Source organism: Hirundo rustica, chromosome 1, assembly GCF_015227805.2.
Source record: "Hirundo rustica isolate bHirRus1 chromosome 1, bHirRus1.pri.v3, whole genome shotgun sequence".
NCBI lineage: Eukaryota > Metazoa > Chordata > Aves > Passeriformes > Hirundinidae > Hirundo > Hirundo rustica.
In genome coordinates, this window is record NC_053450.1 from 3261161 (window position 1) to 3333249 (window position 72089).

Genomic DNA, 72089 nt, shown 5'->3' on the forward strand with positions numbered 1-72089 from the left:
GCCCACATTTATTGTTCCATAAATTCCCCATTGTTAACTTTGGTCGGTGGTCTCGTTGGCACTTCATTCGCACACAGGCACCTCTCACTCTTCGCATCTGGACAGGGGCACACATCAGCACACAGCGCTCCAGGGGTGGCCTCCCCAGTGCCCAGCACTGAGGGACAATCACCGCCCTGCTCCTCTTGGCCACACTATCGCTGACACAGAAGGCCAGAATGCCACCGGCCTCTTTGCCCACCTGGGCACAGGCTGGCTCACCTTGGGCCGTTCTCAGTCAGCTCCCCCAGATGCTTTCCTGCTGAGCAGCTTTCCTGCCACTTCCGCCCCCAGCCTGGGCCACTGCAGCGGCTTCTCTGGACATGAGGGCAGGGCCCAGACCTTGCTCTGCACTTGCCCGCACCCTCCCTGCGGCACTTCTTGCCCATGGATGCCACACTGCCACCTGCAGTCATCTGGGACCTCCCCGACTGGCCACGAATGATGACAAGGAAGGGTGGGAGATCAGCTGTGACAGCTCTTCCGTGGGCTGCCTCAGCATCCCTGCAAGACTCTGGGCCAGCCCCACAGAGCTGTCAGCATCTCAGTGGCTCCGCAGGTCAGGAAAGACTTCCTTTGGGATTGCAGCGGATCTGGCCTTCTCCCTGTCCTTGTGTGCCAGCACAAGGGGGCTGCTTGCCCTCCAGGCAAGCCATCTGACTGTTGAAGGCTGAGGAAAAGAAGGCATTCTGTACCTCGGCCTTTTCCCCGGCCCTTTTGACCATATTCCCATAATTCCTGCATTGTTTTTCCTTGGCATTCCTGTGTTTCTAATCCTTTGAAACAATGACGTTTGATTGTCTTTTACAGTAGTGGCCAGATGAAATTCCAAGAACTTTGCCTTTCTGATGATCCTTCTACCTGGGCTCGGGGCCTATGCTCGGGGCCATACACGATGGGCTGGGTGACAAAATCACATTAGCAGGCCACAGGGCTTCTTTGCGGATGTTTAGGGAAGGCACACACAAGATGGGACAAGACAGAGCTGCACGTCGTTGGGAGATGGACACGTGTGGGCAAAGACAGTGGGCAAAGGCCTTAAAAAGGAATTTGGCACCAGGGGCGGCTGCATGGGAACCGCCAGGCCTCTGGGACAAAGGGGCGGCCATGCCCACCAGGCCTTAGCGACGCGCGGTGACATCGTGCCCAAAGGCCATTGTGACACGGGTCCTCGTCGTGACCGTGTGGGCTGCAAAGCCCTGCTGTGGCCACTCCCAGGAGAGCAGCTCTCGGAGGAGGCAGCAGCTTCTCAGGAGGCAGCAGTTTCCCTGGGTGATTGTGGCCAGTGTTCATCAGAGCACTCCCACAATGTCAAAGAGACAGGAAGCGAATGCCCACGGGCAGCCCCGTCAGGGGCAGCCACTGCTGTACAAACGGCGACAGGTGAGGGACGGGCATGGAGGGAGAGGCTGCAGAGGGGCGTGGGGGAAGCCCAAGGGCAGAGACAGCCACGCCTGGCACCAGGCCTTGCTCTGCGGAGGGGCCAGCGCTGGGATGGCCCAGGCACAGCAACGCCCCAGGGGCAGCGAGCACAGCTCAGGGGAGCCCAGCCCAGCCTGGCTACCGAGGACAGCACCTGCCTTAGGGCCGGGCCCTGGCTTGCGGGCTCGGGGGGTGGGTATTGCATGCTCCTACATCCGCCTCCATCCCGTGCCTCCTCCTGCTTCCCGCAGGTGACCCACGGGCAGCCCCAGGACACACCACGGGTCACCTGGACCAACATCACACCCATCCTTGGGGCTTTTCCCAAAGGCACAGGACGTGCCGTGGGCCCCGTGGCCAGCGGCCAGAGAGACCTTGTGCCACCTTCAGCATGGGGCACTCTGGCTGATGGTGGGGCCTGGGAAATACCTCCCGAGGTCGGGAGAATGGAAGGGCTCTGGCAGGGGTCAGCGGCAAGGCAGGGCCATCATCTGCCAACCATGCAACCCACACGTGGTGAGCCTCTCTGCACTGGGAGCCAGCCGGCTTGGAAGCACTGGGGGCACTCGGAGACAGAGGGGCTCCTCAAGGGGCAGCAAGGGCATGGGCGCAACACCTGCAGTGACCTGTTTAGTGGCCTGGGCCCATACCTGCGTGAGAACAGGTCCCTCGAGTCCACCTCGAGAACCACCAAGTGGTTAACTAGGCGCCAGGAGGCGCAGGGAATTCCTCGGCCAGCCCAGCAAACTTTGCGTGCCCAGCGGCTGTGCCCAGAGGACAAAGAGGCTTTGGTGAACTGCCTGCGTCAAAAGAGAGAGGAGCTGGAGGGGCTGGAAGAGAAAGTGTATGAAGGGAAGCGTAGAGCCACCTCCTCCTCCCTGGACCACAACCAAAGCGCCGTGAGGTCCATGTGCATCCTCAGGGACCCACCGAGCCTCACGCTGGAGCCAGCTGCGCGCCCCTCGGTGCGGCACAGTGCTCGCAGCGTGACCAAAGGTGCCGCAGGAGGGACACCAAAGTACGCTGAGCGTGTGTCTCTTGACCAGCTCTTAGCCGAACTGAGCCCTGTCTCTGACGACTCGCTGGCCTGCGACGCTCTCGTCAAGGAGCTACTGGAGAACTGGGAGCCAGAAGAGCTCCCTGACAGAGATGCGGCAGAAGAGAGGGACAGCGAGCCACAGAGCGCCTTGTTTGTCCAAGTAGAAAACAAAGAAGGACGTGTCCTCAAGGATGGCTCAAGTGTCACCCCGGAAGCGGCTGCAGGCTCCCAGGTGCCGCACACCACTCTGAGCGTGACCAAAGTCTCAGCGGGAGAGGCAGAAAACAGCACAGCCATGGCACCTCCTGCCCCGTCGGCAGACCTGTGCTCTGACAGCTCGCTGTCCTGTGATGCTCTTCTAAACAAGCTCCTGCAGAAGTGGGAGGAAGAAAAGTCCCCTGAGAGAGAAGGAGCAGGAGAGAGCAACAGCGAGCCAGACAGGGACAGTGAGCCAGACCAAGCTCAAGATGGAGAAGCAGAGCCAGCAGCTTCTGAGCTGGACAGCCATCCCTGCAGTGAGGGGCACAGCGAGCCTCTCCCCACGGCGCCGCTCGGAGAGACAAAGGTGTTTGCCGTTTGGGTCTCACCTGCCAATGCCGCGGATGAGGCCGACACAGCATGGGTGGAGGCTTGCCATGCTCAGGCCGCCCCTCCCCAGGAAAAGCCCTGCAAGGCTGAGCTGCCTGCAGGCGCTTGCCCGGAGCCTGCCCACTCCCTGCCACACCATGTTCCTGCTTGCCCCGCTGGCAGCGCAGACGTCCCGCAGCCCCCGGCCCCAAGGCGCTGGCCCTCCATGGTCAAGAGGGCCCGGCGGGCTGTGCGCCGGCTCTTCTCCTTCAGCTGCCTCAGGGGGCAGCCAGAGGAGTGAGCCCAGGGCCAGCAGCAGGACCATGCACGCAGATGCCGTCCCACCCTGAGGACACCCAGCTCCAAGGGCCAGCGGCATCTGCCAGAGGTAACGGCACCAGGGAGAGAAGAACACTGCATGCACCCGTGGATGGACGGATGGGTGGATGGGTGGATGGGTGGGTGGATGGGTGGATGCATGGAGCCCATGGCGACCACTTGCCAAACGGGAGCTCCTGCTGCCAGCCCCAGCCCCTCAGCCCATGACCAGAGCAAGGCAGCCTGGTCAGGGAGAGCCGGCTGAGGAAGGATGACCGCGCTACATTGTAGAATCTCACAAGAAGTTGACTTTAGAATGCAGGCTGCATTTGCAGGAGGCATCCCCGCCTCAGCATTGTTGGTGTATGAAGGCACACCCATCCTCCATCAAGATGGCAAATTGGAAAACGCCTCCCTGGAGAACCGGCAACATGGACTGGAGGAAGGCGCTGACCCCGGATGGATGACCTGGGGTCCTCCTCTCCACAAGAACCACCAGGACCCCCAGTGCAGAAGCACAGAGTGACCCCCAGTTGCTGAAGCGCAGGGACCCTGCTGGAGCCAAGCCTCTTGCCCTGTCCTCTGCTTGATCTCGTCCCCACCACAGCCCTGCTCTTCCCCATGCCCCACCACCACCAATCTTCCCCACCGCATCCCACCCCCACTTTGCCCCATTCTCTCCTTCGCACCCCCCTCTTTCCAATCCCTATCTCTCTAGCCCACATTTATTGTTCCATAAATTCCCCATTGTTAACTTTGGTCGGTGGTCTCGTTGGCACTTCATTCGCACACAGGCACCTCTCACTCTTCGCATCTGGACAGGGGCACACATCAGCACACAGCGCTCCAGGGGTGGCCTCCCCAGTGCCCAGCACTGAGGGACAATCACCGCCCTGCTCCTCTTGGCCACACTATCGCTGACACAGAAGGCCAGAATGCCACCGGCCTCTTTGCCCACCTGGGCACAGGCTGGCTCACCTTGGGCCGTTCTCAGTCAGCTCCCCCAGATGCTTTCCTGCTGAGCAGCTTTCCTGCCACTCCGCCCCCAGCCTGGGCCACTGCAGCGGCTTCTCTGGACATGAGGGCAGGGCCCAGACCTTGCTCTGCACTTGCCCGCACCCTCCCTGCGGCACTTCTTGCCCATGGATGCCACACTGCCACCTGCAGTCATCTGGGACCTCCCCGACTGGCCACGAATGATGACAAGGAAGGGTGGGAGATCAGCTGTGACAGCTCTTCCGTGGGCTGCCTCAGCATCCCTGCAAGACTCTGGGCCAGCCCCACAGAGCTGTCAGCATCTCAGTGGCTCCGCAGGTCAGGAAAGACTTCCTTTGGGATTGCAGCGGATCTGGCCTTCTCCCTGTCCTTGTGTGCCAGCACAAGGGGGCTGCTTGCCCTCCAGGCAAGCCATCTGACTGTTGAAGGCTGAGGAAAAGAAGGCATTCTGTACCTCGGCCTTTTCCCCGGCCCTTTTGACCATATTCCCATAATTCCTGCATTGTTTTTCCTTGGCATTCCTGTGTTTCTAATCCTTTGAAACAATGACGTTTGATTGTCTTTTACAGTAGTGGCCAGATGAAATTCCAAGAACTTTGCCTTTCTGATGATCCTTCTACCTGGGCTCGGGGCCTATGCTCGGGGCCATACACGATGGGCTGGGTGACAAAATCACATTAGCAGGCCACAGGGCTTCTTTGCGGATGTTTAGGGAAGGCACACACAAGATGGGACAAGACAGAGCTGCACGTCGTTGGGAGATGGACACGTGTGGGCAAAGACAGTGGGCAAAGGCCTTAAAAAGGAATTTGGCACCAGGGGCGGCTGCATGGGAACCGCCAGGCCTCTGGGACAAAGGGGCGGCCATGCCCACCAGGCCTTAGCGACGCGCGGTGACATCGTGCCCAAAGGCCATTGTGACACGGGTCCTCGTCGTGACCGTGTGGGCTGCAAAGCCCTGCTGTGGCCACTCCCAGGAGAGCAGCTCTCGGAGGAGGCAGCAGCTTCTCAGGAGGCAGCAGTTTCCCTGGGTGATTGTGGCCAGTGTTCATCAGAGCACTCCCACAATGTCAAAGAGACAGGAAGCGAATGCCCACGGGCAGCCCCGTCAGGGGCAGCCACTGCTGTACAAACGGCGACAGGTGAGGGACGGGCATGGAGGGAGAGGCTGCAGAGGGGCGTGGGGGAAGCCCAAGGGCAGAGACAGCCACGCCTGGCACCAGGCCTTGCTCTGCGGAGGGGCCAGCGCTGGGATGGCCCAGGCACAGCAACGCCCCAGGGGCAGCGAGCACAGCTCAGGGGAGCCCAGCCCAGCCTGGCTACCGAGGACAGCACCTGCCTTAGGGCCGGGCCCTGGCTTGCGGGCTCGGGGGGTGGGTATTGCATGCTCCTACATCCGCCTCCATCCCGTGCCTCCTCCTGCTTCCCGCAGGTGACCCACGGGCAGCCCCAGGACACACCACGGGTCACCTGGACTAACATCACACCCATCCTTGGGGCTTTTCCCAAAGGCACAGGACGTGCCGTGGGCCCCGTGGCCAGCGGCCAGAGAGACCTTGTGCCACCTTCAGCATGGGGCACTCTGGCTGATGGTGGGGCCTGGGAAATACCTCCCCAGGTCGGGAGAATGGAAGGGCTCTGGCAGGGGTCAGCGGCAAGGCAGGGCCATCATCTGCCAACCATGCAACCCACACGTGGTGAGCCTCTCTGCACTGGGAGCCAGCCGGCTTGGAAGCACTGGGGGCACTCGGAGACAGAGGGGCTCCTCAAGGGGCAGCAAGGGCATGGGCGCAACACCTGCAGTGACCTGTTTAGTGGCCTGGGCCCATACCTGCGTGAGAACAGGTCCCTCGAGTCCACCTCGAGAACCACCAAGTGGTTAACTAGGCGCCAGGAGGCGCAGGGAATTCCTCGGCCAGCCCAGCAAACTTTGCGTGCCCAGCGGCTGTGCCCAGAGGACAAAGAGGCTTTGGTGAACTGCCTGCGTCAAAAGAGAGAGGAGCTGGAGGGGCTGGAAGAGAAAGTGTATGAAGGGAAGCGTAGAGCCACCTCCTCCTCCCTGGACCACAACCAAAGCGCCGTGAGGTCCATGTGCATCCTCAGGGACCCACCGAGCCTCACGCTGGAGCCAGCTGCGCGCCTCTCGGTGCGGCACAGTGCTCGCAGCGTGACCAAAGGTGCCGCAGGAGGGACACCAAAGTACTCTGAGCGTGTGTCTCTTGACCAGCTCTTAGCCGAACTGAGCCCTGTCTCTGACGACTCGCTGGCCTGCGACGCTCTCGTCAAAGAGCTACTGGAGAACTGGGAGCCAGAAGAGCTCCCTGACAGAGATGCGGCAGAAGAGAGGGACAGCGAGCCACAGAGCGCCTTGTTTGTCCAAGTAGAAAACAAAGAAGGACGTGTCCTCAAGGATGGCTCAAGTGTCACCCCGGAAGCGGCTGCAGGCTCCCAGGTGCCGCACACCACTCTGAGCGTGACCAAAGTCTCAGCGGGAGAGGCAGAAAACAGCACAGCCATGGCACCTCCTGCCCCGTCGGCAGACCTGTGCTCTGACAGCTCGCTGTCCTGTGATGCTCTTCTAAACAAGCTCCTGCAGAAGTGGGAGGAAGAAAAGTCCCCTGAGAGAGAAGGAGCAGGAGAGAGCAACAGCGAGCCAGACAGGGACAGTGAGCCAGACCAAGCTCAAGATGGAGAAGCAGAGCCAGCAGCTTCTGAGCTGGACAGCCATCCCTGCAGTGAGGGGCACAGCGAGCCTCTCCCCACGGCGCCGCTCGGAGAGACAAAGGTGTTTGCCGTTTGGGTCTCACCTGCCAATGCCGCGGATGAGGCCGACACAGCATGGGTGGAGGCTTGCCATGCTCAGGCCGCCCCTCCCCAGGAAAAGCCCTGCAAGGCTGAGCTGCCTGCAGGCGCTTGCCCGGAGCCTGCCCACTCCCTGCCACACCATGTTCCTGCTTGCCCCGCTGGCAGCGCAGACAGTCCCGCAGCCCCCGGCCCCAAGGCGCTGGCCCTCCATGGTCAAGAGGGCCCGGCGGGCTGTGCGCCGGCTCTTCTCCTTCAGCTGCCTCAGGGGGCAGCCAGAGGAGTGAGCCCAGGGCCAGCAGCAGGACCATGCACGCAGATGCCGTCCCACCCTGAGGACACCCAGCTCCAAGGGCCAGCGGCATCTGCCAGAGGTAACGGCACCAGGGAGAGAAGAACACTGCATGCACCCGTGGATGGACGGATGGGTGGATGGGTGGATGGGTGGGTGGATGGGTGGATGCATGGAGCCCATGGCGACCACTTGCCAAACGGGAGCTCCTGCTGCCAGCCCCAGCCCCTCAGCCCATGACCAGAGCAAGGCAGCCTGGTCAGGGAGAGCCGGCTGAGGAAGGATGACCGCGCTACATTGTAGAATCTCACAAGAAGTTGACTTTAGAATGCAGGCTGCATTTGCAGGAGGCATCCCCGCCTCAGCATTGTTGGTGTATGAAGGCACACCACACCCATCCTCCATCAAGATGGCAAATTGGAAAATGTCTCCCTGGAGAACCGGCAACATGGACTGGAGGAAGGCGCTGACCCCGGATGGATGACCTGGGGTCCTCCTCTCCACAAGAACCACCAGGACCCCCAGTGCAGAAGCACAGAGTGACCCCCAGTTGCTGAAGCGCAGGGACCCTGCTGGAGCCAACCCTCTTGCCCTGTCCTCTGCTTGATCTCGTCCCCACCACAGCCCTGCTCTTCCCCATGCCCCACCACCACCAATCTTCCCCACCGCATCCCACCCCCACTTTGCCCCATTCTCTCCTTCGCACCCCCCCTCTTTCCAATCCCTATCTCTTTAGCCCACATTTATTGTTCCATAAATTCCCCATTGTTAACTTTGGTCGGTGGTCTCGTTGGCACTTCATTCGCACACAGGCACCTCTCACTCTTCGCATCTGGACAGGGGCACACATCAGCACACAGCGCTCCAGGGGTGGCCTCCCCAGTGCCCAGCACTGAGGGACAATCACCGCCCTGCTCCTCTTGGCCACACTATCGCTGACACAGAAGGCCAGAATGCCACCGGCCTCTTTGCCCACCTGGGCACAGGCTGGCTCACCTTGGGCCGTTCTCAGTCAGCTCCCCGAGATGCTTTCCTGCTGAGCAGCTTTCCTGCCACTCCGCCCCCAGCCTGGGCCACTGCAGCGGCTTCTCTGAACATGAGGGCAGGGCCCAAACCTTGCTCTTCTTATACCTCAATCCACTGGCCTCACACCATCAATCCAGTTTGGCCACATCCACCTGTATAGCCTTTGTACCAGCCAGAAAATTGACACGCCCACCCACCTTGGTGTTCTCAACCAATGGCACTCCCCAGCTCTTTGCGTTAAAAATGCTTTGGAATGCATCCACCAATGCCACCCTCTCTCCATTCTAAGTCAGCAGTCTGCAACTGAGCTAATTACCCTTTTGGCTAAACAAAGCTCATTTGTACACTTTTCCCTGAACATGATTTCAAGGTGTAAGTGAAAACATAAAACACAATAAATTGTACATCAGGCCGAGACTCTGCAGTTGCTTTTTCACCAGTACGGAGGTGAAGGGGGACCTCCCTCACTGGTGCAGGAGCCTCTCCAGATACCTAGAGGACACCCAGATAGGGGCCATGCCGGGGCGGGGGGAGGGGGTTGGGATAGAGCTGTGTTACTTCCTAGGAGTTACTCTGAAGTATGTGAGCTAATATTGAGGGCAAGAGCCTCCTCTTCTGGCCCCCCTCTGCACATCAGAGTCTTGGGTTCATCCTCACCTTGAGGGACTACCTGCAGAGCCCAAAGCAAGGGTAAGTTTAAGCACCGTTGTTTGTCCTACATCCCTGTATTCTCCTGGCACAGTGACAAGTGAAGGGGCCCTGTACCAAGTGGAGGAGGGGAAGCCTTCTTGGTCCCTTCCAGCACCATAGCAGGATGAGGTCTGGAGAGAGGGAGAAGAAGCAGAAACCTCTTGGGTGCTGTTGTTCCTTTAGGGTGATCCTCATGCTCCACTCAGGGGATGGGACTGTTGGTTAGAAAAGACATGTATCTGCTAGGTAAAGGTAGGGCCTCTCTAGGAATGAGGAATTCCAATCCCTTCCCTCCAAGTTATTATAATTTAGAAGATTAAAGAGGCTTTTCAGTCAGAGCTATGGGGAAAGGAATAACAGCTCTTTACCAGTAAGTATAACGAGGCAAACAAACAACAACAACAGCATTAATAATAAACAGAACCAAGAACCTTGAGGGGCTTTGTTTCACGAAGCCCCGGGCAGTCTTATCCCTTGGGAGCCCGAGAGCACCAAGCTGGAATGGTGGAAAACTCCCGGTCTGGTGGACGGACCGGCAAGGGTCCCCAGCAGGCAGGGGAGGTGTCCTGGCAGGCAAAAAGCGGGGGGAGTGTCCTGGCAAAGTGAGCAGTGCTGAAGAAGCCGCAACGGCTGGGCAGGGCTGGCCTAGCTCCAGCAGGGCAGGCGAGGAGCTCCGAATTCCTGGGCGCTCCAGCAGATGATGGATGGTGGTAGAATTCCTAGGACCGGACCCCTCCGTTAACAGTGGACTCCTCATGCAGCTAGCTGTTGCCTGACCGTTCTCTCGGAAACTGAGAGCAGAAGAGGAACACCCTCAGCTGCCGGAGCCCCCGACCCCGAGCCTTTCCCTCCCCCCCCAAAGTAAGTGATCTACTTCTTTTGATTGGGTCAAGTACTCTTTAAGCATCAGTATTTAGCCTCTTAGCAACTTATGGGGGGGAAAAATTCTATAGGAAAACTTAACCCCCAACAGGACTCATCCCTGGCCCTGGGAGTGAGACTCTTATCCTTGTCCAAGAGAAGCAGATCCCTGCTTAAGCTGGGCATGGGGTGTTGGGTCTGGCAAGGCCAGAGCATGCTGTGGTGAGGACAGTGGACATGGGTCACTTCCTGACCTGTTGCCCATTACAGAATAACCCACAATGGCCTTGGAGTGGTTCAGAGTAGCCTGGAGAGCAGCTGCTCCAGCACTGCCTCTACTTCCCAGTCTGAACCAAGAACAACGAACAACTCAGTAACATCCCTCCTCCAGCCCAGTCTGCCCCAGTGGGGCCAGTCCCTGCATTCTCCAGGCTTTGCAGCAGCCAGGGTATCTCCCATCCTGGGTGGCAGAGGTGGCATTTTGACCCCACATCCACTGGCACATGGTCCCCATGTCCATCACCAGCCGGGAGCTTGTGCAACCCCAGATCCCCCAGCCCCCAGCAGTGTGAGCCTGGCTGTGTAACACTCATTGCACACAGAGCTCACTGGGGACACGGGTTGTGCCTGTGGGATTTCACCATCTTCCAGGTGACATCCCACACCCCCTGACAGCAGGGCCCCATGTGCTGGGCAGCCCTTCACATCCCAAAAAGGGGCTAGGGGCAGCCACCCAGCATGGCCAGAGATGAGTTTCAGCAGGGCAGTGGCCCACATCCCAGGGGTAAGAGTGGCTGGTGGTAGCATTCTGTGCATTGTGCAGCAGTGTCCCTGTCCTGACAGCTGGGGTGGCACAGGGTGACCCACTTCTTCCAAGAGCATGGAACCTGTGCCAAGACACCAGGGAACTCACCATGGAGAGGGAAGTAAGATGCCAGGAAGAATCCTGTAGGTTGCAGCGGCAGATGAAATGGATTCAAATAGGTAAGGAATGCACATCATGGGAGAAGATGGGGTTTAGTTTCATTTGCCTCCAAAAGGACTCAACTGGCACTGAAGGAAAATGGGGCCTGGTCCCATGAAACCCCCCAGAAACCTGTGAGCACAGGCTGGGAGGCAGAGATAGGGGCTGTTTCCTCCCTGCATGGCCCTACTGGGGAGATCACAGCCAGCACAAAACAGCCTAAATTTCCAAGCGGCTCCCATCACCGCAGCCGGGTTATTTCTGGAAGCAGACACTGCCATCCCTTGGTTTGATCAAAGAATCACAGAACAGCTCAGTTTGGAAATGACCTATATGGATCATCGAGTGCAACTCCCTGCTCTACACAGTGCCTCCAAACACTGGACCATAGGACCAAGAGCACTGTGGGCTCCTGGCAGGTCTCTCTGTTCCCCTCAGGTTTTTCAGGTTGGGAGACCAGGAATAAAAAAAACAGCAAAAAGGACCTGAACAAACATTAGCCTTGAGGTTTCCAAGAAACAAGCAACATTTCCCTGAGAGAGAAGAGAGGGGGATGGCAACACAAGCTGGACTGAAGAGTCTCAGACAGAGGCTGACCAACCCCAACAGCAGCATGGCCTTAGGGCCAGGGAAGGATGGAATGTGCTCAGCTCGGTCACTCACAGCCTCCCTTCTCCTGCCAGGGGCAGCTCCTGCTCCCTTTGTCCCTTCCCTGGGAGACAGTGACCCAGAGAGGCAACTACACCTGGCCAAGCTCTCAGCTGGCAACGGGGCAAAGATGGGCTCTGAGGAGCTCAGAGGATTCTCCACCTGTGCCTTCCCACCACCAAGGGGCTCACGGGAAGTACCTGCAACTCTACTGAGAACTGAAAGAACCTCACAGTGCTGTGACTGCAGGTCCATTTCCCTCAGCTGAAATCCTGGAGCAAAGCTGAGATGGTCAGTGAGCACCTAAAAACCAGTTAAGAAGACAAAACCAGGTTTAAAAAATATGCCAGGAATGAAAATCAATGAAGACAGCAGCAGGTGGGCAGCAGGCTGGTGCAGCTGGCTCATTTCTGCAGCCAGAGAAAGTTCATGAATAGCCCTTGCATATCTTTGAATTCAAAATATAATTCCTGCCACTTACCCCAAGCAGCCTGGCCAAGCCAGAGGAGCAAAGAAGGAACCTGAAATTCACAGATATGGGGCTCAAAAGGGGACACATTACAGCAGAAGCTGTTTCAGAAAGAAGAACATGCAGAGAGAAAACCCCAGGCAATTATACTTTACAGCACGCAGAGAGGATGCAAGCCAGCGCTAAAATCATCGTTCTGGAGTATCAAGTTACACAGGAAAAAGAACGAAGTACAGAGACCAGAGTATGAATATAGTGTTTAATATTCTTAAATTGATACAAAAGCTAAAAAAGTAAAATTTCTGTTACCATGATATGATAAAAACTTTAATCAGCAGAAATATTATACAGTCATAAAATTTCTAGTCATAATATTTTCCCTTCTTTTTAGCCCTACACTGGTTTATATTTATTTTAAAAAATAGCAGCCCATTTTGTCCTTCTATTTACAGTCTTTTAGATACTGTTTTCCGCCCTGCACTGATGCAGATAAAACTATTCTGCACAGATTTATTGTTTTACTTGCAGATAAATGTCATCAGTGGAAAAACCAGCATGCATCAGGCACCAATCAGGGAATGCTGCTCTTGAGACTCCTCCAGGCTGCAGCCTCTGGTGCTCACTCCAGGGATTGAGGAGGAGTTTCAGGATTGTGCAGAACTTAAAAATTAAGCAGGTTCTACCCAAAATAACAGCAGTTCCTCTGATTGCAGAAATAGGAACTGAAGGGAGGAGGGGCAGAGGTTGGTCTGCACAGAGACTGTGCAGAGAGGTGCTTCCAAAAGCAAGTACAATATGTACAGGAATTAAATAAATTAATGCTTTAGATAAAAAATAATCAGTTTCCCAAACTGTTCCAAATGCCAAGCGCTGTGCATTGTTTTAAAAGAAAAAAAAAATTTGAAAACTAAAATATTCATTGGAAATACCCTGTTTGAGCTGGAGGAGCTTTCAGTGCAGTTGGGGAGAGCCTGTGTGTGTGTCTGCATTTTAAACACAACAGCCCCAGAAATCCCACCAAGGGTAAGGGACACTGCCCACCTCCAGCTCTGAGCTCAGAAAGATGTTCACAGTGACAACTCTGTAAGTCCAAGTGTACTTGGTTTTTTCCTTTCAGTGCCCTTTTCCACCTATTACAGGCGGTAAAGACATCATAAAATACGTTTTTAAGTAACCTTGCAACACTGAGAAAGAGCTCCCATGGAATTACTGATTTGGCTCTGGTGTTCCCAATGTGACCTGCCCCAGCCAGGAAACCCCAACCCTCCACATCACTTCATGTCCAATTTGAAGACAGTGACCTGTCTTCTCTCATTTCTGTTTCTTTTACAAATGTGCAGGAGCAGGACAAGGTGTGAGGGGAGATTTGCTTTGATTTCCATTTTCTACAACATAGGGATGGAAACCCAATAAATACAAGACAATAACACTGGCAGGTGGTTGAAATAAATGCAAAATGCTGAAGTAAACACAGTCCCATGTCTTTGCTTTTCCCCAGAGGATGCAAATACAATAGGAATAGCTGCTCTATCCAGCCTTCCAAATGGCAATCTTCCCTTCTTCCTTCCCAGAGCCGCTGAGGACGTACCTGTCCTCCGCCGAGCACAGCGCCTTCACCGCATCAGCGTGGCCAACCAGCTCCTTCTCCACACTCTTCCTCTCAGCACTGACCACATAGATCTTCCCTTTGCTCTTGCCCTGCAGCCTCCCACTGCTGCCAACCCACAGCTGGGGGAACAAAACAAACCCACAGCCATTTTCACTATTTCACATTTCAGTCCAGGACACAGTTGAGGAGGTTCATGTGGCACATTGGTACAGTGAAGGTTCCCTCATGCTTGCTGGAAAAGGGAAACACTGAAAATTTCCTCATCAATGTAAATAAGGGGCTTGGCCACCATTGGTCCTGGCCCCCTCTAGGTCTCCTCAGCTGCTGTGGCATGAGCTGAGGGCTCCTGGTGGGTGTCTCTGCTCCCCTCTGGTTCCCTCAGTTCAGGAAACCCCCAGTGCCCCATGCTGGAACATTCAGCTGCCAACTGTGCCAGCACTGGGGCTGCTCTCCCTTACCCCTCTTTAAGGCACAGTGTGCTCTTGTACTGCAAGAGCAGAGAAAATCCAGGGGAGAGCAACTAAAACTGCCAAGAGAAAGGAACAGATGTCATATAAGCAAAGATCAGAAAATGGCTTGGGTTGAAGGGGACTTCAAGTATTTCATTTCAACCCCCTGCCATGGTCAGGGACAGCTTCCATGAGACCAGGTTGCTCAGAGCTCCATCCAACCTGGCCTTGAATGGGATGGGGCATCCACAGCTTCTCTGGGAAATCTGTGCCAGGGCCTCACCACCCTCATAGGGAAGATGGAGAAGCCATCACTCCTTAGGTTGAAGAGAAAGCAGCTGAGGAGCCTTTACAAAAGGTTTACCAACTAACAGAAGTGTAGACAACTGAATGCAGAACCAACCACTGTTCCACCCTGAAATTAAGGAAGTCAGGGACATGTGGGAACCAGTAATAGTTCAGTTTCACTGAGAAGAAAGTACTTCTCTGTACAGGACTGGCAGTGAAATTCATGAACCTGATGCTCTCCAGGGAACTGTGGCACCAGCAAGTCCAAAATGAAATCACAGCCACAGAGATTGGGTCAAATAATAGGTAATAAAAGACATAGGCCAAGGTGCCAGACAGAACACATCCTGTTTCAGATAGACACAGCATGCAGCTGGGTTTCTCTCCAGTTTCCTAAAGAAAAACAATGGCTTGTTTTTAATTAAAGCCTGTGACTGACAGCCCTACCAATGTCGTTGTCAGCCTTTGCCAGGCTGCAAGTTCACTGTCCATAACTCATTGCTGTGTAGAGGGAACAGGAGTACAAGTGGTGGCACAGGGTTTGGTTGGAGCCTGTCACTAGTGGTGTCCCCCAAGGGTCAGTACCAGGCTCAGTATTGTTTAACTTATTCATAAATTACTTAAAGAAGAGAAGAGAAAGGAAGAAAGTTCTTCAGTAGAATAAAAGAGAGCTTAATGCCTTGGGAGTTCCAAACAATCCTCTCACTCCCTTGAAACAGAGGTTAAATATATTAATCTCTGCCTTGGGGAAGAATATCCTAAAATGATTTTCCATTGTAGTACAAAATTCTAACCAGAGGCTGAATACAGAGAAAACGTCCCTATTCCATAATAATAATAATTAATTTAAAAAAAAAAAAAGGAAAATCAGAGAAAAATACTCCAAAAGTTGCTTTCCCAGCAACATTTATCTATTACGTTATTATTATTAATATTATTATTATTATTATACATTAGCTATTTATTTGCAGAGTCTCTCTGAATGAGCCCCTGTGGTAGCACAACTACAATCATTTGCACAGCTGCTGATACCACGTAAAAGCAGGTACACAGAGGCCAATAGCAACAGGGACACGAGATGCCTGCAGGAATCCTTTGGTCTGTCCTGAATTAGGATGTGGCAACTAATCAAGGAAAAGGTCATCTACAAAAACAGGCCAATTAATTGGCATTTTTTGTTTGTCTGGTAACCTTTTTTCAAGGCTTAGTCTGAGAAGCCCTGAGATAAAATATCAAAGGACCTAAACTTTCAGTTTCTACAGTTCCCTGGAAATGTCAATAGCTAATAAATGTCACCACACATTTAATTACTGATGAGGGCATTGCCTTGCCATGCATTTTGGGGTACACCTACAAAGAGCCATTTGTGTTGGGCAGTCTTCAGCTTCTCTGATTTAAAAGAGGAATCAGCATTCCAAACCTTGCGTACTTATGCACACACCCAGTGAGGAAGCAGTGACAGCCCCTGACAGCTGCAAACCAACAAAACTTCAGTAAAGAAATCCACAAGAGGAAAAACCAGTCCAGATGTCTCTCACCTGATTTTTAACTCTTATCATACAAGTAATCTCGGAGCAATCCTGAAGATGAATCTTTTGAGGCGCGCTTGAAAGGTCTTTGGTGTTCCAAATGTACAGATCACTACTCCCCGAATAAGAGGCCCACACTTCATCTCTCTAAAGCACAGAAAGACACATTTAAGCACTGCTGACTTAAAATGTATCAAAATAACCAGGGCTTGTAATGCCACATGGCCCTGCCTCCTTCAAACTTTATCAACAGAGTAAGTGCAATACCTCGGGAAAGAGCTGGAAGCCAAGAAAAGAGGAACACACATCCTTCAGGTGGTGCTCGATTTTCATCTGCAGCCAAAACTCGTGAGTTGACACTACAAGAATGCAGTTTCTGGTACCTTCAATATTAATGATACAGAGTTAGTAACAGAGGTGCCCACTTCTTCCATCTCTACAACACATGAATGAAAAAAGCAAAATAAAATGGAACATCCAACAACTGTCTCGTTTCTTTATGTGAAGATGATTTTTGTAATTATTACGATTTGAGGAAGGGACTTACAGCACCACAGTTGGTCATTGTGAAGCTTCATAGAGGTGAGATTCTGGCAGGGCAGCTGAAAGACACGGTTCACTTTGAGAGTGCTGATGTTCCAAGCAATCACCATTCCATCTAAACTGCTGGAATATGCTTCACTGTTGGCACAGATTAAAAAAAAATCAAGAAGTATAGGGTGCATTCATGTCCAGAAAAGAGTGAAAACACAGAAAAGACTTACTTGCAAAGTAACCAATTTTGTAGTAAGCCAAATTAATGTTCATTTTTTAATGATCTTCAAGATTATCCTCTACAAACTCTGTATCAATTAGAAACACTGGCAGGCTAACTCAGAGCTCAGTGAATGAGAGCACCTTACATCATGCATGAGGAGTAGAGCACTCAAAACAAAACATTCCCTGTAATTCCTCTGAACAATCTTGCCTGATGAATTTTCTCTTGTGTAAGAACAAAAATATCTCAAAGTGTTCTTTGTTACTGCACCTGAGAAAACAAATTATATTGTGCCTTTTCTTTTTACCTTTAACATTTGTTGTCTTAGAATGAGCAAACCTTTTTTAGAAGGTTCCAAAAACACTTAAACAAATTCTTCCTGGAACCGAGTTACACCTGCTGCACCACTGGCAGACCTATTGACCTTGGAGTTGCTTTTCCCATGGGAAGACAGCAGATTAAGACCTTCAGCCAACACTCTTCCCAGTGCTACCAAAAGATCAAAAGCATATTGCCTGAAGAGAACAATAAATGTATTATTTCTTTTATTATCAGGCAGGAAAAATCCAGAAGCTTGCTGTAAACATGTAGTCAATTACATGCTCAAATGGTCTTTAAACGGCATCTGTATCAATTTTTCACTGGATGCTGCCAGCTCTTGGCTGTTCTCATCCAGATCCAAAAGAACATTCCTTTATTCTCTTTGTTCCGAACTACACAGTGCTCTTTATTTAAAAAGGAAATTCTTCATTTACAAACACAATACGGGAGTTACAAAAATGAACTAAATGAAAACTTTATTAGTAGGATAAACTCTCCCATTTAAAACAATAAATTCTTTCAACATCTAGGAAAATCAAATTAGATCTACCTGGGTGTTCCATTCTTCATCTCCACAATGATGTCTGTAACATCAGAGCGATGATCATTCAGTTGCTTATTACAAGACATACTGTGGGTGTTGATGATATAAATAATGGAGTCCTGAGAACCAATCCACACTTGACTCTGTTCCACCATGACCATGCAAGTCTGTGGAGAAAAAGCCGGGTTAAATAAAGCCTAGAAGAGAAGTCAGTCTTTGATGTTATATGGAAAAGGCTGTATTCAGATGCTACAGTGTGCTGGTGATCGCTGTTAGAGATGAAGACTTGGCTCTCCAGTGTTCTATCCTTTGCTCTGTTCTATAAATAATGAGAGGACAAACCTCTTTGCAAAGTTTCCTTCAGTAAACAGCATTAATAATTTATCTTAGGGACTGACTATAGGTTTGCTTCCTGGCCCAAACAAAGTAAAAGTTACAGAGGGCATGAGGGGAAACACAGAAGTTATTGTGCTCCTTTCCTGTGGATTGAAAGCCAGCCTAACTGTCCAATATATCCACACTTCCTACTTCAGCTAAAACTAGTGTTTGAGAAAATATTGTCTCCTCTACTGTCTCTGGAATGTCCCTCCCCTCCATTACACACTCTTCATTTATCTCCCTCCAGCCACGATGCGCTGATATTTTTTTTGTCTTCTTTTAGGTATCTGACTCTTCTGGAATTCCATCTTTCCTCCACCCAGCTCTTCACCATCAGCTTTACCCCTCCCTTTTTGGCTCTCTCCCACACTCACCCACAGCAATTTCTCTTTTCTTTCACACAAGTAACATGTCCATTCCCTTTTCCTGTGTGTTCTCTCTACTGTCTGTTTTTCACCCAGGCTCCATAACTGGTTCAGATTTCCTTTTTACAGAGAGTTACTCTTTCAGGTGGTCTTGCACAAATCACTCCCTCCCACCTGCTGGTTGAGACACTTTCTTTTAGAACTCCATCTCTCTTTCAATAGCATCTACCTTGCTTTCTTACACCTCTTCCTAATCTCCAGTTCTTCAGTATGGGTGAATTTTTATCTATTCCTGGGATTCCCATTCTCATCCTCTCTTTGGGTTGTCTTTTATTCTTTTTCCTCAACTGTTTCAGCCCTGCTTCCCTGCCCCAAGAACCCATAAGGTCCTCCCAAATCCAATCCATCACTTCTCATCAATTGACATGTTTTATTATTAATCCATTTAGCCTCCTTTCAGCTTTTCTCAAAAATCTCCACTTTTCCAGGTTAACTGGAGCCCAGACAACTCAACATTTAAGGAACGATGTGATTCAGGGTCAGACAGGCTACAGCAACAAAACCACACCCAGCTGAAGCAGGAACTGTGATCCTGTGCCACTCTTACCAGTTTAGAGCGGCCCATTTTGAAGCAGTGTTGCTGGATAGACCAGGTAGAGGCATCAAAGACCACCACCTTCCCCTCATTCAAAGCACACCAGAGTTTTGGATGAGCATTGTCCAGTCTTTCTGAAGGGTCAAGATGCCCTAGAAATAAAGTAGAGAATATGAGAGAGGTAAAAGAAAACAAAATACTTTTGGAGACCTGTGAGAAAGTCATTATTAGGCAGAGCAGGTTTGTAATGAAATGCATCTCCTGGAATTTACATCATCAGTTATTGACTGACACAGTTCTCACAATGCATCTGTGCTTGTTATCATCTGTTTGCTGAGTTCACCCAATGATTTAATCTTACCCTCCAAAGATACTCAGAGCAGAGATAATGTCTTTTATTGATGACTAAGAGCTGAGCTCACTGAGATTGCAGGAAGGCTTTTAAGCCCTATAAATACAACTAATAAATCCACTCATTCTTGTCTACTCCATCAAAGCCTCTCATATTATGAAGAAAGAAAGAAAAGCACCACTGAATTCAACACCCTCTACGCTATTCCTTGCACTCTGGTTCAAACTAACTCCCTCATAGGATTGTACTGAAAAATAAAAACCTAACAATGAATATTGATCAATGGGGGAGCATCATCCATCCACCTACCCAACTGGCTCAGTAAGTGAGCCAGAAATCTTAATGAGAAATCAGGCCATTAACACAGAACTGAAGTCTGTGATAAGGCACATGTGCAGAGAAAGGCAAATTAAGACAGTGAAAACTATGCCTTGGAGTATCTTAATATGCAACATTACTGTTCTTTTTAAAATGATTTTTCTGGTTTAATATTCAACACACAACCAATCCATGTCAGAACATGAACACATCAGGCAGGCATAATACCAGGTGTTATAAGATAATGTGCTTTATAGGCTAATTAGAGCTGGGCTAACCTAAAGAGAGCAATAAATGACCTTACCTGGAGTATAAAGCAAAACATCTATTGCCTGTGGAAATGTCTCACCAGCTGAGGGGTTGATCTTGTGCTTTAGTGTCTCTGAAGTTGTTTTGGGGACCATCATAGGCACTAAAATAGATTTTTAGAAGGTAATTAAGTGCACATTTAAGTCTGAAATAGAACAGCAATTCTTATGAGATAGCAATTCTACACCATTCATTCACATTTTCCCTCTAGCTTTAGCTGAGATGACAAACACCATTTGTATGAATTCTGGTAGCAGAGACATCCACTACCCCAGGGATCTAAAAAGCCAAGACAAAAACACAGCATCCAAGATGGAGACAGAAGCAAAAATCAAAAACAAACCAAAAACAAACAAAAAAGGGGGGTGAGGGGAAAAAGGAAAAAAAAAAAAAGGAAATAACAAACCCTAAGCTTTCTACTTATCTTAAATAAATTGCATTTGTGAAAGTGCAATCAGGCTAATGTCTTATTTGTATCTCAATACATAACCAGTTTGAAAAACAGAATACACACTGAAAGAGCAGAAAGAGATGATGCAACACCAACAGGCTTTGTAGCATTGCTGTGACTGACCTTCATTTTTCATCCTGTCAAAATAAGACAGTTTAGAGGCTGCATAGATACTTTTGGAGGACTGCAGGGCACCAACCACAGCATCCATCAGGAGAACATTTGTCAGTGCTTGCTGGATATACTGAGGATCCTAAAGACAGAAGTCTTACTGTAGTTTATCTCTTCTTGCTCATTATTCTTACAAGACACCGCGCTCAAAATCACAACACGTGTCATGCTTAGCACAAGCACCAAGCAGTTGCTGCTCTGCAGCACAATTCCTGTCACTTGCTGTCAGACCCCACTCCCACATCCCATGTTCCAAGCCAGGTGTTGGAGCAGGGAGTCAGAAGCCAGCGTTATTACAGGAATACTTCAGAGCTGACACAACCTTGATACAGGATATGCAAAAAAGCCCCAAACATATGAAAAGACAGCAGACATAGGATGGACACCCATTTCCAAGCTGGATCTTTCTTCATGGGAGAGAAGCACCATGAAATTCTAAGATTAGTGCATGAATTATTTAGAACAGAGACAGAAAGCACATTATCCATATTATTTGGTTACAAATTCCTGTATTTATACCTTGTGATCATATGCCATTTTCTTTCCAGCCCACATTTCTTTCACTATCAGGTACCAGAGATCACACTCAGTTTTAAGGTTGGCTTCAAAGACTTCTTTTTTAGATAATGTTTTAATCCTCAGAGTAGGTATTCTCAAAAGAAGGAAAGCTACAGTTGTGCTCTTAACATCCTGGAAAGTTACAGGGAAGAGAAAACAAGGAGAATGTACCCAAATAACAGATAAAATTCAGCACTGAGCCCACAGGGCAGCTTTCTCTAATTACAGCTAATTATTTCCGTTGTCCATATGCACCATTAAGCAGAGCTGGATTTATGAAATTAAGTTTAAACATCACCATACAGCTTTAGCTCCACAGTGGATATAAGCTGACCACTGATACTTCAGTCACATGAGCACATTTAATGCTCATGTTTTTAAACTTATCTATTCCATACCCTATGTGCTGCACTCCACATTTCTCTGAGGTTATAACCTCTTGATTGTCAGTCATGAAATTTTTGATCCAAACCCCCAGAATTTTACCTAATCACCCACATAAGTGACTTTAGCACTGTTTTCTACTCTCCTTACTAAAACTTTATGTTGAGAGCCAGCTCATTCTGGAGAATAGGACACAACCTATATCCACAGGCACGCCAGAGGACAGAAGTTAATGCTCACCTCTATATCCCTGAAAGCAGCAATGGGGACGTAGCCAGGACGGCCTCCTTCAGTCAAGAGGAACAAGCGCTTCTGGGTCAGAGCTATTTTCCCTACACCATAGTTAGTTTTAACTGATGAGGATAACTTGTAGACACATTCATTTTTATCTAGATGCTCGATTACTGCTGGTGGCAGATTCACCTCCTGGGCTTCTGCTTCAGTTTCTTTCCAGTAGTTGTAGAAGTCTCTGAATGTTTCAGGATCAATTTGTTTCTGCTGTCCTAAAATTTTTTTAAACCCCTTTAGTGTGAGAAATTATTACACAGCTTTGTACAGGAAGATGGATTTAGAAAGACACTAACTGTCAAATTGTGCCTCTTTATTGTGCATATAAGTATAGACCTTCTAGGCACATGTTCCATCCCAAGGGTATTTCAGGCACTACCCTGAGACTTCCCCCAGGGTACAACCACCCCTCACTGAGCAAAATGTGTGACTCCAGCTCCACCTAAACATAAAGGAATAGTACAAAAGTGAGTTTAGAATAGGGAGAAGTTAGAGAAGATTCCATATAAATTCTGGGATCAGTCAACAGGCTGAACCTTTCTTTTCGCCCATAGGATCACCTACTGGGTAAGAATCATACTCTAGGCACACTGAATAAATATTTCAAACTGGCTCTTACTGGAGAAAAGAGCTTGTCCATATAATGCTTTGAATGAATATATTGCTTTAAATGTATTTTTGCAGTCAGACATTAGAACCAGCAATTCTCAAACTTTAACCTCTGATAATTTTACTAATAGGGAGCGCTCGTCTTTAAGCTGTTAATGTGAGTCCTGCAAAGGTGCTGGCAGTGGCTGGCAGTAAAGGACACCCAGGAGAGAGCTCTTTGTTTGGCAGTTGACCCTGGACAGTGGAACCTCTCCTCATGCAGCAGCTGCTCAGTGAAGGGCTTGAGCAAATCTCCCTTTTTCATGTGACAATGCTAAATACTAATCGAAACCCCCCCAACGAAGTTATACTCACCTACTGTCAGGGCATCGAATAACCGGTGGATAGTGTCTATATCCCTGACAATCCCAGACTCCTGAATTCTCTTCACAAAATCATCCAGCTGCATGTGTGTTTTTGGCAATTCGAAATTTTTTACATGGTCATCTATTTTCAGAACTTCCCTTTGTTTTTCCATCACTCGACTTATCAGCCTCTTGAGCTCAGGTTTGCGGTCTGCCTGCAAGCGCTCCGAGCGAGGCAGGGTCTCCACTATTTTTCTTACAAGATCAGTAGGGAAAATTCTTAAGTCTGTTTTTTCTAGGTTCTGAAAGTCAGAAAGTGCATTTAGTAGTTTCCCTTGCATCAAGCTAACAAGGCCCCGGAGGTAGAAGTACCTTGCCAGCAATGCGGAGTTCTCGGGGGGTAAGGTACTGATAGCTTTGCTGAGGTGGTTGAAGAAGTCTGTGTAGTAGGAGTGAACACACTGGAACATCAGAGGAAAGTGAATTTCAGGGATTTTGAATGTGGTGATGGATTTGGAGGGCGTTCTCATAGCTAGAAACAAACACCAAGAGAGTACATTGATCAGGGAAAGGAGTAGGAGTGTAAGTATCCTCACAACCAGCAATACTACAAAGAGCAAACAGAATCCCCATCACAGCAACAAGCAATTACAAGAAACAAGAAGGATTACAACTAGGGAAACAAATACGTTTCTGTATCTATCACTCCTGTTATGAGAATATTTCCTAATCAGATAACATCAATTCTGGAAAAGTTAATTTTAAAAAGGGGAAAAAAAGCCTCATGGAGTTCTTTCTAAACAGTGATAAGCTTAAGCCTGTGTTTAAATTAGGAATAGTAGAGAACTGGACATAAGGTGGGTGAGGGCTCAGGAATCCATTCTCCAATATCAATCCCACTGGGACCAATCACACTTTGGTGGTCCAGCAAAACTTACAGCAGGCTACAGACTGACTTCACAACAAGGGCAAGCACAGACAGGCCCCAGCTCAAAGGGACTCAGCCCATCATTTCCTCCCAGCAGCGGACAGTGTTTCTGTGACAATTACTCAGTGATGTCACCCCAAAAGACAACGGAAGTGTCTTTGTCCATCACAATCTTCCCTTACCAACAGCTGTTTCGACTTTTCGAAGCGAGGAGTTCCTGGTGGGGCCCTCTGGCAGTTTGATGTCCTGCAGGTTGGGCATGCTGATCACCATGCGCCGGCTGGCCTTGCGCTCGGCACTGATTCGCCTGGAAGCCATTTTCTCTATCGTCAGCCTTCTGGGGGTGGGAAACATCAAATCCAGCCTGAGGTAAATAAAAATAGCACATTACTAGTTTCAGAACTCGCACGCACACTAAATTACTGCCCATTTTATTTTCTTTTTTGTATAATAGGACTAAATCAACAATTTCAACAGCCATCTGTGCACGTAACCCTTTTACAATAATCATAATTAAATGAGTTAATAATTAATCATTATCTTATTTATAGATGATCTGATCTCATACCAATACAGTCAAAAGGATTCTTATCACTAACACCGACAGAAGAGTCAAAACCAGAATAAGAACTGAGCAAACTCTACCTGTCCTCTTCAGACTGGGTACTCAAGTCAAGCCGAGCGAAAGCATCCATCTTTCTGCTCAGACGAGCTTTAAGGAAAGAGTGAAACATGTAGGTCTCTAAAACCTGTGAGACACAAAGGAGTTAAAGGATCATCTATAAATTTACATTTTTATTAGCATGTTTTTCTCATTTTTATTACCTTTACACATGCAAAATTGAGACCTTCCAATTTAGCAATCGAAAAATAAAAAGATTGAAAGATTCAAGAGAAAACGAACTGAGGTTCCATTCACTTTCTGGAGTTTGATAATATTTGCTTAGTGGCAAACAGTAATCTCAAACTGCCCTCCAAGAAGTAAAACCAAAGAAAAATGAGAAATACTGAGCAAAACAGAGCTACAAGTTTAATATTAGCTTTTCTACCCAAACCAAGTGCTGATAATATGGTCTACGGTTCAGAATAAGAATTTTGGGACAGTCTAAATTAACATTATGCCATCATACTGAAAAGACAAGTGAATCATCTTTTCTCCTGGTAAAAATTGTTCTCTGCTCAGGTAATTATTGTGGTGTCATCCAGAAATAACTTCTAAAAGATGAAATTGCTACTTTTAGGATAAAGGACACCACAAAAATATTCCAGGTGTGAATTAAAAAGAGGGAAAGCCACCACCTCTCATCACTGCACAGTTAAACAAGGTGAAATCTAGGATCTGAGGCAATACAACATGTCTATTATATAAATGTTTAAATGCCTCTTAATAATCCACTGATGTATGGTTTAGTAATGTAAAAGAGCTTTTCCAAAAGCATTAGGATTCCAGTATTCCTCCAGTAGGTGGCAGATTTTGCTAGCAATTGTATGTCCAGGAGATTCTAAATTTTAGTCCTTTCTAATGGACTTTTTTGAGTTTTCCTAATACAATTCCAGAGACCACTAATAACTACTCCATATTGTATTATTTTCTAAAATTCACTTGAAAGCAAACCTTCCCTTTGTTATTTGGTATTTAAATGAGTCAGCTGCTCAAAGCTCATCTTAAATATGTACACCTGAGTTTTAAACTAATATTAAATTTCAATTCACGAAATTGCTACCATTTCATTTTTAGCATTAGAAATTGCTGCTGAAAATATTTTAATTATTTCTATTCATCTGAAATCCTGGTCAAAATTTTCCAATTGTTTTCTCTCCTTAGGTTATATTAAGAGGTTCCTTTTAGTTCTTCCAGATATTAGCATTAATCCTAAAATACAAATTTATTAATAACAGATAATCACAGCACTGAATTTACCTTTTTGTAGAACGGTTGGTCTCCGATTGCCCTTGTTTTCAGAAATTCTTCACTGTTAAACACTCTGTGTTCATAATTTAGATGATCTTTTACCTCCCTGGAGAGAAAAAAATAAATAAATAGATAAATCTGCTTGGAGATTTGTGTACAAGTTTTTTTTGCAATAGCAGTAACTTCTGCAATAGCAGCAGCCCACTGGTACTACTAGAAATATGCTGCAGCATGAGAAGACAAAATAGAAATGTGCTGCAGCATCAGAAGGCAAACTCAGTTTTGATGAACAAGTCTGGTTACTGAATCATAGAAAAAAAATCAAAATTTTTAGAAGTAAGGTAGGCTATCTGCTGCCAAATTCACTTACACTCTGTGAGATTTAGTAAGTCATGAGGGAGAATCTGTGTAAATCATGACTTAGGCTCCAATCCCGGAATTCCATTTACATATACAGTTCCTGAATCACACACAACCCATTGGAGCACAGAAGACAAGTGCACATATCATGGGCAATTTGAAATATGTGACCTGACCTCACACTGTCCCAGCACATTGCATCTGTAACAGGCACATGAAAAACACGGTTCTTACTACATCTTGTTAACAGTTCATCCAACCATATGGGGTCAGGGAAAAGTATAGTCAATAAAAGTACATAGTTCAATGTAATTCTATATAATTTAGCACTGTCTGCTTTAAACATGGAACCTACACACACACAAAATCACTACAGTGCTTTGCTGAAGACAGAACAACTGGCAGCACAACTGCATGGGAGAGTTACTTTCCTCCACTCCTCGATGCTGGTAGAGTTAGAAGATAGAAGAAGCAAGGCTGAAAAAAGAACAAAGAAAAAGTTTGAAGGAAAGGAGAAAGAAAGCAAAAGAATCAACCCCTTTGTGATACCTATCACCTCTCAGAGAGCAATTTTTTGCAGCCAAATGTTTAGTGCATTAAAGAGTTCAAGCTGTTATGAGCAAAAATTCATTTCTCCTCATCCTTGTCTGGAATTATTGTTGCCAAACACTGAAATCCACAAAATCCCACTGTGGAAATAAATGCATTTCAGTTTCCATAATCGGCTATCTGTAAAGGCTGTTCTATTCCCCACACCAAGCAGCTACTGCCCTTCTTGGAGGGTACAGACACTTGCAGGAACACTCCTTAAGCTGATCCAGTAACAGACACCTGTAAATTAAACCAGCACCTTCTCTGACTGAAAGTGTCAAGGAGAATTCCTGGGAGCAATTCAGTAGCTGATCCTAAGGGAAGAACCACCTCCAGCAAGAGGCCACATCATTATTAAAGTGCCAGTCCCAAACACAGCCAATACCCCACATTTCTTACCACAGAATTATGGAATACCCTGAGTAGGAAGGGACCTACAAGGATCAACGAGTCCAGCTCCTGGCCAATTGTCCCTTCTTGTGCCAACACTTAGTCCTTGAGCTCAAACAGCTCCTCTCCCTCCCTCATTCTCAGGTATTGCACTCTTCAGGTATCTCATCCACTCTCATTCCAAACACACCTAGGTGTTCTGCACTGTTTTTCCTGCTTTCAGCTCTTCTACCCTGTCCTGGCTTGAATTCATGTGCCTCTAGCAAGAGTGACCAAAACTTGACTGATATCCCTGCTGGGCCCTAAGCTTTTCCAAGGACTACTCTTCTCTTCCTGAAATCTTCCTACAAAAGACAAGCTCAAAATCGGAGGGGTTTTATTTAAGATATTCTAGCAATGTATATATACATCAATGACTCATATTCCATCATGCTACAGGACCTCCTTCTCATATTCCCTAACAAAACCTGAGCTCTACAAAATACCTATAAAGTAAGACAAAATGAGAATATTTTCATTGATGCTTAAAGTGTCTTAACCAGTACCACATGCTCTTATAATAGAAAATACTACACCCACTTACCTGAAGATATTAACAATTAACTGCAACATGGTCTGCTGCACATCCATGTTCAGTTTCTGCTGCCAAGCCCTCCTGCAGGTTTGCAGCTCACCAAGTTCTGTGCTGGCTCGGAGATGGCAGAGCTCCAGATCAAAGTGCAGCTGCAGACCCTCCACTCTACACACAGAAGAAAACTATTAACTTACATCCTAACACCAACAACTTTTTCCATACCTTAAAAAAAAAAAAAGTCATTTAGGCCCCTTGCATCTTACAGCTAGAGAAGTGCAAGATTGATTTACAAGTGCTGACAAGCTAACAAGATTCCAGGGAGCCCCACTTAATTCAATCACAGTGCACTCAGTCTTCTTTGCAAAGTTCAGAGTATAATCTGTATCAATAATAAAAAAGAAACAAGCATTCCAGTTGTTGCAAAATAATTTGGTGATTATGACTGCTTAAAGCCACTTCTATACTAATTAATTGAAATTTTCAATTTTCTTTTTTTAAAATACAGTGGGGTTTATATGAATGAAATAATAATAATAAATAAGAAAAAATAAAATACTTGGAACATCAAGCATGATTTATGCACTAAGATAAACATCTTCAAGATCTTGTCACCTTTTTATGAAAGCTTCTGCTGCTTGTGCTGGAACATCTGGAATCTCAAGTTCTTCTTCAACCATTTTTGAATGTGAAATATCTCCATTATCTATATTAATTAGAATTAAATCTTCACCTTCCTTTTAACAAAAGAAAATAGAATGACTGTACATATATTGTGAAAATATTTACTTCTCATTTACATACTCCTCAGACAATTAATTTCATCAAGGAGGTAAACCAGAAAAGGACTGAAATTTTTTCCACAGTAGAGAAATGTATGAATAACTGAACAATTACATTGAAGAAAAATAAATGCAGTTGCCTTAACGGATGTTAATCCCAGTACACGAACACTTAGCAATATAATATGCTCCAATATGGAAGGGGAGAAATGCACTGCAAGTAAATTCAGGAGTGGTAATAGTGTAAAACATACCGTGCTCACTTCATCAAAATTATCAATATGACATCCCATGAGAAAAGACGTTGGAGCCATCACAAAATCCAGCATTTGCCGGGACAGAATAGGCACAAAAGTGTGCTGCCACTGAAGAGGATGAAGGTACAGCATAAAGCATTCAGCAATGAGTGTCAGCAGAGCCCAGTCAGAAGAGAAGAAAACGATTCTCTGCTCAGTCAAAATGCAGGTCATAATCTGGAAAACAAACCCAGAATGTTAAATATTTGCAAAGAGGTATCTAGAACACACTAGAAATGCAAATGTTTCATCTGTGAGATTTTTAGTAGCTACCTTACAGATCGATAAAATGAAGTAGTGTCCATTTCAAGATGCATCAGCTGCACCATTCAGGATTTGAGATACTTTGATTCATAACATGCATGTGTGGGCTAAAGCCCCCAAAAATAATGCAGAACTGCCAACTCTCATGATTGAGGAGGTTTCTTAGAGAAAGTGGCTCAGATAATACTGATGACCTTAAACAACCTCATTTAACTTCACAGGTGGCTTTTGAGAAGGGAGTTGGATCAGGAAACCTACAAAAGAACGCTCCAGGCAATATTAATGTAAGAGTCTGTGAAGAACTGAAAAAAAATTCTTTGCAAATAGCTTTTTGTATCTCCACATCATTTACACCTTAATTGTATGAGAGCGTCAATTGTCATCAATCCTTCCCACAGGCTCCTTTCTTAAACATGAAAAATATCATTATAAATCTTGTAGAAATGCAAGTATTGAAAATTCAAAATAAGATCTGTCAATTGGCTTGGGTTACATTTTAAAATATATTTTTATAGTTACATAAGCTTATAGTTACATTTTAAAATATATTGTTAAGAAATATAGCACCTATCTCTAGACCACAGGCAAAGAAATGCAATATGCCTTAATCTAATCTGGTCTGCAAATAACAAAATATCTTAAGAAGAAGTATAGTCTATTGTGCCATAGCTCTAATATTCAGAACTAAGACTACTCTGAATTCCTTGGTTTATAAAGTTTTTTGAGTAAATAAACGTCTTGATTTTTCATAAACTACAAATTACTGGTACTGTCAATCTCTAAAACATTTTAAAGTATGAGTTGGTTTTACCTGCAGCACCTGCTCTGGTTTGAAACACAGCAATGGAAGATGGAGATTCAAGTCAATAATTGGACTGTCTGGATCCTCTCGAGAAGGAATTATTATTTGAAGGGGTTTCATATGAAATACCTGTAATAACAGATGGTCTCTGTTTACAGCTCAATGAAAATATTCCCACAGCACATTTAATTCAGCATTTTAGTACCAACTACAAAATATTAACTTTTAGTGAGAGCAAGAAGATAGGTATCTGCATACTGCAGAAAAGTGAAATAAAAAGAGAGGGAAATATTCAAAGACATCATTACTAGTATGAAAGATTAATCTGGACTTGTCTCTTCTCAATCTCATAGGATGATTGGCCAGTAAATTTTTTTTCAAAACATCTTTATCAGAATTAAACTTGCTTTATTATAAGCATAACAAAATCATTGAATTTATATTTTTAGATACAGCTGGGAAATCAAAATTACTGATAAAACTCATAGAGGAAATAGAAAAAAAATGAACAAAATAAGTGAGCATAGGTTTTCATGCTAAGAAAATAAAACAAGCCAAAAGAAACAAGGTCTCAGTGTTTCAGATATTTCAGCTCAAATCTCTGGGCATATTTCAGCACTCACAGCTGGCTTAGCCAATCACTCAGATATTTTTCAGCTCTGCTATTTTTCCTTCACTCCTAACACCTCATCCCAGGGTCAAGGAAAGCAGCTAAGGAGAAGGCCATGGCTGAAGTTCTGCTTCCCTAGAAGCCACTGCAGTAGATAACAGTGTGTGCTGGAATCATTGACCCAGCTGACATCTGGCTTGACTCAGGAAGGGTCAGAAAGGAACAAATACACAGCACTGAATACAAATGTTGATGTGAATTTCCCCTCTCAGCTTGGTTTTATCCAGGCAGCAGACATTTCATCCACTACACACTGTTCTGCTGCTCCCAGACCTGCCCAGGCATCATCTCACACCACAAATAGTTGGCATGAGCCAAAGCCTGCCCAGAGGAGCATTGAAAACTAAAGCACATGACTGGTATGCCAGCACTCCAGCCTGAACCCTGGTCACGCTGTTATTTTCTCTGCTAATAATGCATAGCCTGCCTTTTAAAGCACAGGTACTGACATCAGCTTCACATCACCAAGTAATCTCTGACCTGACACTCATGAATGTCACCCCGTTTATTGAAAACAGCATCTTAGTATCTTAGAAGACATAATGTTGAAATCATTATGAAATTCAGGAGGAGTAATTACCAAGTGGAGTGGTCCTGGTGGTGGGCTGGGGATTAAAAACAGCTTTGCTGCAAATTCTTTTATGTGCTCCTCGACATCTAAATCCCTGAAAGGTCGTAGCTGCACTAGTAAGCTGTAATTAAATGATAGGAAATTACTTATCAATAGTAACATCCAAATACAAAAAACTCTTTCTGCTGATAATCTAGAAAAAAATTATTAGGAGTAATGAAGCTTATTATTTCAGCTAATTAATTTCTAATTTATTAGATACTTGAGCAGCTTCATTAAATTTTAATGATGCTGCTGTGTCAGAAGCAGAGATTTTTTGTACTCCCATGCATAAAATACTGCTGCATTATATCCATCAGAGGACACAGTGGTTTGATGGCCAAAGGAAACCATACGTGAGGTGAGATGGTGAGGTAGCTACAGCAAGTGTCTTATAGAGACTGGGGAACCAACACCCACAGCTGCAACGCTGCCTTGGTGTCATCATCCCAAGCATCAGATACCAGCTCTGAGATGGAAACAGCACCAGAGGAAAAGAGAGGTTGTAGACCTGAGTTTGACTGCAGAGGAATGTAAAGCAAGAGCAATATTTAGCTTAAAGCTTAGGCCTGTATGGACACTGCTCTTTGCTGTCATTCCTGCCCACACAAAGAATAAGAACATTTGTGCAAACCTGCCAAATGTTTCTGCTTTAAAACTGTATTACTCTATCAAAGGTCACATGGTTTATATTATACACCAAATCGATTCTGGAACATTTAAACATACACACTATCAAGACTGAAAACTATGAATTCCCATAGCATTTCTGAAATGTAACAATTATCAATTTAGGTATTTGTGGTCACAAAGGGCATTTTGTTCAATAGAAGACACACTTGCACATTTATAGCAAAAAACCCAAATCTTTATAAAATCAGAAATCTAGACCTGCAAATCTATATATACAGAAACTAGGAACTGAAGATGGTTGTCTTCTCCCTTGAAGTTTTACTTCAGTTTGCAATTTTACTGGTTTCCTGCAGAAGAACACTTGCTCTTCAGGAAGGAAGCAACTGAACAGGTCAAGAGATATCTAAGGATCCAGAACACCCTATTTGCGTAAAGCATTTAGATTCCAGAAAAAAAAAGTACATTCTCTCATATATTACTGCACTTTTAAATGAAATATTTAAATTCACTGTTTTCCTGTTTGAAGAAAGTCCTGGGCTGTTACATACATATTCCCAAAAAGTCCATCAGCTCTTCAGGGGTGCAGAGAAAGTGGAATTTAAGAATTATCAAAGAAAACCAGACCATCGATTTAAACAAATACTTTGTCACACTCAGTGATGCCTCAGATTTGGCCCAACAGAGTAAGCAGACCTGGCTTTTTTTTTTCTTTCCTTTGAGACAAAAAGCTTTTATCAAGACATCCAGTAAATGTCGTCACAGAAGCAATGTGACTGAGAAAGCAGCAGATGCACAGAGAGGACAGTCAGAGCTCCCTAATCAGGACATGGCGCCCATTAATGCAGTCTAACTGCTAGCTGACAGCTCTGCACTGCAAACATCTGCAGAAATAAATGAAGTAATCTCTGAAACACTCAAGTGGAGAGCTTAGGAGTTTATGAACCTTTCATTACAGCTATTAACTGTCCACAGACAGGTGTTTCAGAAAGCAAGGGCAGCTCAGAATAAGCCCTTTGTACTACCTCAGTGCTGGGAGCTATTTGCACACTCCCACCTTTTCTCAAGGCAGCTGAAAGGATGAATACATAGGTTTGAAGATTTACTGTTTGAACGGAGCCTATTCATCCATCCAAGACAGGAGTTCATCCAGGAGATTACTGCCAGGAATATTTCACTTTTCATGCAGTATAACAGATTGAGGTAATACTCCATGTGCAAAGTGCCAAAACCTCTCAAGTTAAACGGAACCTTTTCAAAAAATGTAGAATAATCCAACAGCCACCGTGCTGTGAAACCTTTTAGGTGCACATCTGCTTGCTTTGGAGAAAGGCAGACACACGCCACACAAAATGTTCTGGATTTGGAAGAACTGTGTGTTAGCAATATGGAAATTAGTTATAAAATTAATGGCACAGAATACAAAGATGTTCATTACTATGATGACAGCTTGCAGATTCCCTTGCAGTTCAAAGCATCTACATGGATTTATAGCTTGATGTTGCCTGTGCATCTCAGCTTGGTTCCGTTTTCTGTTGTGATTTCTACTCTGCCACTTGAAAAAGTGTAGGAACCTGGATTTTATTGAGGAATGCTTACGTAAAAAAAAAACAAAACCAAAACCAAAACCAAACCAAACCAAACAAAACAAAAAAAACAAAAAAAAAAAACAAAACAAAAAAAAACCACCACCCAAACACTTTTGGTGACTGTTCTGACTGAAAACATGTACCACCTCACCTATAAGCAATTCTGTGCACTTTAGGTACTGATGACAATAATCTATACACAGAGTTCTGGAGGAAAAGGAAACTTTGCTGCAAAAAACCATCGTGAATGGAAGCAGAACCCCTTTAGATGCTACTTCAACACCAGATCTTCAGAAGGAACAGCATTCTTGCACTAAGTATCACAATGAAAGGCCTACACTCCAGAAATAGGTGGTTTCAGGTCCACCAGAGCAAGTGCTTTCAGATCTCCTGACTGGAGAATGATTAATCAGTTGAAGCATCCTGCAAAACACCTCTGCAGCATACCAAGGATACAAGTGTGCTGTTGAAGGTGTTATTATTTGTTAAGTATAAGAGGCAGTGCTACCTGAGTACATTCGAGCAATGGAAACACTTAATTATTTTAACACAGTAGCTCCCTTTCTGGTTTACAGAAATACAACGTCAGTGCAATGTCCCAAAAAGTCAGAACATCTCCAGCTGTACAGGGCACTACACTCAAAAGATCTCATAGAGGTCTTGGCTGCAATTGTTTATGTTATATTCAAAACAGCCACACACTCTAGCAACTGTTTCATGCCACATGGAAACAATTCAGTGGTACAACCAAAATAAGGAAAACTTGTACCTCTCCTCCACCCCTTCCCTTCTCTCCACCCTACGGTACTCTGGCACAGGGAAACACTTTTTCTAAAAAAAAAAAACAAGACACCAAAACCAGAAGGGAAGACATTCTGAAATGAGCCATTAAATGCTACCAAGAAAAATTAAATTAAAATAATAAATAAATAAATAAATATAACAGAATTTTATGGAAACCTAATCAGTTGAGTTTCCAGTACCGTGGGAAATGCCAACACCAAATTCAGCTCAGTCTCTGGCATTCCCCACCCCCTCCTTCCAGTTACACACACTCCCATCTCACAGATGCAGCAGCAAAAAAAGGAGAAGAGCAGTGCAGCTGTGTGAAAATTTCCCGTTAAAAAAGCAGGACAACACGCAAGACTAATATGGAAAGTTATTGTCCTCTTGAACTTCCCTATCATTATTCACACATTTGCAAATCACCTTAAGCATAGATTGTAGGGTGCTGATCAATCTGAACACCTCTCAGAAACCAGTACAGACTCAAAAGAGAAAAGCCATCTGTGGACATAAATATTCTAAATAGGAGCCAAACCCTACTATATGTTATATGTGATCAAGGCAGAGGTGTTTAACTATAATGTTTAAATAATTATAAAGTTTAAAATATCCACCTAGAGGCAGAAGCACATCTAGAGGGTTAACTCTATCTAAACAGACACAAGAACTAAAAACATTTTTACCACATCTGGAATTTTCCATGGTTGTTCTGAAGATTTTCCCACTTTTCCCTCAGTGGGCTCTTTTAAAATCCATTTGCCAATTGACTGCTTCTCCCAGCTCAGAGATGTCACACTTCAGAGAAGAAATTACTCACTTATGAATACTCTGCATAAACCACTGATGAGTACTGTAACTGTCAAGCTGAATCCACACTATTCCCCACCCAGTGGAAAGCTGGTGTGAGGTGAGCCCTCTCACAGGCTGATTTCACTGAATAAAAGCAGCAGGAATCCCACTATTAAAGCTGGATGGAAACAGTAGACATAGCTGTAGCCACAGCTGGAAGAGCTCCATATGCAAATTAGCAGTGACTTGAGATTTGAGACTTCTAAAAGGCAGCGGTGAATCAGTTCCTGCAATACCAAGGGCTGATGTAATACACTTAAATATAAAGGCGGGGAGAAGGGGGTGAGGTCATTTGGGCAGGAAAGGAGAAAGGAAAACAAACATTTCCTTTTTATTTCACTGAACATTTATTTTGATTTCACACTGACCTGTGCACATCCTATTTCCATCATGCTGAAGTCCCTTGTCCATGTCAAACCCCTTCACTAATGCTTTAAAAATGACAGAGCAGAGGTACATGCCCTTAAGAGGGCTGCCAGAGTTACTCATTTCTGATCTCACAGCCTTTTTGAGTCAATGTCTAAAATGCCCAGGAGGAAGGCACCACTTTGCTCCTCCACAGCTCTCTTCATGCAGCCCATGGAAAGCCAGTCTGAGCTCCACAGCACAGGGAAGAAGAGGTGCATGGGGTGGGGAAATGAGTGCTCAGGTCTCATTTGGTCAGGAGCCAGGTTGGTGTTTGCATTTCCCACGGCACTGGAAACTCAACTGATTAGGTTTCCATTAAATTTTATTTTTTTTTTTTAATTTCATTTTTCTTGGTAGCATTTAATGGCTCATTTCAGCTGGTACCCAGGGAGTGCTCCCTTGCTCCTCTGCTCAGGATATGAACACCAGCAGAACAAAGGGGAAGACTCAAGCTCCAACCCAACACCTCAATATCTTTCAACTTATGTACAAGAAGCAAATACCTGCAACAGGATTCAGACTTGACTCTAGAAAGGTTGACTAAAATATAGGGAAGAAAACCCCTTCTACCACTGGACAACAGGTCCAAAGTGAAGACACAGAGTAACGTCCAATGTACACAGACAGGTTCCCCAATGTGAGAGGTTTTAATCCAAAATAGATGCAAATAAATCTTTGTAATTTAATAAAGTAACCTCAAAATATGTGAAATTACTTAATAATAAGATAGACCCTTGTTCACTTATCGTTTAAATCATCTATACTGCAGAGTATTTGATTGTTTCTAACCAGTGTATCCTAAGAATTTCTCTCCTAGTTCTACAACACCCAAGTAAGCACTCCACTTCCTCAAGTGACTTGGATTATTTCCCTAAAGTGTCATTAACTGCTTATTAATACATATATTCACGTTATTCTGACATTTATTTGGTGCATTATAAAAAGCTTTTTGTGCTTTGAAAGAGATTTTCATAAGAGTGGCAAAATTACAGTTAACCCTCTTCCAAAAAAACCCCAATATCTGTAAAATATCCATTCCCTACACATTAACAAAAACCCCCAAAGAAAATGAAGACAACATCATAAATAATTCCCTTGGTATTCAGAATTTGCACTTACTGTCTCGGCAACAACAACATAGCATTTCTTCTTTTCCTCTCCCACACAACTTTAAAAGGAAACTAACCATTGCTTTAGCATCACACAGCTCTCCTGACCACATCAAGCAAATCCAGGTATTAAAAACCTGCAGCCATTTCCAGCAGAAACACACAGGGGAGCAAATCTTACCAAGAGAGACAATCCTTGAGGGCACTAAAATACGGGTATCTGGATATAACACAAACAGCACAGGGTACAAAATAGGCAGGCACCTTCCCAGTCTGCGCAGGTTCCCAATGGCCCTGCCCATTCGAGGAGGTGGAGCCATCCTGCAAGAAAACTGCACATTAATATCTTTATGTTAATCATGAATTTATGGCTGATATTTTCTTGAGCACCTTAGAGATGTGATAGCCAATTCCCTCCATATTTCAGAGGGATTTGAATGTCTATCTCCCTTCAGGTCTTCAGAAAAGTGTCAGCCTACAAGACTTTAAAAACATGTATTAAACAGAATTTCAGCACAAAATGTATTTAGAAAGAACATCTTTCGTTGTTTGGCAAGAACAATCTTTACCAAAAAACATCCAGGAAATAAAGTCTGCTCCTAAATATCCAAATCTCCTAAATGGAATCGGTAACAATTTTCCCTAACGCAATGTGTTCCAAAGTACTTAATTTAAAATGACAATATAAAAGTATGATTTGTTCTGTCCTTCTAACATAAAAACACACCTGTTAACTAATCTGACAAATTAAATCTCACATTATTTTCACAGTGTTTTGCTTTTATATATTTTAATATGTTTTAATAGAAGAATGAGTTAAATAACATACTTGCATAGACTGGTAGTACTGTGCAACAACACCATATGTTCTGTTACCACAGACATCAGTGAAGACCAAGAAATGGATGTGGTCCTCTTTTGATTCAGAAGTTACATAAAGTCCTCCTGAAATGAAGACAGCAACCATATTTTTAATTGTATATTTAACTAGAGCTGTGAGAAAGACAATTCATGACAAATACTGAACATTGCCACTTCATTTCTAGAGAAATGTTTCATTTTAAGGGATTAAAATGTAAGATACAGTCCACTAGAACTAAAGGTTGTTACAGAGGTTGTAAGCTACACATTATTGAAGAAGTAAAAATTAAATTATTCTGAAATTATTGTCAGTGACAAAATACAATGAATGGGTTTAAATCACTTATTTTCTCCCAAGATATTAAAAAGGTCTGCAATAGTGACATGCATATTAAAATTTCTCCAATTAAACCTGGAAGAAATATTCACTACTTCAGGTATACCAAAACACCAAATGAAAAGTGAGAGAGTACTCAGCCATTTTGGGTTGAAAAATAATTTTTCACTTGTGTGCATGTTTGTACTTCACTCAAACCAAGATTTACCAACAAGAGCTAAAAAATAAGAGCTGAACTATGGGTAAAGAAATATTTACATTAAAACAGTTCTCAACAAAAAGCGTGAACCCCCACGTACCTGGGAAGCAGAGCTGTGGCAAAGCAATAAGATCAATATCCTTTGGAACTGTCACATCCTCTGTGTCAGGTGCTTTCTGCTCCCCATTGAGGCTCTTCCCATTTTCAATCTTGGGTCTCTCTTTTTTCTTTCGGAAGGACCGGCGTCTGCTTTTATTCAAGTTATTACCAGCATTAATCACCTGAACATCATCTCTGCTGATAAACGGAGGTACAAATACAGACAGAACTTCTGGATCAAGGGGAGGAAGATTTTTGAGTTTTCTTTGAGTGCTCTATAGAAAGAAAACAACAAACAAAACAAACACTAGGTTTACACACATCCTGATATGTGGGGTTTTTCTCCTAATTTTTAACCCTGGTTTTACTTTACTCCTAAAATTGTGGGTTTAGAATATATTTTTCTGCTTCCTAAATAACTGACTTTTCCTTTAAAGTTTTTCTTTTATGCATGTTAATGCAAGGAAAATGGACATTTTTAGCAGGCAAGGAATCCTTCATCATTCAAAATGCCCCATATCAGTATTATGCCTTTGGCAAAAGAAACTAACAAGTATCAAATACCATATTTCCTCCTTTTCAGTGTTAAGATATACTTAAAATAAACATGGGCAATAAGAGAAACCAGGCAATAAACAAAAGAAAAGAAAGAGAAACAGCTGAGCCTCTTAGATAAGTCTTTGTTCAATTTCAGGAAAAGCTTCCTTTCAACTCAGAATAAATAACATGTACCAAAGAAACCCCAAACAACACGAACAAGACTTTCACAAGACAACACTTAACTTTATAAGGCAATTAAAAAAGCACAATTAAAAACTACGATCATTGTTACACTAAACACAAGTTTAGGACACTGAAGCCATGAGAATTTCTCCATATACTGATGACTCAATGGAACAGGTATCCCAAGAGCACGTATGAAATTACAACATTTTTCGCAAGCTGCTTTGTAAAGTATGACTGGCCTGAAAGCCCTCACTGCCCTGCAATGAAAAGCTGAGGAGGAAGAGATCAGAGAGTTTTGTACTCTTGACCATGTAGTCGAGCCAAGTAGCTGCATTTCCAATTACTTCATTGCAACTTTAATTCTTCCTGCAAGGTTAAAAAAACAAGTAAAAGCTTTGTTTAACCAACGGATATTTGGAAACAGGAAAGGCCAGCCCCACTGTGGTAAAAAGTTGTTTCATTTTCAACTTTTTGTAAACATCTTCAAACTCAGATGAGGTGAAGCATACATGCTGCTTTTATCACCAGATATGATGCAAGATGCTCCTTGAGAACCAGTGCTGGCCTCACCCATCATTTCCCTATCTTTTTTTTTTCTCAATAGCTACAACATAGAAAGCTATGTTGCCAATCTTCCACTGTCCAGGTTTTGGACCCTGCTTTTTACATCCCAGCATACAGCTACTAACAGTTTTCTTTCCACATTTGAGTATCATAGGAAAAAAGTGAAGGAATATTTCTTGATATATTAGTTATGGTATCTGAAATTCCATAAACTACACCGTATTTATAATAGGATACTCTAGAGAAACTACTTCACTAAAAACAGGAGGTGAAAACCCACACTTTTCATGAACAAAGAGCCTGAACTAAAAGTAAATTGGAGTGGGAAAGAAGAGTTCAGGTAAGTATCCAGTGGGATAGTCAAAAGATATCAGTGACTTTAAAAAGCACATCACAGATTGGGGTCCTGAGTGCCACATCCTCGCATGCTGAGAATTTCAAGTGTCATTTCCTTAGTTGGCAGCTGACAAAGGCAGTGAAGAAACTGGAAACATAGATAAATTCACCGTGATCACCCTCAAACTAACATGCAGCTAAACATTTCAGGAGGAAATTAAGAACTAAGGCTCAGCCCTGAGGCTGTTACGCAAGAAAAAGGCAGACGTACTCCAATAGTAGCAATCTCAAATTGGCAGATTTGCCCCGCTGAGGTTTTCACACAGAGCTGCTTTGACAGGGCAATCCCTGACTTACACTGAGGCATCTCTGTGTTCCAAAGTGCTGGATGGCAGCCAGCGATTTAATGGCCTCACAGCCTAACAGCTCCTGAAATGGCAGATCCTTGATGTCTTGAACTACTACAGAGACATTAAAGACCATTTTTCCCCACTGTCAGCACTGTCGCTGACCCACTGACTCAGTCTCCAGCATTTGAGTCAGCTCATATTAATGTCTTGCCCAAAGTCACATTTTCTTACTCCTTGAGTTCAGGGATAGTGAACAGGCAGCAACAGAACAATATTCACTTGTTTCTGCTCTTCTTTGAACGTTTTATATTTTCTGCTGCTACTGTTACTTCTTCACTTTGAAATACTTCCCTTTTGTAGCTTCTTGCTACCAAATCTCCTTGCATCACACATAGCTTCTTACAAACTGAAGTGGGGGCTTTTATTCCATCCCCATTTGCTGACGGTGCTCCTGTAACAGCGCTGCTGAAAAGGACACCGATACAAGACAGACTTTTACAATGACTGCACTATTTAGACACAAACAGTAGTGTGTTGAAACCACAAATGAGAGCATGACTTCAGCTACCTGGTGTTTCTTTGACCTCATTCTCCTCTTCCCATCACTGAAGAACTTAATTTCACTTTGAATATCCTGAAAGCACTGGTATCTTTAACAAATAATTAGGCAGGGAAAGTATGAAGCCTCAGAAAAATTAGATTGGGCAAGACAAATAGGTTGTAGTAACAGGACAAGAGGCAATGGTTTAAATCAACAGATGGCAGGTTTAGATTAGATATTAAAGAGAAATTCTTTATTGTCAGTGTGGTGAGGCACTGGAAGAGGTTGCCCAGAGAAGCTGTGGATGCTCCACCTCTGGAAGTGTCCAAAGTCAGGCTGGATGGAGCTCTGGGCAAGCCGGTTTAGCGGAAAGTGTTCCTGTGCCACGGGAGGGGCGTTGGAACTGGGTGATCTTTAAGGTCCCTTCCAACCCAAACAATTGTAGGATGATCTCTGCAGATTCTTGTGCAACTCTTTGCTCAAACTAATGATAAGGCTGACATTAGGTCTGGTTGCACTGGGTTTCATCCAGTCAAACTTCAGAAGTCCCTTTGGAAAGAGATTCTTCCTCCCTTATGCCCCAGCCCTCAGTGCAGCTTTTTCTAGTCTCACTCCAGTTTGCCAGCAGTTCTCCAGTACAAAGGTACCCAAATGTGGGAGTGTTCCAGATGTGAACTTAAGGGTTTTCAGTAATAACAATAACAGTAATAATCCCTTCCCTTTGCCTGTGAGCCACAGTCCGGATGATGCAGGCCATTACACAGTTACTTTTCAAAAAACCACACAACAGCTTGGGTTGAGGGGGACTTAAATTATCATCTCATTTGAATCCTCCTGCCACGGGCAGGGGCATCTTCCACTAGACTGAGACACCTAAAGTCCCACCCAATCTGACCTTGAACACTTCCAGGGCTGGTGCATCCACAACTTCCCTGAGCAACCTACGCCAGTACCTCATCAACCTCACAGAAAATTCTCCTTTATATCTACACTAACCCTGCCCTCTGTCAGTTGAAGCCGTTACCCCCTGTTCTACTGCTCCATACTCTTGTCTGAAGTCCCTCTCCAGCTCTCTTGGAGCACCTTGAGGTACTGAAAGTCCTCAATAAGGTGACCCCAGAGCCTTCTCTTCTCCACACCAAACAGCTTCAACTCTCTCAGCCTTTTCTCATATGAGAGGTGCTTCTCTAATAGTCTTTGTGACCCTCTTCTGGACTCAATCCCAAGAGCTCCATGTCTTTCCTGTCCTTAGGATCCCAGAGCTGGATTAGCACTCCAGGTAGAGCAGAGGGGCTGAATCCTCTCCCTCACCTGCTGCCCACACTGCTTTGGAAGCAGCCCAGGACATGCTTGGCTTTCTGGGCTGCAAGTGCACATGGCCAGGGCATATCCAACCTCTCATCCACCAGCATTCCCAAGTCCTTCTTGGCAGGGCTCCCTGCATCACCCAATCTGTACCAATAGCAGGGACTGCCCTGAATCAGTGGCGGCACCTTGCACTTGGCTTTGTTGATCCCCAGGGTTCCCATGGATTCACTTCTAAAGCTTTTCCAGGTGCTTTTCACTGCAAAAAGCACACACTGCTGACCGATGCTCAATCTGATCACACCTCATTTCTTTTAGGCACTTTGACAGCCAGGGAGGCACTACAAGCAGGAAAAATTGTTTTGGTAGTAATGTCTGCATCAGCAGCGCCAGAGAACACAAGACAACCTCTATACCACTGACTGTGGTGGGCAGATACAGAACCCACAATGGAACCTGTCAAAGATCTGAGACATGTCATGGACAGTTTGCACATGCTTGCCAAACCAAAACCCAGCTTTATAGCTGTAGAAAACTTAGGGAAAAGAAGCATCACTACTGTACGTTTCATTCTTACAAAATACACACTTCCAGTGCTAAGAAAGAAATCTCTAGCTGAAAATAGCAGCCTCTGATCTTTTCAAATTAAAATCTCAGTGACAGTTTTCCTGGCAATAAGGATAAGCAATGGATGACAGCCCAGAAGATTCTGTTTCAGGAGCTTCAGTGAAAAACTACTCTTTTTTTAATTATTTTTTTCCTGGAGTCCCCATCAACAGCAGGTCAGTCATATAAAACTTTTCTGACTATGGGGGTGGGTTATAGCATAGTCCTGTTGACTTAATTTGCTTTATCACTCCATGTTTCAGTATAGTTAAGAATACACCAACACACTGAAGATCACGATTTGAAGCACTATCAGGATTCCACCACTTTTAGTTGTTATGTTATCATCTCTCAGTAAAGTCTTTTATTTCTGTAGTCATTAAAATTAGCCATAAAAACATATTCCACTCTCCTCATGTAGATAGTGCTGCAGAAGGAAAAGGAAGTGGAGTAAATCTGCAAGTCTGCCCTAAGACAGTGACTGAAATCCCCATGGTGTAACAGCTTGCAGGGACTTTACTGAAGTTCATACTAACAAAAGAAGGGACTACTTTCTTTTCTGATACCTTTTTGTATCTTGAGCAAAGAGACAATTCAGAACCTGCAGGGTAATTGAAATATCAGAATGGCTTCTGCTTTCTGTAGCTGATTTCTTGTTTGTTGTTCCACAGGGTTTCTTTCAGAAAGCAGTGAGAACAAACTAAGCAAACTGGAACGAATAAGAAATTCCCCTTCCTTTGGGTTCACTTCTCACGCTTCTGATAAAACACCATGTGCACACTGATTTCACAAGTCTGGTGCTGACATTTAGGAACTATTTCTCCATTCTGAAGGTACACATGAATGAGATCCTGGAATGTGAACCTCTACTTGGCTGTTATCACTTAAGAAGCTGACATCAGCAAAAGCCGTCTCCTGAGCGAGTGAGCAAGCAACAAACCCAACAAAGACTTCTTTATCTAATGCTATTAGAGCGCAATCAAATTCAAGTTCAAGCAGAGCAACTGAGATCCCTGGGAGCTGTCTGGCTTTTTTTTTTTGCACATGCTGGCACCACAGCTCTTCCTACAGCTCTTCCCACTGTGAGGCAGCTCGTAGGTGTGGAAGAAACCCCTCAGCACACTTGAACCAAGCAGAACCAGGAGGAGGAGGGCTGTCATTGTGAGCCCACAAGTGAATAATTATAAACAAATTATAAACCACATATTCAAAGCAGTAACCTCCTGCCGTATCCAAGTGGTTCAGGTTACGCCAAACTCAGGACACTTGAGCTCACAGGGATTTAGATCTCGTGTTTTCCTGAGGATACAAGTCACCAGACTTTAATCTTTTGCTTTTCTCTCCAGCGGAAGACAGGACGTGGAGTAACACCCACTAAAGAACGCATGGTTAAGCATTTTGCTGTCCCTGCTTATCTAAACCTACAGTGAGTTCTCCATCTGAACTCAGACGTTCGGAAAAGTGCAGCTACCTCACACCGCTACCAAATTCTCCCCGGTTTTCTGACGTTCGCCTGTCAAAACAACTTTCTGTTGGGACATTTCAGCTCCATGCGCTGACAAACCCAGCCCCACGCACTGGCACCGCCCGCCCGAACCCCGCTCACCTGGAGCAGCGCCCGCACCCGCTCTCTGGGCGCACCGACCAGCAGACAGATCTCCAGCAGGCCCGAGGGCAGCACGTCCTCCATGGCACAGCGAGGACAGGGCGGCTCCTTCCCTGCGGGCAGCGGCTCCTTCCCTCGGGACAGCGGCGCTTTCCCGCCCTCAGCACCGCCCGGTCCCTCCCCGAGGGGCGGGAAGGAGCGCTGGATGCCACGCACGGGAGCCCTCCCCGTCCGTCGCTACTCTTCGCACTTTGATTGGCTAAATCTCCTGTCACTCTAAAGAGTATGACCAATCACAACGGCAGAAGTTGCAGTGGGCAGGCTGAGGGTGGGGCTTTGCGCTGAGAGCTGTGGTGCTCCGGTCTGAGGTCTCAGGACTGAGAGATAAAAGATAAGAGGTGGGAGCTGAGGGGCTGGGATTTGAGAGTTGGAAGGATGAGGTGCTGGAGGATGATGGGCTCTGGGCTGAGTGGCCTAGGGTTGAGGGACTGAAAGCTGAGGGGTTGAGGGGCTGAGGACCTAGGGTGCAGGGCTGAAGGGCGGAGATACCACTGGCCCCGTTAAAAACTTGTGATGGGGTTTGTGATTGACAGTCACGATTTCGCGATTGACAGTCACGACAGACGCGATTTCTAGGTTGACATAACCAAGGACTATAATATTTTCTAGTTTTAAGCAACAAAGTGAGGACCTAACTCAAACAAGAGGAGTCTCCAGTTGTTGCTCCGTCCCTGGAAGGGTTTAAGACCAGGCTAGATGGGGTTTTGAGCAGCCTGGCCTAGTGGAAGGCGTCACTGCCCGTGGCAGGGACTTGTGACTGGATGATCTTTAAGCTCTCTTCCAACCCAAACCATTCCGTGGCTCTTTCCTCACCTCGTTTCTTTGTCTCACCGGGACAGCCCCTGGGAAAGACATTTCCCAACTCAAGGTCGAGTTAATTTTTCTCCACGGGCTGTTTTCCTCGTGGGGCTGTTGGCCCACAGGGGTTGGGGTGCTCCAGGGCTGCCTGTCACCCTGTCAGACATGGGTGATGTCATGGTCTGGCGCCTTGTTAAGCACAGCCATCCCTGCTGTTTGCTGCAGGTGACTCAGCAGGACTGCCACTTCAGCAGGACTGTGTCACTGTCACTACATGGGAGTTTTCTATTTATGTTACCACTGGTCACAGTTTCAGTGGACTGAAAGCACAGAGCTGGTGCAAGCTGCGTAGTGTTTCCACTCTGGAGCAACAGAGGCATAACACAGGGAACTCCGAGGTTTCTTCCTGAGCTGCTTAATCTAAATACTCCATGAGTCACTCCGTATGTATTGGCTCTGTGCAGATCTTCACTGAGAGAATGTAATTTTTCCAGGACCAGAGCATAAAGTACCCGAAACTAGAGATCAGTTTCTCTGTAACTGGAGGTATGAGATAAAGTTTCATCATAACCACAAACATTTTTTTGTGGACTAGTGTTCAGGTATGTTAAATGCAAAAACATTCCTGGTCTAAGTGGTTCCAGGACTACATGAACTTCTTGTAAGTTCAGGGGTCAAAACAGGTTTCCTCAAAAAGTATTAAGAATGAGACAATTTTATTATTTTGTGGGGGGTTTATTAACTGAATTTTTGTGGTGTTACAGCTCAGGAGTATACGACCTCTGGTTGTCTCAAATTTTGAGGAAGACACACATCAAGGACATAGGAAACTGTTCATATAGCAGTGACTCAAAGAAGATAATTCTTGAAAACCTAGAAGTATCAGGGATCACTTCTCCAAAGTGGTAGAAGAAGATCCAAGGGTCAAATATTTATATTCAGGAACTTTGAGGTCATAAGGGATTGTTAAAATGACCTTGTTTAGCCTATGTAGCCCAGGTCACAGAATCAGAGTGAGTCCTGTATTAATGCTGTAACTTCTGGCTGAGGCCATGCAGTAGGAATTGTTAACAGTCACTGTTAAATGTTGGGCATCTCGTTTTTAGTTTCACTTTTCAGCTCAGCTCTGTGTCACTGGATCATGTTACATTGTCTCTTGCTTAAACAGACTTTTTACTATGAAAAGGTCTCTCTGCAGGGTACAAGATTATTAATCTCTATTTCTAAGAGATTATACAACTCATATTTTTAAAACTCCTTTCCTGATCACTTGTGCATTCAATATTTTCCAGTATTATTTTTGAATTGGGAACACCAAAACCAAAGCTGTATTATTGCTGTATTATTGCTGAATGCTCAGTGGTAAATCACATTGCTGTTTTTGACTGATATCCTCAGCTAATTAAAACAGAGACAGACAGATACATTAATCATTCAGAAAGGGTATAGTGTTTAATTAGTTATCCACAGCAACACGATGCAGTTTTCTTAGGGTTATTACTTCCAACATGACAATCCTACATCTTGCATTGCTTGACCTATGACTGTGACCAAGCATTTGACCATTTTATAAGAAAATTACAAATGAACCAAGGCTATTAACCAATTCAGGTCACCCCCAGTTAATTAATCTGTATCATGATTATCTTCTGATTTCTGTGGTATCTGCAATGATAAATACCGGATGATTCTTGTTCATAATTAATGCAGCCCTCAAAGCAAAGATACAGTGAAGTTATTATCAAAACAGAACTCCAAGATGAAAGGTACTAATGTTAATCTGGTAAAATCTCAAGAACCCTGGAAGCAGGAAACCTGCTATATGGGGTCACTGGTAAAAGACAAAATCACTCACATAGAGAACTCCTCTGTGCTAAAAGAGATTCATGTAGTTGAGTAACTTTCTTCCTAAGAAAAATTGTCACCTGAGGAAGAAATGCCAGCTTTTAATGTTTTCTCTTTGTAAGATCACACATACAGTAAATGTTTGTTTGTTTGTTACTCTCTGCGGTGGTACTGGGCCACTGAACGCAGAAAAAAATGCTGTTCTTGATATGTCTTCAACATGGAAAGGGCTTTATCAGACCTACAGAGCCATGTCTGAATAATTAAATATTCTCTTGTTATAGAATTTAATTCACCTTCCAAACACAATGTTTCTGCCAGACTGTTTCTAGCCAGACTGTTAAGGGGAGAAAATCATTTCACCAGTTGTGTTTCTTTGATGTGATCTTACTTGTAAAATAACGGAGTGACTTATTGACTTGTAGATGTCTACACTGCAAACACCTCAGTCCTGAGGGATGTGAGCCAGATGAAGGGTCAGGACTCTGAATTTCAGGAGAGCAAATTTTCAGCTCTGTAAGGAATTAGTGAATGGCATCCCCTGGGAAACTGCTCTCAAGGAGCTAAAAAGAGCTGGCAGCTCTCTGAGGACAAAATTCTTTGAGTGCAAGAGGGTTTAATTCCCATGTGTAAGAAATGAAGCAAGGAAGGCAGAAGAATGGCATGGGTCAGTCAGGACCTCCCAGTCCTCCTGAAGTGTAAGTAGGAAATGCACAAGCGTAGAGACAGGTATCATGGGAAGAATACAGGGACACTGCCCAGATGTAGAGATGAGATCAAGACAGCCAGTGACACAACTGAAGCTGAATTTGTTGAGGGATTTTACAGGTATGTTGGTCAAAACTGGAAGATTAAAGAAAGAGTCCACACTTCCCCCCAACACACACAGATAAATAAGACAGGAGAACTGCAGAAAACTACCATAGAGAAGTCAAATTTTCACTAATTCTTGTGCCCCTTTCCAAACGGTGCTGAAAACTACACATTGACTAACTGAGGGCTTGTGCATCCTGCAGAGTTCACCATGATGGGTGTAAGGTCTGCAGGAATTTTCATTTTGAAACTGAATACAGACATCACTCATGTTCTGCAGATTTGCTAATAGTTAAATCCCTTTCTTGGGCTTATGATCAAGCTTGTGGCACAGGAGTATCTGTAGGTGAGAACTGAAACTCAGACCACTGCTATCTTCCAGTGCCTGGCTCACTGGAAGATACATTGTCCAGAGAGCTGATGGGTGCCCCATCCATGGAAACATTCAGGTCAGGCTGGACAGGGCTCGGAGCAACCTGATCTAGTTGAAGGTGTCCCTGATCATTGCAAGGAGATTGGACTTGGTGACCTTTAAAGGTCACTTCCAACCCAGACTATTGCACGATTCTGATTTCTGTGTCTATGCTAAGCACGACTGCATAAATAAGAGGTCTTTATTCTGTCCAGTAAGAACTGTGTGTTCTAGCCAAAGAGAAGACACGACACACAGCTTGACTTGTGCTGCTCTAATACATATCAGACAACTCTTTGCAGGTGGAAGTTCATATAAACACCACCTCTCAGGATTTTAAACTCCTTCTCTCTAAATACAGTTCTTATGTTCATAACATCAAGGTCATTCATAGGGCGAGGGATTTATTTTGAAAAAAACTCAGGGAGTCAGGTTGACATATTCTCTCCAACGTTAGCATTTCTCATTTTATATTTCTTCTTCCAGAATAATGAACCAGGAAACTTCTGTGAATCTGCAGCGAGAGATCTTTACTGACAGACCTAACATTTCTTTCATTCAGGACTGTTCACTTTCTAAATTTACGCTGAAATTAGCAACCAAGCAACTACTGACTATGCAGATCAAATCAGGATTTTCAAATTAGGGCCCTGCACAGACTTAAAATTCCTCTCTCAGTGCTGCAGAGATTTATTGCCATTCTTAATAATGCTGTAAAAACCTACTGTGAGAATTCTTTATTGTTGCAGGTCTTGTCCAACTGCGTGCAATGACTTTGGCCTCAAAATTACTCTGTAAGGGATTACCAGGTTCAGCCTAAACATGTTAGAGGGGAAGGAGGACAGTTCAGAGAACTCTGCACCTATTAACAGTTTCATTTGCATCTTCGTTTTTTACTTGGCTTGTCTGGTGTGTGCTGTCACCATTGGCGGAATTACAGGATGCAAATTTTCTGCAACATTGACTGTCATTTGTCTTGCATCCCTTTAAGAATACAAGGATGCGTTTCACTGGCATTACAAAAAAATGACAGCATGGAGCAGGTTTTACAATGTGTCAACTTGTGGGATGTGTGTTCTCAGCTTGAACCTGCCGATGTGCTGGAGAAGTCACCTACTGCCTCCTATTTCCTCAGCTCTTGACCTATGGAAATGTACCCCCAATTCAACCTTTTGTAGGGAAACGCTCCTTACAACTCAGATCCCTGTGATTTATCCACATGTGCTGAAAGATTTTGTCATGTTCTCTGTCACCTCTGAGAAAGGCAGAACATGTATTAAAATCAGGCAGCAGGGGCCTGGAGCTGTACTGTCTCCATGCTCAGAGGTTTTCAAGAAAGAGACCAAAGAAAGCTGTGAGCAAACTGGGCTGGCTTGACAGCTGACCCTGCTTGGTGCAGAAGGTTGGACTACAGATCTCCTGAGGTTCTCTGACTTGGATGATTCTGCCATTCTCGGGGGCTCTGTGTACTAACACAGCAGGAGGGTTAAAATTTTGTATACGAAGGAAACAAGATGTTAGAAGTAGAGCAAACAAAATAGGGAAAATGCTCAGCCAGTGATCTTTCAAATGAACACAATTTTTCTGTGATGGAATAACTGAGTCCCAAGGAAATAGCTTTGGGTGTCAATGCAGCACTTACTTCTCATCACTTCTGTATTCCTGATAAGGAGGCTGGCTGTAGTTTTATGTTTTAAAGAAAAAAAACCCGAAAAACAGTGAAAGTCCTAGGAGGGAAAAAAGGAGATTAACTTTATCACAGCCCCCGCATCTAGAGAGATGTAGCAACACAGAGCTGTCAGGCCTTGGCAAAGAACCAGACTAATGTGAGTGCTCTGAATATTAGAAACACTTTGCATTGTAGATACTGTGAGATATTCCCGGGGCTACAGAAGAGCTTATTCCTGAATCTCATCACTCCAGGGGCAGTTTTAGCAGTGTTTTATTTATGTGAGATGCATAACGTGTCCCTCAAATCTGACTTAATATGACATTTATTATACTTCCAATTCTTTACCATCTGGCACAATCTTGGGCAGCCAAGGAGATTTTGCAGCTGCTTTTTATAGTAGCATTAAGATTTCATAACATTTGTTCTTTTACAGCATTAGTGTAAGAGAAATGCAGACTCAGAATTCCTGAAGTAGTGGGACAAGAGAGAGAAGAGGTCAATTAGTGCACAAAAATTGTCAGTCAGATACAGAAAATAAAATTTCAGATAGACCAGGTTTTGTGTAATAGCTTCTTGTATACATCATTTTAAGAAACCTTAAACTACATCAGCACAGATATCACCATTCATAACTATGAAATGTTTTTTGCTTTTTTAAATTTAATGAAGTATTCTTGCTTTTTCTCTCTGGAATCTGGGGAATCTCTTGGGATACTCCACTGTGTTCAGAAAAGATCTATCAGCAGTTTCATAGCTCAACAAAAGCATTGTATAGTAAACTTCACCCTTAATTAATTTTAGCTTAGTTCAAGCATGTTAAAAGCCAAGCACTTTCCCTCTTGATTTTCATGTAGCATCACTCTCATTATGAAAAAACAGCACAGGTAAACAAAATGACCTTTGTTATGTAAGAAACAATATTCTCTAAGCTGGTGAAGTGTTTATATGTTAAAAGGTTTTTCATTTTTACATGTTCACATAACAAGGCTGTTGAAGAAGATTAATCCAGGCTTGGATCCAACCAGAATAGCCATCTTCTGTTCCATATAAAATAACCACCTTCCAAGTGACCTCTGCTTATCTCCAGATAAAAAATGCTTTAAGAAGAACCACAAAAAGGCAGCACAGACCAAGTATCCTTTAGAGCAGCCTAACACAGGGAATTCACAGGTATTAGCCAGTGTGGCTCATGAAAATATTTTATAAGCACAGAAGGGACAGAATGATCTCATGTTGTTGTATCCAAAGGTAGGAGGATGTGGACTAGGCAGACCACATGATGGTTGAAAACTGACTGGACCATCAGTTTCAAAGGATTGAGGTGAACAGCTTGAAATCTGACAGCTGAGTGAATGGCATGTCTCAGTGTTTGATACAGGGCTAAAAATACTTCATATATACATCTTCACCATGGATGTGCCCCTTGGGGTGAAAGACGTCCTCAGTGAGCTGTGTATGCTGCAGTGGGTAATGACTGAAGGGCAGAGCAGCCATAAGAGAAGGCTGAGGAGAACCCAAGTGCCATTCTCCTGAAGAGGGGTTATAAAGAAGAGCAACGCAAACTCAGAGGCACACAGTGGGAGACAGTAGTTGAAAGCTGCAGTAAGAGATTTTTGATTGAATACAAGGAAAAACATTTTCACCATGAGAGTAATTAAGCACTTTAGCAGATTCTCCAAGGAGCCAGTGTGACCTCCTTCTTTAGAGATTTTTGAAACTTGGCCGGATGGAAAGCAGAACAACTGGATCTAACTTTGAAGTTGTTGCTGCTTTGAGTGCCGAGTTGGACTGGAGACCTCCAAAGGTCCGTTCTAAACAACATTTGATTCTATAATCAAGCCCATATTGCTTTATTTGCATCCAAGGTTCCTTAGAGATTTAACAGTGCAGCAGACGAACAAAGTTCACCTATTTGCATGGCTAAACATATCATCTACTTTTAGGTGTACTGGTATAGCACTATAAAAGGAGTGTATTTAAATATTGCCTGACATATCAAATATAGTAATTAGGCACGTGTTGCTGTGTCATGTATGACTGAAACTGGGCAGAACATAGCCTCATAAATAATTAACTCCTAGTTAATCATGTGTCAACTTCTACAGTGAGAGCAAGAAGGATTCTGCACAACTGACTTTATAGAGAAAAGGTCATTTGTACAAACATTACCCGATAGTCTGTGCTTGTTTTCCGTGTTGCATTTCTAACGTTAAAAAAACACCTCAAATTTTGGGTTGGAAGCCTTAACTGACAGTGTGTCCTCACTGTCTTGTTTTCTGTGGTTCTTGTTTATTCCTCCATAATGGCTATTTCAGTTTTCAGTAGGGCATCCAATTAGTTGAAGAGCAGAGAGAGTACCTCACCTACTAGGGTAAATTTTTAATCAAAAATATTTTAAGAAATACTTTTTAGAGCAATTTAAGCTTCTTTTTCTGGCATAGTTGAATCTAATGTTATTTTCCTTGTTTCAATTTATTGTTTGGTGGTTGGAGAATTTTTCAGGTTTCATTCACCTGTAATCTTCTGTAAGAGAAACCCACCAAAATATAACATTTTACATGAGGAAGTAACATAACCTGACATAAGGGAAATGACTGAAAATTGTAGAAGTGGGTTCATATTCCACAAAGATAACCTTATGTCCAATTTTCAAGTGTCAGAAAGGGCAAACCATTAATGACATCTGGCCTTCCTAGTGCAGGATGATTCTCTTTCAGGGTGGCTCTTAGTTTTCTGTGTTTGCAGAGCACACACAGGAGCCCAGCTTGGTTACCTGCCAAGTTATAATATGTTACAGGAGTGTTCATGGTGACTGTGGGAAAAAAAGAGAGAGTTCTTTTATTTTATTAAGAATTGTTGTGAGGGCAAAGACAGTTACTGGAGTGGAAAAGGACTTTGTTATATGATTTGAGAAAGCTTCCACCTAAGAGAAGCAGTGACTCAGAAAACACTGCTCATAGCTGCTGTAATATTGCCACCAATGCTGTTCACCTGTAACAGAGTAAAAGTGATATAATATAAAAACATATAGAATTATCGTTTGTTTTAAGTAAGTTTGTATGAAAAACTAAAACCAGATACAGCCTAAGCTAGAGTTAGAAATAGATTGATTAGTACTTTTATAGAGAATGGTAATTACTTTTATGTCCTGGCTAAAAAAATACAGATTGTTTTGAGTTTTCACATTGTGCAGACTGAAGGCATAAACAACAATTCAACAATAAGCAATTTCTTATTCATTCTGTTTCCAACTACATTTTTGTATTGGCGAGTTCACTTCCTGCATCTTTCCTAAAATTAAGCCTTCAGCCCTCTTTTTTTTTTTTTTTTTTTTTCCTTCAGGATCAATCCCACACAACTCATTATCGCATTGCAACCTGAGACTGGAAATGCCTGGGGGCGGGAGGCGTTTCTCCGAGTGGAGCTCAGTCATCCTGCAGAGCAGGGCACAGGTCCAAGGCTGCGGAAACAGCACAACAATAACCAACTGCTTTCTGGTATCTCTGTTAAAGTTCTCCATTGTTTTAAAGAAAAGCTTGTTGACATCTTTCAGCAGATTGCATTTTTGGCCACTTCACCGAACATGGCTAGAAGGGACATTAATATAAATTGTGAAATACATAATTCTGTGTTGTTTTCTGTTGCACCAAAGGAGAGGCGATTTTTAGAGCATGTTAGGAATGTGTAGTTTGGCAAAGCCATGTGAGGCATTCCCTTTCAGACCTTTCTTCAGGCACTGCAAGTTGCTCATAGGTCAAAAAGCCAGTCATACACTGATAGTATCCATGTGTTTTTCATGACCATAGTACATGCTTCTCATCAAAGCTGGTTCAACAAAATTTTTGGTGTCTTCCTTGTCCTTCCCTGGCTATAATTACAAGAAAGCAGCATTGTTTAATTGAGAAAGCACATTAGTGGAGTTCAGAAATGAATTTATAAACAGCTTTTCCTGAAAAGTCTCTTCTTTAATTCATATTTCACTAGGTTTTCTCCCACATTTAACAAGATTTTTCATGAAAGCTTTCTTACAGAGATTTGCTGCCAATATATTGCAGCACCACTAGACAGCTGACTGACTTGAACAAGATACGATCACCTCTTCATAATGACATGCATGATTACCTCTGCAAATCATGCAATTATGATAAAGATTTCAAAGGAAAGAAGGTAATTTATTTATGCACTGTCCAGAAACATTCAGTCTCTTGTGGAGCAAAACCTGAATCTCAATATGGAATTCTTTAGAGTAACTGTAACAAGACCAATCAGCTAACCAGGAATGAATCAAAGACATTATTAAAGCAGTGCCAAGGAAAGTGCTACAGGGCACTGTGCTGCAGTATAGAGTTACAATATACTATAAAGGCTGCATTTATTTCAATATTAACATCTTTAAAAAGCAGCAAATTTTGTTTGGGAGACTGGAACCCTCGAGTTTCCAAGTGACCTGGACCTTTCTAATTCTTGTCAAACAACAACAGCCAAGCCTTCTGTTTTTCAGCACAGCCAATAAGCAACCCTTAAACATAAACAGTATTAAAGTTTTGGCGCTCAGAGGAATTTGTAATTCAGCACTAAGCCAACCATTGAATTTATTTTTCCTAGCACCTAAATACCCCATGGGGATTATAACATCACTGATGCTCAGTGCCCCACAGCCCCATGGCAGTGTCTTTCCTCTGAAGAGCTTACAGAACCCACAGCCAAGCAACATGGGCTTGTTTTGTCTTATTCTCTGTGTACAGATGGTGTTCAGTTCTGCTAAGTTAAAATAAATATCAGAATTTAAATATAACAGCCACATCCTCCAGACAAGTGATTGCATAAATATGCAAAGTCTGTGGCCTTGCTTTCATATTAATTTTAACTGCATCTCACTTGCATCATCAGGCAAAGTATTCTCCTTATTATCTTTCACTACCTGTCTCATTTCAGACAGCAAAGCCAACTCCAACACATTCCAACTCTGTGATAACAGAACATCCACCCATGGCTACCCATCTGTAGTCAGTTGCAGAGCTCTGAAATGGTGTGCTTACCCCTCCAGTTGCCAGCAAGGAAAAGGAGAAGGTGCGTGAGATGAAGATTCTAAGGTTGCCAGTACATAAGCAACAGCTACTGATATCTGCTTTTCCATTCTGTCCAAGGTAGAAAGAGCATGCCCAGATCTTCACAGCTTTCTCGTGAGATTTCTAGCTCAGGTCATGTCATTCATCCTGTTTCCCGTGCCAGGGAGTGCTTAGTCTCAGTCAGGCATCTGCTCTCATTCCCCAGCATGACAGGAGTCAGATTGCCTGTGATCACAGTAACCCTGAACTATGCACACTTGAAGGACAAGGGCTTTTTAAGTATCCTCTGGTTTCAGCGCTCAACATTTTTTAAGGTTGTTTTCACCCTGTAGCTAAAGCACCACTGAAAAGCATAATGGAAATGCCCAGTGAATAATTTTGTCCTTTGTCATGTACAAGACCTTTTCTGATTTGCCACAGGGGAACATTCAAGGTTTCTGTGAAAGCAAAGGGTCAGGATGGAGGCTGAGGTCATCAGGTTTTTCAGTTGTACAGAGTTTGCAGAGTTTACAGACTGTCTGACCCTTACCTTTGGAAATGGAGCTCTCAATAGTTCCTACAGAAGGCATTAGAACTTGCACTCCAGTGGTGCCTAAAGCCATCAGGATCCAGATTTAGTTAAATGCAGTATAAACTCAGAGTCTTTCCCCTAGGGAACGCTTTCTCTCCATCTTTCCTCACCCTCATTGCAGGAGCTGTGGCCTGTGGGGGACCTGTGTTGGAAGTCTGTTCCTGAAGGTCTGTATCCCATGAAAAGGACACATTGGAGCAGTTCTTGAAGAGCTACAGCCCACAGGAAGGACCCACCCTGGAGAAGTACATGAAGGATTCTATCCTGTTAGAGGGACTTCACACTGCAGCAGGGGAAGAGTGTGAGGAGGAAGGAGCAGAAGAGAGGAAGTGTCATGGGCTGACCACAACCCCTATTCTGCATCCCCCTGCATTGAACAGAGAGAGGCAGGGGTGTAGAAGAGTTCAGAAGAAAGAAGCGAAGTTGAGCCAAGGAAATAGGAGAGAGTGGGAGCAAGGTGTTTTCAGCTGTATCTTCCCACTATCCTGCTTTATTTTTAATTGGCATTAAATTAAAATGGTTTTCCCCAAGTCTGTTTTGCCCATTATGGTAACTGGTAAGGGATCTGTCTTGTCTTTATCTTGGAATGTGAGCTTTTCCATCTCATTCCTGCCCCCATCCTGTTGTGGTGAGAGAGGGAGAGCAATTGGGTGGCATTTGTTAGCCAGCCAAGGTCAAATCCACCACTGCAGTGACTGAAACAATAAAACTTTCAGTTGTCAATTTAAGTTCTTTCAATTGTCAGTTTAAGTTCTTTGCTTTCATTGCTGTTTTTTGGGGGTTAATAAACACAGGCTTGATACACGTAACACAGATGATTTCTCAACAGGTTAAGAAAAATAAGAATGCAGTAACAAGGCAATACTAAAGGCTGGAAAACTGAAGGACTGGTTGATTTCATATCCAAAGGTGAGCAGGAGTCATTGCTACCTACTTTCCTCCACAGCAGCTACTTTTTTTTTTTAAGTTTTAATCTTCTGCTCTCACTAGTGTCCACACACACACACACACACACACACACACACGCACGCACATATATATATATATATATATATATTTAACAGAAGCAGGGAAAAAATTACTTCTGGTAGCACTGAAAGGAATAAGGAAAGTACAACCTTGGGAAAAGACTGCACACATTTACTGGTGAGTACTGTGCGGTGTTTATCTTGCATGTGTTGATGAAACCTGCTTTGAATGTTTCAAACTCTGTTCTTGCAAATGAAACAGAAACAAAGCTCCCAAACCTCAGAAGCTGCAGAACAGTCACAGTCCCAATGAAAGCTAAGGAATTAGCAATGCCAAGTGAAGAATGTCACGGTGGATTTGCAATTAGATATTAGGAAGAATTCTTTACTGTGAGGGCGGTGAGGCATTGGCACAGGTTGCCCGGAGAAGCTGTGTATGTCCCACCCCTGGAACTATTCAAGGCCAGGCTGGATGGAGCTCTGAGCAACCTGGTATAGTGGAAGGTGTCCCTGCCCATGGCAGGGGTTGGAAGAAGATGATCTTTACAGTCCCTTTCAACCCAAACTCTTCTGTGATAATGATTGTCCTGGGAAAGAGAGGGCAAAATACTGTATGCTATTGATGCATTTATGTAGCAGATATGACAGCTCTTTGTGGAACCCTGTAAACATGCAGGCTCCTCCTGGAAGGAGCCTGCCTTTGTAAGGGTGTGCAAATATCCTGGATGCAGATCATGGCCTACTTTTCACTGGTGGTGTGGGCCAATGTGGTGTAAGAAAACAGTTGCTACTCTGTTGTTACCTATCTTCAAGACTACCCAAAAGTAACCAACTATGCAAAAGCTGGTGACAGGTAAGAGTGTTCCACAGCATTTGAATTTCTGAGCTTCACTGCCAAGTAGTTTTTTTATGTTAGCAGCCAAAGCAAGTGTTCTCTCCAGCCTGTCATGATTCAGGCCTGTAGATACTGCTTACACCCAGCAGGATATAAAGATGATTGCTAAGTTTTGAAAGTGTACTTCCTGCTAGTAACAACTGTGGAGGAACTTAGACCGGCATTCAAACTGACACTGAGATGAGACCACTGAGAACAGAAGGAGCTTAAACTGCACTTCAGCTCGGATACTTCAGATGGAACCTTAAGGCTGATGTGATAAATCTCAGATTAATTGTTCTAATGAGGGTACAGAAGAAATAATACATACGTATGGGAAAATTGCAAGTTTCTCAAGAAACATTTGCATGTCTGCATCTTTCCAGCTACAGCTGATGAGGAAAAAATCCCACGCTGGAAGTCATCTGTTCATTCAATGCTTAGTCTGTCATTGGAATGACTAAGCAAATTATTATGGAGGGCTTTTTCACCTTTTTGTTTTGACTGCCAACAATTACCAAGACTGGCAAATGACTCTGCCTGAGAGGTGAGGTCAAAATTTATAGTTCAGATGAACAAAAACCAGCAAGCTGGATTTTCCTTCCCTGCCAGCCCACTTGTGTTGAGTAGTACCAAGCAGCGTTTTCTATATGATGCACAGTAATGCTGTTATTTGGTTTCTCCTATTTAGAAATAAAATAATTCTATCTGCACCTCTCTTCACCGTGTCTCATGTCTGTAATATCACTTGGGAAAAATGAGTGTGCAGCTTTCTTCTCTGTCAGGCAAATAGTGTTGGTTGCCATCATGCCTTGACACTCAGAACCTGAGCTGCTGCCTCCTTTGTTTCACATCTGTGCAGATAAAGCAGGTACAGTAGCTCCACAGGATTTCTTTTATCCAGCTTATTTACCTTGCTCCATCTGTTCAAAGCAAACAAACGCTGTGAACAGGGCAGGTAAAAGGCTGAAATAGATGTACAGAGGTAATTACCTCTGTTATATTTTATTCAGTTAGTGCTCTTTAAATTTAATAAACAAGAAGATCTTTCAGGCACAGTTAAAGAGCATACTTTCTTCTTTTATTTTTTCTATGGAGTGTAAGCACATCCTAAATGGAGGCAAGGAATTTCAAAAGTACCTACTGGTTTTGACTATGTTTTTATATAGAGAGTTTGAAGTAGCTTAATAGAAGTTTTCAGAAAGGCTGCCTCTGTAACTGCGGTTTCAACCAAAATAAACTGGTCATGGGTGGCCATCGTGGCTTCTTGGCAGCTGAGGACATCTCTGAGGAAACTTCAGGGAAAATTATTTACCCTTTCTCTAAAAACAGGAATCAGATAAAATGCAGTTCAACTGTGGACTTCCCATCCCTTCTCTTCTGCTGCTGATAACAGAGGAGGAAAAGCTACAGTTATTCATTCCTGCCAGGGTGTGAAATCAAAGTCCTGTTTCTCCGAAGGATCTATTTGGAGTGAACTGTTTCCTGTAACTGAGCTCTTGGGTTTCCCCCACCACAAAGTACTCCTTTTATCTTCCTTTTTATGTGCAGTGTCTTCCAGCTGAGAAAATCCCAGGTCCTTTTGTCTACAGCCAATTAACTCTTGGTAGGCCCAGTCTGTGATTCCCATGGAAAACTGTGTATTTGATTTTCACTGAGACTCAGCAATCCTGTTTCAGGTTTCAAAGATACTTTAAAGAAATCTGACTTGATAAAATACCCCAGCATATATGTCCACAGACAAAGAGTGAACTCCTGTCGGAGCTTGCCTGAAACTAGAGCTCAGGACTTGCTAAATTAATTTAACATCAGCCCACACAGATGATCTAACCCACCACCTCCCTTCAAGGACAGGGAAATACTTCCCATGTCATAAACTTCCATTTTGGTGTGGGGTGATCAGACACAGAATTGTCTGGAAGAGGAAGAATGCTGTTCTTCTATGGGCTCCAGCTCTGAAGGTCATGAGGAGAAGGCAGGAGTCATTTCAATTGGTAATGACAGAAAATATTCATTCAAATACATTTAGTATGTCAAGTGGCACTTTAATAATCCTTTGAGGGCAAGATGGACACAGCTGCAGGCAACTGCTTCTGTCTAGGCAGGAATAGGGCACAGAGGGGTCACATTTGCTCAGGCCTGAATTATCCTGCACAAATCACATTAGAAAGATTTTTCTAAAGGCTTTTTGAAAGAGATCAGATTTGACAACCTCAAATTCAAGTCTTTAAACTAGGACAGAGAAAGTCTCTAAGTTTAAGAAATAGTAATAGACAAATCTTTGCAGTAATTCAAAAGGATACAAAACCTGGAGGGTCTGTTTTCTGGGAAATGTATTCAAGCTGCTGCTACATGTCACAAATAACTCTAACTTCATACAAAGCCTTTTCAGAGTGGTTCTCCCAGTTGTCTTCACTACAGACAGCAGATGAAGAGTGTTCAGGGTCAGTGGGCCATGTCAGAAATTGCCTCTGAGGAGTTCTATGAAATTAAAAGTTGGAGTTTTTTGACAGATATTTTCTGTTCCAAATAATAGTTTCAAAACCAAATTTTATGTGGGTTTAGCTATAACGCTTCCATCATTACAGCTCCTCACTTGGGCTGAAATGGGGTTACTGCTTTGACAGGAATGTGCTGGCTCTAAGTCTTCCTGTGATTTTTTTTGTTCCATGCTACACACATAAATAGTTCTCTCACCCCCAGTGAGGTGTCTTTTACTTCCTGAAATCAGCACACTGCACTAAAGTCAGAGCAGCTACCAATATTCTAGCCACTGAAAATGAAAATAAAAATAAAACCCAATCTGATACAGCAGAGGCTGCAATTGCTAAAAAAATCCCTTTGGCAATTTTCATCTTAATGATTTCCTCTGCTGATATCGAAAGGTTATGGCCTAGTAACTTCCAATTCCTGCACTCATTGCTTGGCTAAAATCATGCTGCCTTTTTAAAAAATGATTCTAAGGCTTTTCCCAGGCCTGATACATTTAACAATACTCTTCAATAGTATTTAAACAACTTAGACATGGTCATGAATTAACCTTCATAACCTCCATTATGAATTCATGGGTATCATACTTACTACACAAATTAGTTACTGTTAGATGTTCAAACAATCAATTTCACGCTTTCTCTCATGCATTGGGCTTACAGAAATATTTACAGAGCTCTCTCATTAGCTTTTCTCAAATCCTTCATTAAAATTTCTTTTGCAACAATAGAGAAGCCTTGGCAACAGCTCATACCCTGTGCTGGATGCCTATCACACTCATCAGGATTGCTTCACCATTGCCTTAAATTCCCCTCCATGACTGTACCCATCTGTTGTTTCATGTCTTACACCTCAAAAGCAATTTGGGGCAGGATTAGCTTTTCATTTCAGATTTTTATTACTTCAGTCACAATGGGATCATTTTCTGTGACAGAAATTCCAACTTGCAACATGCACAGCAGCGAACAAATGGGGAAGACAGATATGGAAAGGCAAAAAGAGTTGCTTAAAATATCCTGTGAAAACTGGGAGTCAGGGCACTATTCATCTTTTCATCTTTCTGTGTTTGCATCCTTTTTTCACAGCTGTTTTCATCCTTTTCATTACGGAGGAAGTCCAGGCATTCTAGCAAGGATGAGAAATCAAATTAAAAAAAAAAAAAAATTACAATGGATAATTCTAGGGAAAGGGAAGAATTACTCATCCAATTTCCCAAGAGCTCATAAATATGAGCCAAGCTCATATAAAACGTGTCATGGGTGTCTTTAACCACTAGGAGCCGTATTCAGACCATCTCCCGCCCGTAAAGCATCTGGCAAATTTTAGCATTTAGGTCAGGAGAATAGAATTGTAGAATCAGAGAATCATTTAGATTGGAAAAGACCTCCAAGATCACTGAGTCCAACCAGTTAAGGTCTTCCACCATCCAGGGCAGCCAGACGCTGTAATCACTTACACCTCATTCATCCTTGTGTTTGGGATTGCCCAGGAAGTCTCAACATGTCCCAGCCTGACCTGAGTCTAGGGCTTATGCTCTACTCCAGTCTGGCTTTCCTTGCTGTTCCAGTGCAAACCCATCAGACCCAGCACAGACAGCCAATAGTGGCAGAGCTGGAGGGAGGGGAAGTTGTTCTGCTGAACCTTACACAAAAACTTTAGGCGATGTTTTTAAAGAGGGTTTGTAGGCATTTCGGGTTCTGGAGGGGTTTGTAGCTATAACTCTTTCCAGGATGTCACTTCAGCTAAAGAACCAGTTTCATTTTCACCCATCCTCTTTTCACAACACTCTGGAGGGGTGGCCAACGTGGCTTGGCTGGGATTGTTAATTGCTGTTGGTTAATATACATGGTTTTCCTTCAGTTTGCCTGAAAACCTGATGAAATTTGGCATTTGATTGTTTCCAAGACCTGTTCTTGCAAAGCTTGGAATGTTCCCTGTTGGGTGATTTTGCACTCCTCTGATATTCACCATTTCAAAGCACAGATATCCCAAATTACTTTTGTAAATTATGTCAGGTCACATGCAGAATGACTGGAATCTCTCTATCCACTGCCTGGTTACCAAACAGCCTTGAAAATATGAGAAGCTTAATGAACAAAATCCTGATCTCTGCCACTTTCCTCAATCAAGTTCTGTCTAGTGTGACCAATTTACACCCACGCAAGTCTGCAGAACAATTCACAAGCTGGTACAGAATTCAAGACCTCAGAAAATTATTTAGAAGCCAAAACTTTTGTTGGATTTTTTGCTCTGTGAGGAAGTCAATAGTATGCAAATTTTTAGATATCATGGGTATGATCTACCACACCAACTTCCACAGCCTCGGCTATAATGGCCACATCCCTGGAATCTGAAACCCATCATCTCATACTTCCCAGACTAATACAGGGAAGATTAATTAATTGACACTTCAAGAGATATTTAATTTCTGTGTGATGAAACAGAGTTGCAGTGCTGTGCAGTCTTCACAAAGAAGCAGCACTCAATGAACACCTGAATAATCTACAGATGAAATTTGGTCCCATGAGGTCTGAAGTTCAACAGGTCTGAGCCAAACACCACTTGCTACAATCAGAGGTGTGAGAAGCAGCAGCACTGAAGGCATCTTTAGTGAAAGGTGTGGAAGAGAGTGACCATTGTGTGCTGTTTGGATGTGGATTTGAATCAAAGTGATTTGCAAACGTCTGATTAGAGGGGTAAATTTGGATGTTTTGTTAAGTAGTACATTCATGATTTCAAAGATCAGACTGCATTTTGCAGCATGGGGTGTGGACACACTGATGGCCTTTTCTAAAAGGAAGCAGTGACACCGCTGTGCACCAAGTTTTTCTAATCCAGCTACAAAGAGAAGTCTTCATAGTAACCTGCAAAACCTGTAATGTACCTGCACAAGTAAGTTTTGAGCACCAGCACCAGTGAACCCTGATTTCCTGAAGATCTGTGCCCTGATCGTCTGACTTCCAAGCAAAATCACCAAGTGAAGGTTTTCCCATAACAGCAGCACTTACAAGATGTCCTTCCCACCTGGATTCTCTAATGATGCATGAGGTTGCAGCCTTTACTTTACTAGCTATTCTTACAGGTGCTTTGTTTTTCTACCCATCTGCCTGTATCACAAAGGTGGCATGAACTTCTGTTCAGCATTTTGCCCTTTTGTTCTATTTGACTGAAAACAGATGTAAATATTATTAGCAAGAAGAGGAAGGATGGGAAAATCCATCAGGTGTCATGGTTCTGCAAGTCTCCACAGAAAATCAATCAGAAAATAAGGAATTTAGCTCCAGCCAGCATCAGAGAAAGACAGGAAGACACAGCTGTCATTAGACAGAATGAAAATGCTCTGACAATACAAAATAACAACAGTTTCACTCTGTGCATGTTTCTTTCTGGGCAGCACAAAACCTTTACCTCTGGAATCCAGCTCTGAATGGATTTTTTGCTCAGCTTGCATATGCTGTTGTTGTACTCAGGAAGCGTCTGTGTCTTTATCTGATCTTCATGTTGAAAAGCAAGGATAGATAGGTAAATTTGCAAAATACGCCTTTTATTTTCCTGGTTAGAGAAAATAAATTCTGTTGAGGGGGCATGGAGAGAAGGGTTGACAACTTTGTGGAGACACACAAAAGCCTCCTTTGGCTGCACTCCCAGTAGAAAAACGCTGTTATGATGTTAATTGTATCACACTCATCCACACTTTTGTGATTCTCCAGGGCTTAGTACTGGCTCTGGCAGATCCAGCTCTGGTGGAACAAGCCTCTCTACTCTGCAGGGTTAATGTCTGCAGACAAGTGCACAATCATTTGTTTCTGCTCAGCTTCAGGGACAATGCAGACACAGTTATGTGCAAACAACTCCTCGCCTTGTAGGCAGCAAGTCACATGCCTGACATTAAGTGTAAATCATGTGCAGTCTCATCTCTGGCCCTTGTCCAAATCCCTGCCTACCCTCCCATAACTGAATGTACAGCACTAGGTAGCACAGAACACCTCAACTAAAACTCTCCTTGGTTTTAGTGGAGTAATAGACCATAGTTCCTTTGGTCTTTACAGACCCACTGGTGGGAACAGCCATGTGGATCCCAAACTACACACAGAAGGAAGCGCAGTTAAACATTTTACTACGTTACTACACCATCTTTACTTCTAACAACAATTCAGAGACATCCTGCACAGCCTTGGCAGAGCCTGGCCCCCATGGCCTGGTAGCTGTGGCTAGCAGGTGGCCCGAATTGCTCTCCTGAACTCAGGGTGCCCTGTTATTCCATCTGTCACTGACACCATAAAGGATGTCCCTGCTGTATGTTATACCTGCCATGCAGGGGGAGCTGCCCAGCTGGGGCCTGCTTATGGGCTCCTCCAGCCTTCTCTTCTCTGTCTCCTGGACCACTGAGCAGAGCTAAGCACAGGGTTCAGCTGAACCAGAGGAAGCAGCAGCTGAACAGCAATTGCAACCAGTTCAGTGCCATCCCAGCCCACCCCACACCACCAAGTTCTAACCCCAGGGTCTCCTAAAGCCTTTGGGCCTTGGCTAAAAGGCTCTGTGGCCTGGGGATGGGGGCTTTATGGTGTGATCAACAGGGTCAGGTTTAATCTGTGACATGTACACAGCCAGAGGAAGCATGTAGGTGAAGTCTTTGAAGTCAGAGATTATAATAAAGTTAAATTAAATATATACAATTATAGCTATTTAGACCCATTCTAGGAGGTTGCTGAGATCTAGCTTTGAAATGTTCTGTGCTTGACAGTCCAAGTGCTGTTTGTGCACGGCCCACTTAGTGCCAGGGGCCAGCACAGCACTTCACCTGGGAAGAATTCCCTACAGGCTCCTGTGGGAGCAGAGGTTGCTTGTACCCACGGCTCAGCAGAGCATGAGGGCAGCTGAGTGCCATCCTCTCACTTGACAGGCTCTGAGATGTGGATACTCACTAATTTAAATATTCTTGCTAGAGGTTGTAGCATTTCAGATATGCATTTTAACTTCAAAAAAGGCACACCTGACAGCACAAATTAGTCACAGCTAAGAAAAACCTAAGAAAATGCATTAAAATTAGAGCAAAGACTTGGCTCCCAGGAGAGACTAGTGTTTTCATTAGCTGCAAAGTACAGATAAGATTTTGTGACTGTTTCCTATTTACATTTTGAAAGCCAGAGTTGCTGGATATTCCCTTCAACTAGGAGCTCTTAAGTTGTTTTCCATGATTTCTGCACTAACCGCTTCTCTTCTGGAAAATTCACTTCAAACCCATGTCGACCTCTAATGCAGGGAATCTTCAAGGATCCGAAGGAATTCTTTTTGTATCCATCTATTTTTGCATCACTAAAACATTTTCCTGCTGTGGGGGCCTGCAACAAAGTCCTTGCTGTGAAATTCTTACCATCCAAGGTACAATAGGGAAGGAAGACTGAAGGGAAATATCCCCTTTGCAGGTTGTGGGGAGCCCTTGTGAGCCAAGCCAAACCACAGATACACAAATGCCAGATGTGACCAATTCTCACCACGCACGCTGCCCAGCTGCAGCTGGAGCAGGATATTTTGCCAGGAAGGAAATCACCTCCTCACCCCTGGTGGGATTTCACCTCGTATGCAGATAGCTCTGTTGTGATGAGAAAGCCCCACCACTTCCTAAGCAATTCCGCATCCCCCTCCTGTACCAGCAGCAGCTGCCACCTCGCTGCTGAGGCTGCTCACGTTTTACAGGGAGCAAAAGGCTGCTGGGTAACTCTCTCAGCCCTGCCCAGGCAGCAGGATCTGTGGGATGAGCAAGGATCTGGCTACAATAAGGAGATCATAGGACCTCTGGTTTATGGTCCAGCTCTTGGCTCTTCTGCCAAGAAAGGATTTTGCTGAGTTATGTTCAGGACCACTAATTAGACTGTTTCCAGATGTTGCCCAGAGAGGGATGGTGAAGGAGAAAAGGAGGTGGTGGATTTGGTATTTTTATAAAAGGAGAAGTTTGTTTTCTCCCAGCTGGATTGCATTTAAAAAGCTTGGCAAAACCTTACCTTAGCTTCAAAAACACTTTACTTCAAAGTGATTTCTGCTAAAAATAAAAACAAAAACAAAAACAAAAAAAAAAAAAAAAAAAAAAAAACAAAACAAAAAAACAACAAACAAACAAACAAACAAACAAAACCACTGGGGAAATAGGTTGGGTTTTATACAAATATTTCAAATTATCATTCTAGGAGAGAAAGTGAGGGGAAAAAAGTCTCAAAATTTTATGTTGTATTTCCCATAAATAAACCATCACTGTCTATCACATGCCATGCAGGTGGATGGGAAGGGTGGAAATGAGCTTCTGCTGGACCATGACATAAGAGTTCAGACTCAGAAGGAAGTTCTTTGGTGTTATGGTACATGGAGGCAGTGTTTAGCCAGCAGTGATGTCCCAAGAGCACAGAAAACCACAAGATTTTCATAACAAAGACAGAATTATAGCCATGAAAGGACAATTGGTTTAAAGGACAGATAAATTAAAGTTTGGCCATTTACCTGAAGCCTCATATCAACACATTAATCACGTGGGGAGAAAGGAACGAATCCTAGCGTGAAGGAAGTGGACAGTGCCAAACCTAGGTTTATGAAGATAAATTATCACAGAGGCAGAACATGAGTATTAATTTAGTAATTAATATTAATTTGTGTACATATGCTTTTTAGGGGCTTGAGGTAAATCCTGTTTGAGATGGATTTGGCAGAGTCTTGCACAGTGCTGGGGAATTTGCTCCTGAAATTCAGGGCTGAACTCAGAAACATTGTGTTCATACATATTAGGATCTTCAGGGATAGATAGATAGGTAGATAGATAGATAGATAGATAGATAGATAGATAGATAGATAGATAGATAGATAGATAGATAGATAGATAGTTTTGCACTTTGGAGAGATGGCAAGCATGGTCTGTTTTGCTCAAATTTTATAGTGGACTGAAAATACGAGGTGAGGGGAATGGGGTGGTCAAGGATGAATTACTCCGAACCAAAGAGTTTGAGTGAGGTAACTGAAAGTAAGGATTTGAGTGAGAGTTCCTGAGAAGACACTGGATCAGGACAAGAGATTGAGACCTGGGAGATTCTGAGCATGGCTGTCCTTTCCATTGCAGCTGATGGCAGTCTCCTACTTGAGCTGCTGCTGTAAGCACAGGGGCTCATTCCTAGGGACAAGTGTGTTTCTTTCTGCCCACCATGAACAAGTCCCTGCTGGTAGCATCCTGCATCACCTCTCACGTGGCCCTTGGACAAGATGCAGCATTTGATGCTTCTGGTTGTGAGCTGCCACATGACTGCAGAAGCACCTTGTATGGACTGTGTAGAAGCAGCTGCCAGACCACCTGTCCCCACCTCCATCCTTCTGTAGGCAGCACCAGACCTTGCCTTTTGAGTGTGGGCCCATTGGCACGTGGCCTCTCCTTGCTTCCTGCACTGTGGAGGGAGGAGGTTTTTTTCCTCTCCTTGGGCCACTTCTCTTCCTCCCTCTACATGGGCGTTGCTGCCCCTTCACAGCAGCAGTGTTGGATACCAGCACCGTGAGTAAAAGCTGGGAGACTACCAACAAAGGAAATGCTTTGAAAATGAGATCTCCTACTTCTGTGCAGAGGAACAGGCTATTTTAGGAGCAGATTGTGTTGGAGATATGGGCTGGGATGGGATTACTGCAGCTGCTGAGGGAAATGCTGCTGTATCCAGAGCTTCTCAGTAAGCAAGGCGATAGACGTCACATAAAGAAACCCTCTCAGTTCATCACCTCTCTCTTTGTCTTGCCTCTAGACTCATACATGTGGTTTTCTAGACCACAGAGACCATTGCTGGTGTACAGCAATATAAGAGACCAAGCCCACCATTTGCACCTTCCCAAAAGAATACAATTTCCATACACACAAGTTCCAAATTACAGCAGAAGGAAAGGGTTGTCTGGCTCTCAGTCTAAGAGTAGCACAAAGGAGCATGGTAACACAAAATTCCAGCAGTCCTGGTCACTTTTAACAACATTCTTAAGAAAAATTCAGTCCTGAGCAGCTGTGAAGGAAATAACACCCCATTGTCTGCCTGAGATTCACTGATTCTAACTGCAGTTCCCCAGCCATTTGAGTTACATCTGATAATTAAACATGCTGTGAAAGCAGCTTTAGTGCTTGTCAAAGCTCTGCTGAGTCTCACCAGAGATGCTTCAGCTGAAGCCTTCAGTTCTTAAATTTCTAGTAAGTGGTCTATTGGGACGGGCAGGGCACATATGTTTGCCATCACCTGTATCTCAGTACACCGGTCTTGCCTGCTGAGGCTGTGGTGTCCAGCCTGCAGTACCCAAAGCAATCCCAGTAGCCTGACCTGGTATATGATTCTCCAAGCTAAATCTACGAGCAGGAGGAGCTGCAAGCCAGGCTGCAGAGCCCTGCAGACCTTTGTCCATCATTGCGCTGAATGGTCGCTCTGAGAATTACCTGCGGATTTATTGCCCTTCACTGTAACTTGAGACAAACATTGCTGTCTCTATTCTCACAGAGATTTACAGCTCATTCTGCCTAGAAATTGGGCTTTTTTTCTTTTTTAATTGAGTGATCTGTCTTCAGAGGAAATATTTTATTTTGTGCTGCATGTTTCAAGGTCTTTCACTGTGTCACTTCCACTTTATTTAGCCACCCTGTCACACCAGCCTCGTGCACTCCCTGCTCCACTATCCATGGCAACATTCATGGCTTGTACATTTATTTTTTCCTTTACGCAGCTCCGTGATTCTTCCCAAACTGACTCTAGAGACTGGAATGTGGCCCTAAATTAGGACTTATCTACATGGAAGACCATTCCAGAGATTTTGGGATAACTCCTCTCTGTGGAAAGCCTTGCTGTGGCATACATGTGCACAGCTGGGAGTTATACCATGGAGCTGTCACAGTTCAGTGTGCCTTTGTGCCACAATAAATTAGGATAAGCACTGACTCAGGAAAAGTCCTTGGCTATTACTGGAGAAAGGTCAGTTGAGAATTGCATTCGCTGTGTGGCCACATCCAAAAAGCAAACATAGATGAGGCTATATAAAGGATGGGATAAAGGGTTATATAATTCAGTTACACAATATAAGTGATTGCTGTCATCAGAAGATGGTCTTCAGTGCTTGTTAGTCTGTTTCAAAAATAAATAATGGGATTGGGGAGTTCAGGGACAAGCAACATTCTCTCAACAATGAACAAAAACCTAAAGGATTGGAACCATTTATCTGTGAAGGAAGAATAAGATGTAATAAATCAAACTATGAACAGTCTAGGACACATGGATTAAGAGTGCCTGTTTTCCCTTTCATATAATAAAAGAGCAAAGTGTCATTCAAAGAGATGAGAAATAGCAAATTACTGTTTTACAGCAGGATTTGCTCAACACAGTTACAAATGAGAGAGCACTGGAATTTACTGAAAACCCAAACCATTAGAAATCTTGATGTGATAACAGGAATATATACAGTTACAATGCTGAAAAATAAAAATTTAACCCCCAAAACCCAGAAGGGGGACAAATGCTTTGGTATCTATTTTATATAGGGAATTATATTCCACCATCAGGGGAAGAGAGATATCGGCTTGTTTCCACACTCTACTTATGTCTCCATGACTAAGAACTTTCAGAAACAAATGATTCCCCCAAATGGCCATGGATCCAACAGTACAGTGATGTCTGTGTTCCCAAGGAACAATAACAGTACTGAGGGCAAAGGAGCTGCCTCTCATTTCCAGAAATGTGTAACGTCTGACTATTGTGCCCTTGCTGATGCTTGACATGGCCATGCACACTAGAGCCACTGTTCAGAAACAACTTCCAAAGATGCCAGTTCAGCTGGTGAAAAATATTATGTCTGAAAAAGCATGGATTTGGTGAACTTTCATCAGAACTGAATTTCAGCTCTGGTTGCCCTGGAAACACTGGGATGCTGAAGACACCTCATCTCCGGGCAGCTTTGTCCAAGGGGTTTGCTCAGCGCGGAGGCTCCTCTCAGCCTCTGCAGCATTTTCCAGGACATCGACTTCAGTTTGACTCAGCAACTGCAGGGTGGGTCAGATTGCTCCTCTCTGGAATTAATGCTGGAAAAAATTCCTCTCTGGAATTTTTAAGCTGAGTTTTCTTAGTTCCAATGCACATCTGTGCCATATGGCAGCTGTACCTGACTTTGGAGTCCTCATTCCCCAAGGTGGGTGTCTCTCATTTGCCCTGACAAAGTGGCAGAGAGTGCTCAGGCAGTTCAAACCCATCCCAAAAAGAAAGTGAACAGTGAATATACTTCTGACCACTGTATCACAGTCTGCTAACAAAACATACAGATGTTCTCCAGTTGCATTGTGAGATGGAGCCAGACTCACTCTTCTCAGCTCCATTGCCAGTTTCCCCCTGATCTTCTCAGCCCCTGACCTCTGTGCTACATGGGGCTGAGAAACTGCAGCATTCATAGATTTCATTAGGAGTTATGTGTGCTTGGTGCCTCTTGGACCAGGACCCTCTTTTAATCCTGCTCTAGAAGATATTTTGTGGCCAAATTTCTTCCTCAATCCCAAGGTTTTACAAAATTCTAATGACAAATTTATGCAGCCAGAATCTATATCCTTAGCTTATGGGTAATCATAGGAGTTAATCACACAACAATTTAGGTTAAAAAAGAACCTTAAGATAATTGAGTTCAACCATTAACCTATTTGCAAGTCCACCAACAAACCATGTCCCCAAGTGCCATGGCTACATGTCTTTTAAATACCTCCAGGGACTCCACCACTCCCTAGGACATCCTGTTCAAATGCTTGACAACTCTTTTGGCAAAAAAAAAAAATTCTTTATATTGAATTTAAACCTTCCCTGGTGCAACTTGAGACCACTTCCTCTTGTCCTGTCACTTGTTACTTGGGAAAAGAGGCTTACCCCCACCTGGTTACAGCCTCCTTTCAGGTCATTTTAGAGAGCCATAGGGTCTTCCCTGAGCCTCCTTTTACCCAGGCTGAGCTTCCCCAGCTCTCTCAGCTGTTGCTCCTCAGACTTGTACTCCAGAACCTTCCCCAGCTCTGTTGCCCTTCTCTGGACAAGTTCGAGCACCTCAATGCCTTTTTGTAGAAAGCACCTCAGCCTTTTCCTCATCCTTTGTCACTTAGGTTTTCCTCATCATCCAATAAAGGATGGAGATTCTTCTTAGGTGTCCTTTTTTTATGAATTTATTTATAGAAACATTTTTATTGTCTTTTACAGAAGTAGCCAGATTAAGTTCTAGCTGGGCTTGTTGGCCCAAATTAGAATTTTTCTCCCTGCATAACCTCACACCATCCTTGTCATCCTCTGGAGTTGCCTGCCCTTTCTTCCAAAGGTCATAAACTCTTTTTTTATTTTCCTGAGTTCCAGCCGTATCTCTCTGTCCAGCCAGGCTCATCTTTCCCCCTCTCTCTTGTCTTTTGGCACATGGGGACAGTCTCCTCCTGAGCTTTTCAGATTTCCTTCTTGAAGAATGTCCAGCCTTCCTGGACTCCTTTACCCTTGAGGACTGCCTCCCAAGGGTCTGTGTCCACCAGGCTCCTCATCTGGGGCTTTCTGTTCCCCTCAGAAGGGAATCTCCTATGACAATGACCCACCTTTATTTCCTTATGGAAGCAGCTTTGATGTACAGCATAGGGTGACTTACCCTTGGCAGCTCTTCAGACCTGGAGAAATTTCAGCAACACCTCTCAACCAGAGGAACCATCCCACTGCCTTTGTTCAGTTCCACTTGCAGAGCCTCGCTTGCAGAGCCTCACTTGCAGAGACCCTGCTCTGGGGCACCTGTGGAGGTGAGGCAGTCACAGAGGAGACCCCTCTGCTGTGCCAGGCAGGGCTTAGTGCCACTGCTCCCCGTCCCTTAAATCATTCAGTTCAGCCAGGCAGCGAGAGGACAAGTGTCTGTGTCATCTGTCCCGTCTACCTCTAGGCCTGTCCCAAGGAGGGCAGAGTGTGATTGCAGCAGTCTGTTTCTTTCTCAGACTCCTTGATATTCCTCAAGCTTCTCCCCTCCTCCCAGAGCTCTATCACTCTGTCACTGGGGTGTCCCTCTACCCAGGCACACTCCCACAGGGATGATCACTGGTCAAGCTGGAAAAGTCACAGCACCCTGCCACATGACCACTTTAATGGATCATGATAACTACTGTTCTCTCTGGAGGGCCTTCTACTCCAGAATTTCCCAAAGGTTTTTCTCCTGTTTTGATGGCCCTGCTCTGTGAGGTACCTGTGACCGTGGCAAGTCACTTTAACTTCCACATTGATAGAATGAGGCTAGTAAGAACATCCTGTTTCACTGGCAGAAGGATTCAGTTGGGATGTTCAGCTTAGAAGAAGATGTAGACCACATCAATATCTAAACAAAGAGAATCATGGAGGAAATAGAGGCAGAGGAAAGCACCAGAGTGAGAAGCTTGTCTGTCCTCATTTGCCCTCAGGCCACCCTGGTGGCACACCAGCCTGAGGCCACCCAGAGGCAAAGTGAAATTGGAGACTGTCTGTGGGCAAGGTTTCCACAGAGGTGTTTCTGGTAAATGCATTCAGACCAAGTAGTCATTAGGAATGGACACAAACTTTGGTTTAGATATTTGCTTTCTCAACCTATCCAACCCAACATGGGCTTCCCAGTTGTTCCATTAGTAACCAGTCCATATATCAGGAGAGTTAAGATTATTATATATGAAGTAAATAACAAG

At 44.2% G+C, this 72089-nt stretch overlaps 1 protein-coding gene across 3 annotated transcripts; it reads right to left on the bottom strand.

The window, feature by feature from the left end:
- Positions 1-12377: 12377 nt before the first annotated feature.
- Positions 12378-44006, bottom strand: DENND3 (DENN domain containing 3). 3 transcript variants are annotated; one of them, XM_040069389.2, is made up of 23 exons: positions 43830-44006; positions 37797-38070; positions 37129-37244; positions 36481-36620; positions 30899-31010; positions 29658-29777; positions 28541-28759; positions 28120-28241; positions 27517-27672; positions 25602-25698; positions 24326-24429; positions 23863-24044; positions 22763-23284; positions 21752-22014; positions 21089-21259; positions 20522-20651; positions 19943-20050; positions 18981-19120; positions 17637-17797; positions 16556-16689; positions 16276-16391; positions 16018-16155; positions 12378-13861 (listed from the first exon to the last, which is right to left on the bottom strand). In XM_040069389.2, exons 1-23 carry the CDS (start codon positions 43911-43913, stop codon positions 13661-13663), a joined length of 3810 nt encoding a protein of 1269 aa, XP_039925323.1. In that variant the 5' UTR covers positions 43914-44006; the 3' UTR covers positions 12378-13660. The 3 variants fall into 3 exon arrangements, with proteins under 3 accessions (XP_039925323.1, XP_039925347.1, XP_058277638.1); XM_058421655.1 differs by lacking the exons at positions 12378-13861; positions 16018-16155; positions 16276-16391 and having other exon boundaries at positions 16559-17280; positions 43830-43958; XM_040069413.2 differs by lacking the exons at positions 30899-31010; positions 37129-37244; positions 37797-38070; positions 43830-44006 and having other exon boundaries at positions 36481-36613.
- Positions 44007-72089: the final 28083 nt, after the last annotated feature.

Excerpts from the sequence above, each read along its gene's own strand:
- DENND3 (XM_040069389.2), bottom strand. The coding sequence starts at position 43,913 with ATGGAGGACGTGCTGCCCTCGGGCCTGCTGGAGATCTGTCTGCTGGTC. Across the intron at positions 31,011-36,480 it reads CTCAAGGATTGTCTCTCTTG|CTTACTAGTGCAGCTACGAC; the intron begins GTAAGATTTGCT and ends ATTTAATTACAG. Across the intron at positions 24,430-25,601 it reads ACCAACCGTTCTACAAAAAG|GTTTTAGAGACCTACATGTT; the intron begins GTAAATTCAGTG and ends TGTGTCTCACAG.